The sequence below is a fragment of the Phodopus roborovskii genome, unplaced genomic scaffold (assembly GCF_943737965.1).
Source record: "Phodopus roborovskii unplaced genomic scaffold, PHOROB, whole genome shotgun sequence".
NCBI lineage: Eukaryota > Metazoa > Chordata > Mammalia > Rodentia > Cricetidae > Phodopus > Phodopus roborovskii.
This window is the reverse complement of record NW_026126409.1, coordinates 18,623,851-18,676,904: the sequence shown is the minus strand read 5'-3', so window position 1 is coordinate 18,676,904 and position 53,054 is coordinate 18,623,851. Positions and strand designations below refer to the sequence as shown.

The 53,054-nt window shown below is 45.1% G+C and overlaps 2 protein-coding genes across 3 annotated transcripts; one reads left to right on the top strand and one right to left on the bottom strand.

Annotated features, from left to right (window-relative positions):
- The first annotated feature begins 1,064 nt into the window (after positions 1-1,064).
- Ap3m2 (adaptor related protein complex 3 subunit mu 2) lies at positions 1,065-17,423 on the top strand. Of its 2 annotated transcripts, none has more exons than XM_051182114.1 (9): positions 1,065-1,179; positions 2,708-3,051; positions 5,115-5,286; positions 7,643-7,780; positions 10,872-10,957; positions 11,162-11,295; positions 13,648-13,855; positions 14,077-14,221; positions 15,284-17,423. In XM_051182114.1, exons 2-9 carry the CDS (start codon positions 2,779-2,781, stop codon positions 15,382-15,384), a joined length of 1,257 nt encoding a protein of 418 aa, XP_051038071.1. In that variant the 5' UTR covers positions 1,065-1,179; positions 2,708-2,778; the 3' UTR covers positions 15,385-17,423. The 2 variants fall into 2 exon arrangements, with proteins under 2 accessions (XP_051038071.1, XP_051038070.1); XM_051182113.1 differs by having other exon boundaries at positions 1,076-1,189.
- Positions 17,424-21,833: 4,410 nt separating this feature from the next.
- Plat (plasminogen activator, tissue type) lies at positions 21,834-46,123 on the bottom strand. Its single transcript, XM_051182111.1, has 14 exons — positions 46,044-46,123; positions 36,267-36,354; positions 34,863-34,905; positions 32,277-32,414; positions 31,827-31,937; positions 31,355-31,529; positions 30,438-30,529; positions 28,828-29,002; positions 27,448-27,533; positions 25,721-25,916; positions 25,464-25,600; positions 25,235-25,375; positions 23,825-23,988; positions 21,834-22,707 (listed from the first exon to the last, which is right to left on the bottom strand). Exons 2-14 carry the CDS (start codon positions 36,339-36,341, stop codon positions 22,549-22,551), a joined length of 1,692 nt encoding a protein of 563 aa, XP_051038068.1. The 5' UTR covers positions 36,342-36,354; positions 46,044-46,123; the 3' UTR covers positions 21,834-22,548.
- Between the last annotated feature and the right edge of the window lie 6,931 nt (positions 46,124-53,054).

Genomic DNA, 53,054 nt, shown 5'->3' with positions numbered 1-53,054 from the left:
TTTTTAGCTTTGAAATTATTTTTAAATTTTATTTTACACCCCCACCACCCTGAGGCAGGGTGGATAGATTAAACCTTTAATTCTAGGACTGGGGGAAAGGGAAAGAGAAACAGTTCAAATTCAAGGATACTCTGGTTTGCATAGTGACTCTCAGACTAGCCAGCTACCCAAAGAAACTCTGCCTCTGAACAAAAACAAAAGGGAAAATCCTTTTCTTGCATGTATTAAGTACGAGTTTGCATTTGTGCGTGGAAGCCCTTGTAGACAGGGTTAGAAGACAACCTTGACTGTTACTCCTCACCTTTCACCTTGTCTGAGAAGAGGCCTCTGTTTTTGTTTTGGGCACTGCCAGAGACCTCTAGGAGACTAGGTTGGCATTGCCATCATCACCATAGCTTGCCATTTTATTTTACAATGTGCCCAGTCTTGCTGCAAACACCTTTAACACCTCACCTTACTGAATGCCTTATTTTAGTTTAATTGAAAGTAAATTTTTCCTCTGATCTCTGCTTCACATCTTTCCAAGTCATAGTGACCCTGATCATTTTGAATTTAAAGTTCTTTCAAAGACCCGTCCGACACCTTTATTTTACGGTTAGGGAACTGAGATTCTGAAAGTAGAAGTGTCTATCTCTGTCTCTCCTTTTCCCTTCCCTCCCCTATTCCCCCCCCTCCCCCTTTCTGGTTTGGCTCTCCCTGTGTGTAGTCCAGGCTGGCCTCGAACTCACTGATATCTCCTGCTTGTCTCCTGAGTGCTTGTCTCCTGCTACAACGCCAGCAGAAGTCGCTTTTTAAGTGCACCTGTGTAATGGAGGATAGTTATGATTATCTATGACGCACTAAATTAGTTAAGTCGTATCCGGGGAATCATTCTACTCTTCCAGTCACTTTCTAGCTTCCTGGAGACCCTTAGTGACTGGAGGGCCATCGTCTTCATCCTCCAATCAGGCCTTGGAGCCACAGGGCTACACCAATTGAAGGTTACCGGACCTGCAACAAAGACCAATAGGATGCTTAGAGCCTAGCTAGCAACGGGCGATCAATCAGAGCGCAGGAGTGGAGGCCAGGGAGCGACTGGCCAATCCGTGTGCGAGCGGTGAAGAAGGGGCGGAGCCTTTGCGCAAGATGCAGTGCGCTGCGCGACTGCGCTGCGAGATCCGGAGCGGAGCCTGAGACCAGGTCGAAGCTGGTAGGGCTGGGCGCGCGGGTGGGAAGGGCGAGTTTGGGCGTTGCCTGGGAGAGGTGCGGGAGGAGTCGCGGGCTACAGACACCGTTGCCATGGCAACGCAGGTGCACAGTCCTGAGGCCAGGGTCCCTGCTTGTGGACAGTTTTCAGGCTGGAGCCCCTAGGCCCACAGGGCCTCTAATACTCCAGGCTTGCAGGCTGCCAAGCTGCCAAGCTGCCATCTCTCCACTGCCTGCCTTGGCAGCCTGCACACCTGAGATCGGACTATTCCCCTGGGGCACTGGGAAAACAAAGCTTAGCAATAGGACCACTTGTGCTAGCTCTCAGACAGTTCGCCTCAAGGCCACCCCTGGGGTGTAGCACATCTGCCTCATCTATCTTGGAGACTGTAGACAAACTAGGGTATCTCCAGAGATTTTTTTTTTTTTTAAGCCACCCAACGAAGTGCTTTGTGCACAAATAATTCAGAGAATAGGGCCTGAGTGAATAAGATCACAATGACAATGATTCCAGGAGCCAACTCTGCTCAGTAGAAATAGACGGCACATTATATGTGTTATTTTGCATAGGAACCATGGTAGGGTAACAATATGTTAAATTTTGATAATTTTCTTTGATCCAAACATATTACCAGTATTAGATTAATGGTAAGATATTTAAAGTTGTGTCTCTCTTGCCCACCCAAAGCCTTCCAAAACCTTGTGCATCTTACAGTACATGCCAGTTCCACCAGCCACGTTTCAAGTGCTCTGTGCCCATTTAGGTAGTGACTGCCATTTTTGATTAGTTAGGCTTTTTTTAAATTTTGAGACAGGATCTTGCTATGTAACCCATGTTAGCCTTAAATTTGTGATCCTTCTGTCTCAGCCCCCAAGCATTGAGATTATAGACATATACTGTACCGCTTTGCTGGGCAAAGTAGTATTTAAAAAGAAATTAAGTGTATTTGTGTGTGTGTGCATGTGGACAATATGTAGTCAGTTCACCTTGCAGGTCCAGGGAATTGAATTTGTGTCCTTAGGTTTGCTAACAAGCCTTACCTGCTGAGCCATCTCACTAACCTGAAACTGGTGTCTTAAATGGCTATAATTCAGGCAATGGTAAAGATAACTGAAAAAAATATACAACTGAAAAACAAGATGGCTGATGGTTGTTAGGAATTCAAGGGAAGGAACCTTTGGGTTCATGTAGTAGCAGGTGTGCCCAGTCCGTGGCCTGCAGGCCACATGTGGCCCAGGACAACTATGAGTGTTGTGTAAACACCATTCCAACACCCAAGTGTAAACTTACTTACATTATGAGACTTATTTTTCCATTGTGTTTTGTAACTCAATTGTGTGGTTCTTGAGAATATGCTTTGTGGGTGACAGTGCCGTGTTGCCATGTCAAAAGGTTGGATGTGCCTGTGAGGGAAGGGCTTGAGCCTGGTCTTGGAAGAGGGTAAGTCTTGGACCAATGGAAAATAAGAACGTTGTTAATTCAGTGAAACTGAATGGAGTCTTTTTGTTTTTCTTTTTTAAGGGTTGAAAATCAGCCAAATCCAGAGGTTTGTGGACTGAAAAGGTCTTCCTCTCTCACCGGCAAGATTCGCCATGATTCATAGTCTTTTCTTGATCAACTCCTCTGGAGATATTTTCCTGGAGAAACACTGGAAAAGTGTGGTCAGCCGTTCTGTTTGTGACTACTTCTTTGAGGCCCAAGAGAGGGCCACTGAGGCAGAAAATGTGCCTCCTGTTATCCCCACTCCACACCACTACCTATTGAGTGTTTACAGACACAAGATCTTTTTTGTGGCTGTGATTCAGACAGAGGTCCCACCTCTGTTTGTCATTGAATTCCTTCACAGAGTAGTGGACACATTTCAGGTTTGTAAATGTGGAAAGGTTTGTCTATAAACTATAAACCTTAAAAGAGCGTGTGCTTGTGTGTACATGCTTCCCCCCAGTCCCTTTGACAGGCTCTCACTCTGTAGCCCAGGCTGGCCTGAGCTATATAGCCCAGGCTAATCTCTTATTAGCAGAAATCCTCCTGTTTCAGCCTTGTAGGTGCTGGGATTATAGGCATAAGCCAACATACCATCTTGCAAAATATTTTCATAGTCCTGTCTCCATTGTTTGTAGCTTGGGTTAAGAGCATTTTTTTAAAAGTCAAAACCGAACACTGCTCTTTTCCTCTCTGATCTAAGATTCTTGCTTCTGTTTTCTTAACTTGGCTGCAAAAGAACCAGTTGGAAGCTTTTAAGCCTCTTGCATGAGAGAGCTGTCTGCTCCATATCAGTGTGTGATCTTCTTGGGTTTGTGCCTACATTTTGCTCAAAAATTAGGATTCAGATTTTTTTTTTTAATACTGTGAAGTTTATGCTAACCATTGTGAGCTACATTTCTTTGAGTTGTAATCAAAAGCATTGAGTGTAAAGTTTTCTAAAAGAACAAACAGGAAAAGCTAAGTTTACTTTAACTGCCCCTGGCAGGGGTCATTGGTTAAGTTCAACCTTCATTTGAGTGGGCTGAGTATGGGTAGCATGTGTGCTGATAGGACCTCTTGTTACAGTTTTCCATACTTGTGAGAGCATGAGGTTTAGCATGGTTTTAGCTCTGAGGCAGAGGCTCTCAACCTGGAGGTTTCGGCTCCTTTAGGGGTCACATATTAACATATCCTGCATATTTGCATTACAATTCATAACTAGTAAAATTAGTTATGAGGTAGCAACAAAAATTATTTTGTGGTGGTGGTGGTGGAGGATCACCATACAAGGAGGAACTGTACTAAAGGGTTAGGGTTGAGAAGCACTGCTCTCAGGGAGCCAGGTAGAGGGAAGTGAGTTATACCAAAATGTAAGCACAGATCCAGACAGCCCAGTCTTTGTCCTGGTGATCTCAAAACTTCAACTGTGTGGCCATTTGCATTACTTGGATGAGAGATAAAGAGCAAGGCTCTTTGGTTTCACTGCTCTGTCATGTGTGGTCTGGAGTTAGTCATATGCATACAAGAACTATGGAGGGGTTAGGAAAGGGGAGGAGCATGTGATTGACAGTGGTGGAGCAAGTCTTTTCTGCCCCTGCGCTCACTTTCACATCACAGACTGGAACTATTTTCACAGGAAAGAGAATTAAGATACATTTTTACCTCCAAATATTGTTCTAGAATTCTAGTCTCCATGCTGCATGCTAGTCACTTTGCACAGTGACCACCTAAGAGTACAAGCCCAGAATATGAAGGGAATGGAAGAATCCAGTAGTTAAGCCAAGCCATTCTACCTGGGTTCTGCCGTTATTTCTATGTTCTTTACCCATACACAAATTAACAGTCTTATTATTATACCAGTCACTGCATAACTTACTATAAGCCGGGAAGTGAGAAAAGTTGTCTATTTAAAACCGTACAGGTGAAGACTTGAGAGAGGGCTGGCTCATCAATTGAAAACACAACAGCTGCTCTTCCGAGGGTCCAGGTTCCTTTGCCAGCACCCGCACACTGGTTCACAGCCATCTGTAACTTCAGTTCCAGATGATCTGATTCCCTCTTCTGGCCTCTGTGGACACTACATGAACATGTATTGCCAGATAATACCTGTATATGTAAAGGAAAACTTAACAAAAGATTAAAACCACAGAGCTCCACTCAGTGTGGAGCTTAGTGTCTAGCTTATTGTTTGTTCTCTTGTAACATTTGCTTTTCCTAGTTCTTGAAGGTAACTGCTTTTGCCATGGCACCTTGCCACAGTGTGTTTGCTTTATGGAACTCCCAGAAACTGGTGCTTGTTCTTAAAATAAAATCACTGTTGGGAAAGAAACATGGTATTTTCTTCCAATTATGCTCTCTTTTGTTTTAGGAATGTATTCTTTATTCTTAGTGAATTTATCAGGAACATTGTTTTATCTTTTTTCTTCAGTCTCGGTGATGAATACATTTGTTATGTCTTCACTAGGACTATTTTGGAGTCTGTTCAGAGCCAGTGATCAAAGACAACGTGGTTGTGGTCTATGAGGTATTAGAGGAGATGCTGGACAACGGGTTCCCCTTGGCTACTGAGTCAAACATCCTCAAAGAACTGATAAAGCCCCCCACCATTCTCCGGACAGTGGTCAACACCATCACAGGTGTGAGCGGTTTGTGGGTGTGGGTGGGGCTGCAGGGGGCTGATGCTCCCTGAAAGACCTGGCATCTCTGAGTACTTGGAAACTTCATTTTACCTTTTGTGTGCTGTGAGTCTAACCTGGAATTATAGACATATGTGGAAAGTACTTCAATTCTTATGTAGCTCCTGGCGATAGAGCACTTAGCGTGTAATCTGGGTTCTGGAAAAAAGAAACATGCTTAACAGATTTTTTTCTGATTAAAGGGGGAAATATAATTAGTGTGGAAACCTCAGAAACACAGAGATGCACAAGAAGAACATGAAAATCTCCAAAGTTAACTACTCTTTTAATATTTATACACATGTATGGGATGTGCGTGTGTGTGTATTTCTCTTTTCTAGATAGATGAATGATGAGTAGATAGAATAAATACATTTTGATGTAAATTTTATGTATATCAAACTTATGTTTTGCCTGCATAAATGTTTTCACCACTTGTGTGTGTGGTTCCTGAGGAGGCCAGAGGAGAACATCTAATCCCCTGGAACTGGAGTTGCAGACACTTGTGGGGTGCCAGGTGGATGCTGGGAATTGAATCCCTATCCTCTAGAAGAGCAGCAGTGCTCTTAACTAATAAGCCATCTCTCCAGCACTCAGATAGAATACTTCTAAATAATGTGTATATATTTTCAAATCATGCCTCTTACTAAAGTGTCATGACCATCTAATTGTGATAATACTGCCATGATTGTTAGTGACCAGTGTTCTACGTTAGGTGGACCCCTTTTTCGATGTTCCTGGTGTTTTATCCTTTCAAAGACAAAGGACTCTCATGTTTGAGTCTAGTCTACTTGGTTCTAGAGATGCAGGAGTCAGGCTGAGGGGTTTTAGAGATTCCCTCACACCTGACCAGAAAAGTCACAGCAGCCTTTGCTTCCCATGAAGAACCCATTGCCATCATCAACCCTAACTTTTGAGGATGTGAGCCACTAAATACACACTCACTTGTTACTAGGGAAGGTTCCAGACCCGTTTGAGTATGGACTTTTCCCCCTCTGTTGTGACTTTCTGTGTGCTTTGCACATTTATTATTATTATTATTATTATTATTAAGATGTTTTTGTCTCTTTCAACATCGACTTGGAAGAATGCCTTCCGTTGGTGGTTGCCCTCTCATACGGAAGTGTGCCTCTTGGTTAGCAAGCTCCCTGTTGAAAGCTGCATCTCCCTGTTTTCCACAGCCTGTTGCTTCCACTTAGCTCTGTCATGGCATTTGCTGAGCCACATGTGAAATGTTTGACTTAGTGACACTCATCGTGGTGATTCATTGCATTTTTACATGCTTCCTCTTGTTTACTAATGTAAATGGGGTTTCAGAGACTTTGGCAAACTAGTATGAAGAGTATCGGCAAGGCAGCTTTGTGAGGGTATCACAGCAGGGTGTTTCTCAGCCTGTCAGCCATCAAGAAAATTAAGTTCATGTGGCACATTGGAAAGAGAAGGCAGATCTGCATTTTTTTTTTAAGTGAGAGAAAATGTACCAGATACATGCAGTGACATTTTGATGATTTAAAAAAAAAAAAAAAAGTATGGACCCAGTAACAGTTTGTTGAGTATTTTTTTTTTTTTTGCAATATTCTGAGTTTAGTTTAAACCTTAGAATCCTGTGAGTGCTGTGTTAGAAAGTTTTTAGATCCTAGGTCTCACTCAACTGCAGAAGTTCCTTTAAAGCCCCCGTTTTGAAAAGCTGGGCTGTTTTATATATGTGCTGACTATCCACGTGTTTAGGAAATCTTTCTTTTGAGTAAAAAGATACAGGCAGTGGGAAAAGGAAATAGGATTTAAATTAGTGACAGTCATCAGTCCACCCTAAGCTTTGATGTCTGTGAAGCAGGTATCGAGGAAATGGCACACAACTGCAGGGGTAGGGTAGATCTGCCTGTGTTCTCTGTCACCCAGTTTTGGAATAAGACAGACCCTGTTGGTGGAAACACTTCCACCTTCCATTACTGTGACTGAGAACCTGCCTTAAACTAGAGTCCTGTGTCACTGATGGTGACGTTGTGTCAGTGTGTAGGTGCCCAGCCCTACGGAAACACAGCATATTATCTAAGCTGTTGTGGAATTTGAGATCCTTCTCAGTCCTTGTTACTCTCCAAACCAAAATATGATATCCACTTCTCAGGTGGCTTCCTTTCAACCTTTACTGGAGGCAGCAGACCAGATGGCGACAATGGATTTTTATATAAGACCAGACTGTCCCACATAGGAGAAATGGTATCGCATGAGTAACAAGGGTGTAGAAATGTCGAGGGGAATGTTTGAATTGGCATTAAAATATCAATTTGATTTTAGTCACCAGTATGAATTGTTTCAGGAAGTACCAATGTGGGGGACCAGCTTCCGACGGGGCAGCTGTCGGTGGTACCTTGGCGACGGACTGGGGTGAAGTATACCAACAATGAGGCCTATTTCGATGTGGTTGAAGAGATAGACGCCATCATAGACAAGTCAGGTGAGTGCTTATTGTGAAGTGAAGTTGCTCTCTGAGTGTGGAGAGAGGGGCTGCTTTTTTCGAGTGTGCTGGTTGATGCAGCCCACTCTTCACACTTCTCTTGAAGGAGAAAGAGGGGGGGTGAGGATTGCAGTAAGGCATGGGGTGGGGAAGGGGGACTCAGAGTAACAGGTGGCAGTGTGTACCTGCCACGGAATTGAGGCCAGAGGATCAAGATTTCCAGGCCATTTGGCGATGTGCAGCCAGACCCTGTTTCAAGAAACCATGAACGAAAGGGGGATGGTAACAAAGTAAACTCCTGCCTGTTAGATTTTCTGTTTTAAAGTATTGGATTCCCAGGTCTGGAGGCAGAACTAGAGTCATAATGACAAGGTTTCTTCTCTGTTTTTCTTGTTTTGTTTTGTTTCAGTGAAGTAAAGAGAAGTAGGGAGTCCTGGGGCTGAGGACTTGGGAGTGCTTCAAGTTCTTGTACTGGCCCATCCACTGCTGCTGGGAACTTGGGCATAGCACAGCAAGACTGACCATAGGTGTTAGTCTGTGCCCATGGGAAAGTAACACAGGTGGGAAAATGCAGGCAGATGGGCTGGGCCTGGTGCAGAGGCAACTGCTCTTTCGGCAGAATGAATTAATGATGTCCTAACTTCCAGCACTGCTTGGGAACTGTCACTGCAGCTGGGTTCACAGAAATGAGCTGGATTGAGGAGCATGAAGTAAAAGTAAATAATGAGACTTTTAAATGAGGGCATCACAGCATGTCTTCATATTAACACAAATGAGAAACAGTACTCCACAGGGTGACTATATCAAGACTCAAGACTTACTAATCATTTTTTGTTGTGGTATAGTCACCCCGCGGAGTACTACACAGTAGTTAAAAAAAAAAAAAAAAAAAGAATTGCTGATCCACCCATTAGCATGTCGCTTACACTGTTAAGAAAAAAAGTCGGATGTATATGTTATCATATGTAGTGGGTTGCATTTAGTGACACTTGAAAGCAGGCACAATTTAAGGCATCAGAAGTCAGAATTAGGGGGAAGGGGGATGTCATTAGCTAGGAAGGAGGGCACGCATGCTGTCATGTTAGGAAGTTTCCACATTTGATGTGGATGATATTTAAATAGGTGTGTGTATGTTCAAAAATTCACTGAGCTATAGGATTTTTCCATCTAGATATTTTATGTCACTGCAGAAGAATTTTTTTTTAATTGACACTGGAGAGATGGTTCAGAAGTTAGGATTCTGGCTGATCCTCTTTGCTGGGCTCAACTCTAGTCCCAGAGGATCCGATGCCCTCATCTGGACACCAGAGGCACCATACACACACAGGTGATGTGCAAACATACAAGCAGGCAGTAAATATACCCATACATATAGGATAAAAATACAGGAAAAGTATTTTTAAATTTTTTATTAGAGTGACAATCTGTATCAAGCTTGATGGCATATGCCTTTAATTCCAGCACTCTAGAGAGGCAGAGGTAGGTGGACCTCTGTGAATTCAAGGCCAGCCTGGTCTATATTGTGAGTTCTGGGCCAGTCAAGGCTAGATAGTGAGACCCTGTCTTTACAAATGAACAAATAAAAAAATAGAGTGGCCAGTTGTGTTGCAGTGTGGGAGGTTGATATACAGTGAGGTGGCCTGGAGGCAGTGGCAGCATTAGGGGGCCGTGCCTGAAGTCCTGGCTCAAAGTATAGGTGAATAAATGTTCCCAAACAGAGGTGTGTACCCTGCTATCCCAGCACTAGGAAGTAGGGCAGAAGGAGAAAGTGTGAGGCTAGCCTGAACTATAAAAAATAGCATTTAGCTAGACATGGCAAGAGAAGAGGTTTGAGTAGGTCTGGCTCAGGCAGCTGGGTAGCTAGTGTCACCTCAAACAGAAATGGGAGCCATCAGGGATCAGAGCAGATTTGCTGTAGGCAGCAAGCTTCCAACATTGGTGACACCTGGAGAGTCAGCCATCAGTCAGCAGTGAGGCCGAACTTAAAAATGTAGTGTGCCACAGGGCCTGCACAGGTGCCAGCCAGCCAGTGTCCCAGTGTCAAGATGAGAAGTGGACATGGGTTCCCAACCCTAACCAGAAGCTATCTGCAGTTGACAACGACTTGCAAAGGAAAAATTAGTCTTCTCCAGTGGAGTCTCCCTGGGGATATTAACCACAATTAGGGCAGACTGAGCCCAGCAGGAGAGGTCCTGTGCAAAGGGAATTCAACAGTATTTTTGTTGACCTTTGTCTCATATAGCTCCCTTTGGGCGCGATTTGTTTTATTGGACTTTACCTATCTGGGTTTCCCATTTTGTGGTTTTGTGGGTTTTTTGTTTGTTTTTTTTTTTTTTTTTGCTTATGCTTATTGTTTGTTTTTTTAAAGGGAAAGATGGGGCATAGAGTTGGGTGGGTAGAATCTGGGAGGGGTTGAAAGATGGGAAACTGTGATCAGAATATATTGTGTGGAAACAATTTTTCCAATTAAAAAAAAAGATACACAATGCAAATAATTGGGTGTAATGGGAAGGCTAAGAACTACAAGGAGAGTAAAGAGGGAAAGTCAAGACCTGAACACACCATGGCATGTTAGAACATGTAGAGAGAGACCTAGCTGGGGAAGAGCAGCTAGGGACAGAGGGGAGGATAGGAGAGAGGGGGAGAGGGGAGGAGGGAGAGGGGGAGAGGGAGGAGGGGGGAGAGAAAGGAAGGGAAAGGGGGAGAGGGAGGAGGGAGGGAGGAGGAAGGAGGAGAGGAGGGGGAAGGGGGGAGAGAGGGAGGGAGAGGATTGCTTGTAGAGAGAAAGGACTGAAGATGTGTGGACAGAGACCTGTAGAGTGAGGACCATAGGCCACCTCTGCCTTAGTGCTGAGTTCCCCGAGGGCAGCTTCTGCTAACAGATCTTCTGAAGCAAAGGTTAAGGTGCTGGTGCGCTGTGCTCTCTGTCGCTACACTTACATCAGAGTTCTTAGACTTTAGCTTGGATGATGGACAGATGAACTGGGTACCTAGACAGAAGAGAGGCAGGCAGGAGGGGGAGAGAATGCAGAGAAGCAGGGGGGACAGGGGCTTCTGTAGTCTCTAGCGATCCTTTTCCTGTTTCTCTTAGGTTCCACAGTCACTGCGGAGATCCAGGGAGTGATTGACGCCTGTGTTAAGCTGACTGGGATGCCAGACCTCACTCTGTCCTTCATGGTAGTGTTCCAGAGCCATTGTTAACCTTTTTGGCGTGGGAAATGAGGCGTTTGTGGAAAGAGTGGTGAGAGTGAGATGGCATAAACCGAGGAGCCTACACCAGGCTTGCATGTGCTCCGTGAAAGAAAATGTCATCTGACTTTCTTTTCAAAGGAAACCGCGAGCTTACCCCCACTTCTTGTTCTTCCCCGCCTGGTTCTGCAGAATCCCAGGTTGCTGGATGATGTTAGCTTCCATCCCTGTGTCCGATTCAAGCGCTGGGAATCTGAGCGCATCCTCTCCTTCATCCCTCCTGACGGCAACTTCCGCCTGCTCTCCTACCACGTCAGTGCACAGAAGTAAGCAGTGACCAGGAGAAGACTGGGTGTCCGTGGAAGCTTTTGTCTTGTAGTGATTAGCCCCGGGTTTTATTTACCTGGGTCCAGGTTCCAGGCGCAGACTGGGTGTCTGTGGAAGCTATGTCTGTAGTGATTAGCTTCCGGCTCCATCTACCTGGGTCCAGGTTCCAGGAGCAGACTCGGTATCCGTGGTACTTAATCTCCAGCTCCGTTTACCTGGGTTCAGGTTCCAGCTCCTCAGGTGGCTAAGTGTGTCAGTGCAATGAGTGGCTTTCCCACTCCATCTGCTTCTTTTCTGGGGACAGCGTGTCTTTCTGTGAGGACTGAGTGAACAGTGAGTGCCTTGCTCAGGGCAAGGGGGTCACTGAGGCTGCCGTTACTAGTTTCTGTGGCGGTATCTGCTGAGTCAGTCTTGCTCTTTTAGGCCAGCCTTAGCTGGCTTTGAACTCACAGTCCTCCTGCTGGGCTTACAGGTGTGGGCCACTAGCATAGCAGCTGTTTTATATTGTTGCTACCTTCAAAAGAACATTTCCTCAGAATGTTAGCATGCCAGTATCAATCCCTCAATGTCCAAAAGGCAGTTAACCATGCTTTGAAAGCGTGTCTGATGCAGTGAGTTTGGTCTTGCACGCTTCCTGTTTTGGGAGTTCTGGTTTGCTGTATAAGGTGTGTGGATGAGTGCCATTGGGATCCTGAGGACTCAGGGCCAGTGCCTCTTCCCTGGTGACTCAGGATCAGTCACTTTGGAAAGTGTTGCATGTCTGAATCTGATTGTCCCAATGGAAACCTCCCCTTTCCCTATTGATATAACCAGGCAAGTCATTCAACCTCAGAGAAGCGGGACATTTATATTCAGGTATTAATCAGTACCTAGACAGAACACAGAGCACAGATATTAGGAACCATTGCTTCTTTGAGCCCATTTTAATGTCCCACATTTTGACAACCTACCCTGTGTCTGGAGCTCTGTGCAGGTCGGGAGGAAGACAGATAAATGCACCCTAGGTTCAGTCCACAGTCCTGCTATATAAACAAGCTGTAAAAGGTTTGTGAGGTATGAGCAGCTATGTCCTATATCCAGGAACAGTGACCTTGTGTCCTAAACACAATCCAGAAATGTTGCAGGCCCTTGTCCTAAACACAGCCCAGATATGCTATAGTCCCATGTTCTTAACACAGTCCAGAAATGCTATAGCCTGTGTCCTAACACAGTCCAGAAATGCTATAGCCTGTGTCCTAACACAGTCCAGAAATGCTATAGCCTGTGTCCTAACACAGCCCTCTTGCTGCTGCCCCTGTTGCTTCTGAGTGATCTGGTGCATGGCCGTTTTCTTCATCGTTACCCAAAGAGGCATCAGAAGAAGAAATTCATTTTTTAGGCATCATCTTCATTTTTCAAAATCAAAACCAATATCACTATTTTCTGTATTTAAAGATAAGGAATTCATTTTAAGATAAATAATAGACGAGGAAAAGATGCTAGCAGGACAAGAGGAGGACCCTGGAAGGAGAAAATAGTGGCAGTTTTCTTTAGCTCCTTAGTGAAGTGGAAAATATTAAAAATGTAAAAAATAAAATAAACAAAAGAGGGGCCAGTGAGATGTCTTAGTGGGAAAACACATGCAGTGAAGGCTGACTGCTTTGAGTTCAATCCTTGGAGCCCACCAAAAGAGGGACCCAACCTCTCGAAATCGTCCTCTGAACTCCACATACATGAGCATAAACACACAGCACACATGTACACACACACACACACACACACACACACACACACCAATAATACATTTAAAAATTAAAATAATTTTAAATAAATGAGAATAGCTATAAAGAGAATAGTAAAGGGAGTGTTTTATTTTTAAAGATTTCTTTGTATACGTGTTTGCCTGCACATATGTATGTTCTCTGCCCAGTACCTAGTGCCTGTAGAGGCTAGTAGAGGGTGTCAGATCCCATAGAAGTGGAATTCTTATGAGCATCCATATGGGTGTTGGGAACCAAACCTGGGTCCTCTGTAAGAGAGTAGCAGGACAGTTTTAACTGTTACTCTAGTCCTCAAAGATTGTTTTCTTTTTTCCCTATTTCTTTAGATTTATTAATTTTTTTATCTAATGTGTATGAGTGTTTCACTTACGTGTATGTATGTACATCACATGAGTGCCTGGTGCCTGCAGAGGTCAGAAGACAGTGTCTGATACACTGGAATTGAAGTTATGGACAGTTGTGAGCTGTCACAAGGGTGTTAGGAACCAAACCTGAGTCCTTTGCAAGAGCAGCCAGTTCTCCTAATCCCTAAGCTATCTCTCCAGCCCCTGGTGTTTTCTCTCTGAAGAGGGTGTTTTGTCTCTCTTGCAGCCTAGTTGCCATTCCAGTCTATGTCAAACATAGCATCAACTTCCGGGACAGTAGTTCACTTGGACGCTTTGAAATCACAGTGGGACCCAAGCAGACTATGGGGAAGACAATAGAGGGTGTGATTGTCACCAGCCAGATGCCCAAAGGAGTCCTGAATATGAGCCTCACTCCATCCCAGGGGACACACACGTTTGACCCTGTAACAAAGGTAGGGGACCCTCAACAAAGGCTATATCCTTGGTTGGAAGGCAAGACTAATCAAAGGGACTTGGTTCTAAAGACCTTTGATAGAGCATTCTGTAATTCTCCCCTCATCAGGGGTGGCTTATACTATGGAAGGCAGATGCCTGAGGTTGGAGCTCTGAGTTCAGATGAAAACACCAGTGTGAATGTGTGGAAAAATCTACCTCTCTTATGTTTTCTCCCAAGATGCTGTCTTGGGATGTAGGAAAAATAAACCCACAAAAGCTACCAAGTTTGAAGGGGACAATGAGTCTTCAGGTTGGAGCTTCTAAACCAGATGAGAACCCCACAATTAACCTACAGTTTAAGATCCAACAGCTGGCCATTTCTGGTGAGTGACACATCTTGGGTGGTTTTTAAAGGAGTGGAGATGGCTCTCTTTGCCAGGGTCAGACCTCAAATGTCTTCTGGGGCTCTCTGACAATGGGTCACACTAGGTCTGGTTCTGTTACCCAGTATGGAATCATCAGTGAGATCTTTCCCAGTTCAGACCACTTAGAAGCTAGCATGAAGACCCTGAGTCAAAATGTCTGGGACCCAATGAGAAGTGAAGTGTGCTGGCAGAGGTCTTCCTAGGCCATTGTTGGATCATGCTACAGTTGTTGCTTTGAGCAGTCCAAGGTTTTCAGTATGAGAATATTTCTACAATTTTTATCAGGAATGGGAAAAAATAAGCCCACAATCCTGTCAGCTTCAGGAGGCCTTGCTTTTACTCGTACTGTCTTTAGACATTGCCAGTCTTGACCAGTTTGACCACACTTTAGAACTTAATAATAGATACTATTTTCTGGGTATTTGTTATCTTCCATCTATCCCTAAGCATTTTTTATTCTTGTTTGACTTTTAGAACGGCCTTTTGAAAGCCTGAGAAAGAAATGGACTTTACTTTTAGAGAACATTCTTGGGTTTCTTTACTAAAAGACCTGTAACTTAGGTGATTAAAGTTAAGTGATACCTTCTTTCTCCTAAACCACTTAATAGGCCATAAAACTATTGACAAAATAATTCCTGTTCAGTTTGGCAGAACTATTTAGGATGCCTTCATTGATCAGTTCATTTCCTTTCATTATTCATTAATGCTCTTATCATTCATTCAGTCCAATAACTTGAATGAACACGGTGTTATTTTGTCCTCATCCTCATTGCAATCTGCTTGACTCTGTCCTTCCCACTGAGAGGAGGTCTTCTCCCAGGAGGCTGTTTGCTGACATAATCTCTGCTGCAAATGCATGTCCCGAGATGACAGGGCTGTCTGCCTCTGCTTCACAGAATGGGCTCCTTAGATAATCTCTTCCACATAGCCTCTCCTGTATTGACACAAACCCAGACAGCTGTCTGCTGCTGCTTCTGAGAGATGCTCGCACCTTACTCCTCTCTTCCTTCTTCCCTCTAGGACTCAAAGTGAACCGTCTGGATATGTATGGAGAGAAGTACAAGCCTTTTAAAGGCATAAAATACATGACCAAAGCTGGCAAGTTCCAAGTTCGAACCTGAAGGGCACATGTTACTGGAGGAACAATCACAAAAACTTTTTTCATTTCTTACTTGTCCTAAAGTAAAATGTCAGCCTGTTTCTTAGGTCAATTCCCTCCAGGGTCCATCTGATCCCTTTTGTCTTCAGTCTTCAGTGCCATGTAACTGATAGAGGGAGAAAAGGTTTATCAGGAAAAGGTGGCCAAACCCAGTATGGTAGTGATTGAATTCTAGAGAAGTGTATGGTGGAGAGCAATGATAACATGATAATATATTTCACTACTTTTAACATGGTTGCCACATAAGGGGGGAAAAAAGACCAGCATTTGCTATCTGTTTGGTTTTAATTATCTAAACCCAATTGAAGATGTCTCTATTGAATTTTTTTAGAGATAGAAAGACCAAAAAAAAAAAAAAAAAAATAGGAAAGAAAAATAAGTGTCAGTCCACGAAAGGCCAGTTGCTGATTTAATGTGTGGGTCTAGGTTGTGACCCAGTGGTGGTGTAGGTTTTATGCAAACTCTGGCTCATTCCTAACACCGCTGGCAATGCAAAACAGATCTGCTCTATGAGTGACACGGCAGAGAAGCTGGTATGAAGAGAGTTGTGACGAGAGATGCTACAGTGAAGGATTGGCTGGGAAAGTGAGCAGCATGCGTTTCCACAGGGGCTACGAGGAGCAGAGTGGAGTGGTTTCTTTCTGATCCTTCTCATGGATAGAAAGGATTTGCATGTCCAGGACATTCAAAGCTCAAGATCAACCTTGATGTGAAACTGCAATGGAATCAGTTCCCCTTGGAGACTAGAGTGCTGTGTCCTGGCTTTTAGATTCTCACTTGGGCTTGCAATTTGTGTTGGCCCACCATCTTGGTGGGAAGGTGATCTGCCAGAGCAGGCTACAGTCTTTTGCTGGTTATCTAACTCCTCGGTGGGAGCTCCCCCAAAACAGTTTTTGGTGCAGCAAGATTTTATGAATTATAGTAGTGGAGTTGAAATGGGAACTCATGTCCCACAGAAGTGGACCATGCCTATACACAGTGACCTCCATTATTGTTTGTCAGGCTTCACTGGCCCTAAGCCTTGTACTTCCTGTCAGAAGGTTCCCAACAGAAGCCCCGAGTGGGCACAGGCACACTGAGGACATGAGTAACTGACGCTCATACCCACTGTCTGTACACTGTCGTCTACCTATTGACAACAGACAACTCCCTGACCACTTTTAAGATAAAAAGAAGGTGTCTTGAACCTTTGAATAAAATCAAATGCCATAGGAGGGCAGGCTGTATTATCTCGAGAAACCCACCAGTTTAAACCATGGCAGCTGAAGGAGCTTGACTTTCCTAAAGAGTATTTCTTAATCTGTTTCAGTGTGTCAATTACTCTTTAATTATCTACATAGATGGTGGGGTTTGTTGTTTCTAACTTACAGCCTATGGAGCATGTTGTTCTCTGTGTTGTGCGTGGAGGGAAGGAAAACCTGTTCGCACAAGTCTCCCTTAAAGTCCTATCTGTAAGTACTTATGATTTATTTATTTTTGATTTTTATTTTCTGGCTAGTTTTCTCTTACTGTGGCCAGTACTTATTTTTACTGCCGAGTGGAGTTTCCTTGTGGGGTGAACCGTGCCGTGTCCAATCAGCTGATTCTTTACCCCTCCACTCCAGAGTCGGGACTAGTGTAGCTCCGCACACCCAGCGTGGACGGAGACACCCTGCAGATGGATTTCAGGACATGAGGTCACTTCCACAGGCTCTGCAGGACTTCAAGGTTTCTTGGGTCACAGGAAAATATTTATATTGGTCTTTTAATATGTTTAGGTTCATAAGCGCGGTTCCTTTATTCCGTCTAGCACAGTACAGCTTGTCTACCTAGAAAGAGGCAGTGTTGGAGTATGGGACCTGCAGCTTAGATATTGTGGGTGTGGCCAGGTCTGACTGTCCCCACCCAGTGACTGTCAGTTAGTAGGGGGAGTAGTGCAGGGTGTCTCAGTACCTCCTCACTCTCCTGTGGTCCATGTGCGGAAGTAGCATTTCTGTTTAAGTCTTAATAAAGCTTTACCAGCCCTCCCGTCTCTATCTGGTTATTGATTCTAACAGCTCTCCTCTATGTTTCCCTAAGTAGAAGGTGCTTACTTGTGACATCTAAAGACAAATATAGAGTGTGATTCTCCATCTATTCACCCCTGGGAGACAGGTCATTGTAGGCGGATTTTCCTGTCCCGACCATCTGATCCCAAATAACCAGGGTCTTGATATTAATTATAAATGCTCAGCCAATAGCTCAGGCTTTGTTACTAGCTAATTCTTACACTTTAAATTAACCCATATCCCTTATCTACCCTCAGCCATATGGTTTATGACTTGTTACCTCATTTTCTACATGCCCTGCTTCTGTGTCTGCTGCTGTGTCTTTGGCTCTGCCCTCCGTCTTCCCAGCCTACTCTGTCTGGCTATCTTGCCTATACTTCCTGTCTAACTACCAGCCAGTCAGCTTTTTATTAGACCAATTCAAGTGACAAGTCTTCACAGGATTATTCCAGCAGGTCATGCTGGTACTGGTGCTATTTGCAAGGTTGGTGACATCTGAGGTCCAGAGGGATCTAATAATTTTCCTGGTGCTTTCCATATTCTCACTGCAGGAAGCAGGGCTGCAAGGTCACAGGTGTCTCTTGTAGATGTTTCTGGGGGAGGTAGGCATCAGGGGTGCCTTAGTTACTTTTTTGTTGTTGTGACAAAACACCATGACCAAGGCACCTTATAAGAGAAAGCGCTTCATTGGGCTTATGGTTTTAGAGGGTTAGAGTCCATGACAGCCAAGCAAAGGTAAGGTGGTAGGAACAGTTGAGAGCTCACGTCTTGATCCACAAGCAGGAGGCAGGCAGAGAGCACAGTGGAAATGGTGTGGGCTTTTGAAATCTGAAAGCCCACTGCCAGTGATGCACCTCCTTCAATGGAAATCCTTTCCGTGCAATTCCACCAGCTGGGCCCCAAACAGAGGAGCCTATGGGGAGCGAGTCTCATTCAAACCACCTTATGGGTCTATTGCTTCCAGCCAACGTCAACATGTAGGCACATTTCTAAACTGATTTTCTACAGATTTCTGTTGACTCCCTGGAAGTGTATGGTGCTTGTTAAGAGTTCAGTTTCTGTTTCTCTGAGACATTAAGCTTACATATGTATGGCTGTATTTGTGGAAGGGGGTGGGAGTTATATAAGCCACAGCCTGTATGTGGGAATCAAAGGAGAGACTGTGGAAATCGGTTCTCTCCTTCCATTGTGTGAGTCCAGAGGACTAAACTTGAGTCATTGGGCTTGGTTGTAAGACCTTTGCTCATGGAACCAGTTTGTTCTCCTTCTTTGATATTCTCTAGTATGGTACCCTTCCCACTGTCCAAGCAACTACATTATGAAAATACAAAATGGAAAATTCCAAGAAAGGGTAATGTCCAAGTTATGTACCATCCTGAGTAGCCTGATGATGCCTTTAAGTGACCTCCATCCCACCCCACCGTGTCAGACGCTGTCTTTCCCTGGACCGTGCATTTCCTGTTGTCTACACTGCTTACTGGTCACTAAGGGCTTGTCTTCACTCTTAATCAGCTCTCATAATACTCTTTGTGTTCTAGGGACCCTCACTCACAAAGTAAGAGTGCCAGGGGCTGCGGATAAGTCAAAGAAAAGACAAGAAAGTTGAAAAAGGATGATGCTTCTCCATGAGAAATTTAAAGTTCCCAGTAAGAAAAACAATCGTATATGAAGTTTGCTGAGCTCTCAGCAAGAACAATATTTCTAACTGAAATTTTAAGCAGGAAAAATATATACAATTTGACTCTGACACTGCAGTGCCTTTGAAGTGAATGGCAAAGGTATCAGTGTCATTGGGGGAGATATGAAGAAAACAGCATTCTGATTGCTGCTGTCCCTCCATGCTGAGCAGAGCTGAGTCAGCAAGGAGACTTAGGAGTGCCTGGAACAAGAGACACCTGTCGAGTCTAGCTGGTTCTACTCTGCTGTTAGTCATCACTAATGCCTTACTGTAACTGGTCGTAGGATACAAGTTAGAAGAGACAGACTTAGTAGGGGTAGGTGCTGTCTGTCTCCAGATACCCACTGGGATCTTGGAACATATTCCCTCCAGATCAGGGCTGACTGTTGTATTCTTCCTTCAGTCTGGATGGTTGAAGGGCATTGAGAGCAGGAAATGTTATCTACTTATATTTCCTCCTGTGCCAGTAGGTGGTGACTAGGTGCCATCAATACTGTTTCTAATTGTTAATGACTTTTAAAAAGGAATTTAAGGAGAAACCCAAGCAGGTCTTAAATATTAAGGATTGTGCATTCAGCTTTTGTATATGGAGTTGGAAGTCTCTAACACTTTGTGATATACAGGGCTGGGCTGGTGGTGGAAAGGGCAGGACCAGGACTCTGCACTCCTCTGCTCTTTAACAACCAAAACCAACTCATACAGTCACCTGGGACCATACTTGCTCTTTGGTTCTCTTGGCCTCTTTTTATTAAACAGCCAGGAGTAATGGGGCAACATTTACTTTCCCTTTGACTCATTCCCTTCCTCTGTTGAATTCCAGACATCACATCCGTCATTTCTTAACCAATACTGGGCAGGGAGGGTTGTGCTACTCTGACCCTTCGGTGTGATTCATATGACTGTCTTGTTGGACGCTGCTCTGTAAGAGTCAGCAATTGTCTTCATTTGTGTATGGTTTCCAGGACTCCATTCAGGAATGTTGGGGCCTTTTGACTTCGTATTCCCATCCCAGGAGGCTTTTCGGCTTTGGTCTCGACTCACTAACCCTAGTGTCTGAAGAAAATCTTGCCCTATGGGGGAGGGGTGAAGCCAAGTGCGATGATGGGCAGGCCTGGGAGCCTCAAGCTGCGTTTTAGGGAATGGGATGAGATGTATTCCTGCCCAAAATCTTAGATCAAAATCTGAAGGCAGATTCATGTGAAGTCAAGAAATCTGTGACTTAAGTCTCTGATTCAAACTGATGCTACTGGTCTGGGGACTTCAGAGATTTCTAGAAACTGCCCAACACCTCCCATATTAAGTTCTTGGGCTCCAGTGAATGTCTTTTGTGAGTTTAAACTACTTTTCTTCTAAGAGCCTCCAACAGGGCAGTGCTGAGAAACCCTCAAGAGATAAGAAAGGCCAATATTCAAACAAACAAACAAAAAATTTATCCAGCCACACCCAAGAGCAAGCATTACATCATGAGATAGATTCTTGGAATTAAGATGTAGTGAAGAAATCTGGAGACAATGGAGAGAGGTTGTGTTCTATGATTGGCAAGATAGTGCACAAGGGCCAGCAAGAGGTCAGCTGCAAAAAGTGCCCACTACACAGGCCTAAAACTTGATCCTCCAACCTGTGGCAGAAGGGGAGAAATTACTTCTGAAAGTTGCCCCTGACCTTTACGCCTGCGCTGTATGTGAACACAGCCTCAGACCCACATCACACACATTAAAGGAGTTACTAGAGCAGTAGGACACAAGCAGCATGCTGTGTGCACTGGTCTGTGAGCTAGTTGTTTCTGAGGAGCCGAAAACAAAACAGAATGAGGAAGGGAAAAAGCAATCCAGATAGTATCATTTAGTATGAGTCAACAGATGAGGCATTGCTATGTTAGTAAGAGATGGTTTGGGGTTTTTCTTCCCTATGTTGCTGTAGTTACTATCCATAGAGTCATGCGACAGTCTGCTCAGTCTGTGGTCATTAAGTGATCGATTTTCCAGATGCATCTTCATTTATCACCTCTTGGAGCAAAGCACTCATTTTGGCCTCCAGAGTCCTTAGCATCTGATCTTCAATCTTGATCAAGTTCAGGTGAGGTTGGGGACAGAGCTAGCTCAGTGGTAGAGTACTGCTTTAGCACACCCAAAGTCCTAAATTCAATCCCCAGTCCTGTTTTTGCAGGTGCCTGCCACCAAGTTGGATAACCTGAGTCTAATCCCCAGGATCCATGTGGTAGAAGCAAAGAACCAACTCCTGTGGGCATCCTATGACCTTCACATGTGCACCAGGGTGCTTGTACAACTGCCCTCCCTTGCAATAAAATCTGTCACTCATTCCCTGTACTCTACTGCCTCTTAGGCCATCAAGTCTTTGTTGTTGCAATGGGGAAATTCTGGGTCTCAAATCTTGCCTGACTGCAACTGTGCCCTAACCCCATCTTACCTATTATTTGAACCTTTCTGAATCCTACTCTTCTTGATGGTTCCCTCCCATTCTCACAGCTGAGGTCCAGTGATGTCTCTGCTGTGCTCAATTCTATTTTATCCTTGTGAATGCCTCCTGTCCTGCCAGCTCTCCCCACTCCATTTCTACTGTTGGTGGCACCCAGCATATTGCCTTGGGGTTAAGCAGGATTTCCACACATTGACTGAATGAAAGGAAGTCTTTCAACTGACTCAAAAAACAAGAATGTGAATACTAATAAGTCATAGATACATACCATTTGAAAAGTGTGAAAAATACCTCTGGATTTATTATTTAAGTACAGTATAATACAGAGTTATGGTAACAAAGCAAAAACTAAAATAGATTAATATATAAATATGCTAATGCTACTTCATCAATTATTAAAATTCACATAGTTCTCCCAACCATCTATAAAGTCTATAAAGAAAAAAAGATTTACACTGTATACAAATGAATACTCCCAAGAGTTGAGGAGTAGGAAGGGGGTGGAGAATATTTGATTTCAAGGGTCTTATGGGGCTGTGATCTAGACAGCCAACACTTAGAGGCCCCTCTTGTAACTATAAATGTGCATTCTTGTCCCTAATGCAAACTTTCTCTCCTGAAAGATCAAGCCATTTTACTGTTGAGGCATGATCTTATGTCTTGTGGTCCAGTGTACAAAGTGATAGACCAGGAGGGTGGACTTTGATCTACCCTTCTCTTTTATACCCTAGAGTTATGGGAGGGCTGGCATTTTCCCATCTTCTCATCAAGCAGATTTTATCCTAAAATCTTCATCCCTGAAAACCTGCAAATTGTGAAGTACCTGTCACAGATAAATGCTATGTCCTCTACTACAGACCCTCCATCCCTCTGCCAAGTGGCAGTATATAAAGATATTGTAAAGGACACTTGGCCTTTTGGGTGTGCCTTCTATAGAGGAAGAAGGCAGGCCTTCCTCTGAATCCAAGGAGCTGGGCTGTCTTGGTCATTGCTTCATGTTGTCTTGAATCCAGTCTAGGTAATTGGTAACTTTAGTATATATCCCAGGGACATCCTTCTGCCCACAGCCAATGCCCCAGCTGATGATGCCAACCAAGGTCATGTGTTTATTGACCATACACACCAGTGGTCCTCCTGAATCACCCTGTGGAAGAGCATAGATAAGGTGTTTGTACATATGGCAGAATATTTGGAAGAAAGTTTGAACTACTATTTATAGTGTGATGATCATAACCCTCAAAGAACTTATTTCAGGGAGGGAGACTTGAGGCTATAGATTAGAGTGTATCTAAATTCTGGTAAGCAGCATTAAGAGCTTGGCATGGTGGCACATGCCTTTAATCACAGCATTCAAAAGGCAGAGGGAGGTGGATTTCTGAGTTCAAGGCCAGCCTGGTCTACAAATAGGGTTCCATGCCACTCAGGACCACACAGTGAATGAGACTCTGCCTCAAAATAAATAAATTAATATCCACTAAAAAAACAAAAAAACACAGACCTAAGATAATTGTTCAAGAGCTGGGGTATGGTTCAGCAGCAGAGCAGTTAAAAGTCCAAGAGCTCCATTCTTAGCACCCAGGAAACAAAAACAAAAACTTCTTAAGCTTTATAAAAGCTGATTTGAGTGGGTAGAATGGTGGTGCACGCCTTTAACACCAACACTTAGGAGGGAGAGACAGGTAGCTCTCTGTGAATTTGAGGCCAGCCTCAGTGAACTATGGTTCGATGTTTTTAATCAGGTGGTTACCATCTGAGTTTTAATGTCATTGGTTGCTCTGTTCTGCTAGTATTGGGGTCTTAATGTCAGCTGTTGCTCCGTTCTTGCCTCCTAGTTCGTTAGTAGTCAGGAAATGTGAATTCCAAGTCCAGTGAGGACTCAGAACCTAAAATGCTTTGCTTCCCTGGCTGAAGCTGAACTTTGAGAACTTTTTCTCACCTCCTATTTTTATCTTGCATCCCAGGGGGATGCCTTTCCTTGTCCTACAAAGCAGGCCCAAATTCCCCAACACCTTCATAAGTCAAAGATTTAGTTATATTCTTTGACCTCTCATTTCAATGGGGCTTACAGGGAAATCCTGTGCTAGGTGGAGCTTCCTGTCCACAAACCCGAAAAATGCCCTGATGTTTAGATTTCTTAAGTTTCAGGAGCTCTGACCTTTCTCTATCATTTTTTTCTTTGAAGCTCCACTTTCAAATCCCAGTGTCACACCCACTACCATAGCCCTCACGTCCTGTGCCTGTGGGACATCCATCACTTTTACCTGGCATGCGTCATGGATATCTTGGTTGCCTCCACTACGGGTGTCACCTGCACACAACATATTGTTTGTGATGGTTTTATTAAACAAATGCTGTGTGGTACAGCGGCTTGATGGGTACAGCCTAACATGGGCTTCCTTTAGCCGATCAGAGAAGAAGGGAGATGCTGAAAGAGAAGGTGCAGATGGGTTAGGGTCTAAACATGACTTACAAGTCTTTTGGAAAGAGAAAGCTGAATGTTCCAGTAACAGTGAACCCAAAGCAGGTTGTCTCTTTGGACATGACCTACATTTCACTGTTTTGACCTCCAGCAGTTCTCTAGAGTGAGGTGACATTTCTCAGTAGCATCACTGTCAGTTGGGCTAGATAGTTATCTGTCATGAAGAGTGTCCTGTATTGCACAGAGTTTTGGCAGGCTCTCCCTCCTAATCAAAGGCCAGGATCAGCCTTCAGCTAGACGTGTGACACCTTGGCCACAATGATTCCAGACACGGCCAGTTGTGGCCTGGGTGGTGAAATCACACCAAGTGAGAAGAAACATCGATTTAATCAGGAATTCTATCACTTATTTCTTATAATTTTTTATGTTGGCAGAGAGGAAACAGAGGCTTCAGTAATTAAAAACAAATTAAAAAGTGTTTAAGCTCAATCTAATGCTCCACACCTATAATCCTGGGACACTGGGACTGCACTTTGGAAACCACTGTAGGAAACACCACGAGAACCCTTTCCTAAAACAACACAAATACACATCTGGCTTGGAAAACCATTCTCTCAAAGGCCAGCGTGTTGAAAGCTAGACCTGCGGTGCTCTTTGGAGATGGTAGAACTTTTAGAAAGCGGCTCTGGGAGAAGGAAATTACAGTTTGGCAGCGATATTGAGGCCCAGACTCTCCCTTTCCTCCTTTTGCTTGCATGGTACTCTGAGGTACACATTGTCACTGCTGAAGGTGCCTCCTATGGCATATTACTTTGCCACAGGCCCACAGACTGGGCCAACTGACTGTGGTCTGAAACTTCCAAAGCCATGAGCACAAACAAAGCTTTCCTATCTTCAGGTTAATTTATCTCATGTTCATTGACATCATTACAAAGCTGAATGACCCAACTAGGGCCCCACAGCTAAGTCAGATGCAAGTTTGGGATACAAACTTACACCCTCCTTCTCTGTCTCCTCTACACTATAAAGCTCTTCAGAGCATTTTCATGTCCCAACTTTCTGTGACCCATACACAGAGTCCCCGTAACACAAGGAAGCAAATAGCATCTCATCATACAGACAGGCAGTTTCCCCTGCATTTTTCTGTGTCATGCGACAATTGGGACCAGAACATTATGCGACCACTTCCCCTCCATCTGCTTTGACTACCACATGATAGATAAGGATGGGACCAAGACTTCCTTCCACTTACATTCTTCATGCTTGCCATAGCCGGACAGCTCACACTCTGTCCAGTCAGGAAGCTGCAGGTTAGGGTCAGGAAGGCAGACAGTGTTGACAGAGTTGCTCTCCTGGGCACACTGTTTGGTATCTGACCTCAGCTGCAGTAATGCTGGGAGCAAGAGAAGGGAGAGGAGTGACTCAGTGAGGGGAGGGACCAGGGTGAGAAAGAAAGCTGTACGAATATAATGGTCTTTTACCAATATCATTGTCGTAAGTGTCGTCATCAAATTCATCATGGACTATATATTTTTCAATCTCAAATGTCTGCTCCTCCTCTCCAGGGACCACCCTGTATGTTCTGCCCAAGACCACTTTAAGATGCTGGGGAGGAAACCTGGCAGGAAAACAGCATGAAGACATTTTTGCACTTTAAAAAAAAAAAATCAATGTTGGTTTTGCCTTGGGCAAAACCCGTGGGCTGGCTCCAAAGCCTCAGAGAATGGGCAGTCCATACCTCTCCACAAAGCAGTGGGCGGCAGATAGCACCCAGCAGGGGCTGATCAGCACCCCTCCACACAGGAATCTCTCTCCAGGAGACCTCCTGTACTTGACGAAGATGGCAGCCTGCCAAGGGTGCGAGGTGATGTCTGTGAAAAGTCCTCCTTTAATTCGAAACTGAGGCTGTTTGTATTGCCTCAGGCCACAGGTGGCTGGGGAGGAAAGGACAGAGAAGGGGTGGGTCAGACCTGTAGTATGGGGACAGGGCTGAGACAATCCCAACATGCCTTTTCCTGTCAGAACCTTGATTGTTGCAGGCTACTGCCCTTCAGTGTGCTGATACAGAATGATTTAACTGTGTCAATGATGGTGAAAACTACAACTTTCCTTTCTTGAGTACAGTGATATGCCAAATATTATATATGTGTATCTTTATCCTTCCCAATACTAACTTGCAGGAAGACAGGGAAACCTCTACGAAAGGTCACAGTGACACTGGGATTAGAACCCAAGTCTGTCTGACTCCGAGAGCAGGGATCTTTCTTCTGTGCATGGCTCCTTCCAGTCTTGCCTACAGGGATGTCTTGTGTTTAAGATATCATGTAGTCTTGCAGACTTCCTTCTTTCCATCTACTCAGCCTGATCCAAGACCAAGTCAATTCCTACCACATTACAAGGTTCTCATTAACACCATAGCCTCTGAGGCCCTTGTGGACTTCAGATAGAACCCATCACAAATGACCTTGGCTGGGACCTCAGTTTATGTCTTACTTTCTAATTAGAGTCTGTTCTTGGAGGAACACTCTGGCTTATCTGTGTGTTCCTGGGGACTGAGTAGTAATCTATTCTTGGGCAATTTCCAAAATAAACTTTCACGGTGGGGACATGTGCCAACTTGAGTTTTCTGTCTCTTGCCCTCTATTATCCACTCAGTTCCCCTGTGTTAAAAGGGCTCCATGGGGATTTGGAAGTGCACAGAACTTGGTGGGTCACATGATTTCTGAGGGCATTTTCAAATAATTGGACACTGAAGCCTCTCTGTCACCAGGCTACTGGAGAAATGTAACAACTGTTATCTAAGAAGCCACAGTGCAAGACCCTGTTCTCTTCATTACGACCAGGACCATCACCACTTTCCACAGAGATAACCAGGGAGAAAAGTTGGAGCCTATTGCATTTGAAGAGAAATTGAAGCACTGGTCTTCCTTTCTGTCCCTCCCTAACACCCCCACAGATCTGGACAAGTATGAATGTTACCATCTAGACAAATGAAAACCTGCCCTTGCCCCTTGGGGACCTGGCACACAAGGTAGGCAATACCCCAGCTCTGTATGCAGGTGCAAAGGTCCCTTTAAGAGGCAAGGTCTGCCCACTTTTGCCTTCTTTCTACCATTCCTCTGAAGATGCAGCCCTATCTGTCTGTCTCTTTCTCTCTCTTTCTCCATTCTCTCTTCCTTTCCCTTACTCCCTTACTTTCCCCCAATAAACTTTCCACATAAGTTATGTCTGCAGGTCTCTGTCTCTCACCTACCATGGGGCCTTCCAAGGTCCCACCTTGCACTGGATCACAATGACTGTCTACCATAGTTTCAGTCATGAAAGCCCCCTGCCCCAAAAGCCCAGAGTTCCTGGAGGTCCAGAAGTTACAGAAGCCAAGACAGTGGTGAAAACATAGGATACGACAGAGAAAGTAGTGAAGAGATGAGCCCGGAGAAAAGGGGGAGGTGGCAAAGTGACTCTTACAGCACTGGGACACATCACAGTACTCCCATGTCAGCTTTCTGTCCTTCATCACATGGCACCAGGGCTTGGCATCCCCATCTGGATTCCTGCAAAGTAAGAGTTTGAGAGTTTCAGTGACAAACGCATCTCAAGAGTAGAAGGCGATTAGGTAGACCCATGGCAGAACCAAGAAGCTAGGAGCAGGGGTCCCAAACTCCGCTTGACTCTAGCAGGCCCCACATGAGGGAAGAGCTGCCCAGAGGAGAGATTTTTATAATTCAGTATGATGGCAGTGCAAAGAATAGGGTTTTTTGCTTTGTTTTTGTCAAATCTATTTGTTTTAGGATGGGGAGATGGCTCATTTGGTAAAGTGCCTGATGCATTAGCATGAGAACCTGAGTCTGAATTCTAAGCTCACATAAAAAGCCAGCAGTTCTGGGTGTGATGGAGCACACCTTTCATTCTAGCACCTAGGAAACATAGGCAGGCAAGTCTCTGCCTTCATGGTAAGTTCCAGGCTAGCCTTGTCTACATAGTGAGTTCCAGGCATTCCAGGGCTACATATGAGACCTTGTTTGAAAAAAAAAAAAAAGCCAGGCATGGCAACCTGCTCCTGTAATCCCAGTAAGGGAAGGGGGTTGGATGGAAGGGGTCTTGGTGGCAGAGAGGAGGTCTCTGAAGCTCATGGGTCAACCTACTCTAACGGACTAGCTTCAGGTTCAGTAAAAGACTCTGTCTCAAAAAATAAAGGTAGAGATTAATGAGAAAAAAGACACCCGATGTCAATTTCAGGCTACACACACACACACACACACAGAGAGAGACATACATTCACACAGAGACAAACACACAGACACATACTTACACACACAGACACACACACACACACACACAGACACTCACCTATGTATGTATACATGGACCTTCATGCATGTGCATTCACCCACAATAACAAGTACACACATACTCCACTCCGTGCCCACCCAAAATAACAAAACTGATGTATCTTGTTTCTCAAAGATAAGTCTAGCACTGGAGAGCTGGCTTAGCAGTTAAGAGCATTGGTAGTTCTTCCAGAGGTCCTGAGTTCAATTCCCAGCAACCACATGGTGGCTCACCATTGTCTCTAATGGGATCTGATGCCCTCTTCTGGCAAGTAAGTATACTTTCACATAGAGCACCATACACATAAAATAAACCTTTAAAAATTAAAAAAAGGGATATATATATATATATATATATATATATATATATAATATAATAAGTCTAATGGTAGAAAACTAACAGGTTTGGCTAGATCATGTCCATTATCTTTTATGTAATGCTTAACACTGAATCTTCTCCCACCAGATAACCCAGGTCTCTCCTTGGAGCTGACTCCCTTAGATCATGGCTACATACCGGCAATAATTATGTCTTCCCAGACCAAGTGCCTGCGAGTTGGTCCTCCATGCTGTGTAACTCTTGCCTATCAGGAGTATGGAATTCCATGGGAGGCAGGAGGCCCTAGATGTGGTGAGGCTGTGGGTGCCACGATAGGTTAACCCTTTTCCAACGTAACAGTCCTCACTTTTTCCTGGAACAAAACATATCTCAAGTTAAAGCCAAAGTGGTTAAACATTGATGTAGCGAGTAGGGGAGGTTCAGCAGGAAAGGGTGAGTCCTATCAGTGGTGACAGTGCTGGGGATGCTGTGAAGGGATTGGAGGGGTCACCGTGATAGTCCACGGTGAGGGCTGCTGCAGTGGGGACCATGCTGGCAGCCCTGATTTCTCAGCTTTGCTCCGCCAATCTTGCCCACTTCGGTCTATTTGCCCCATCCTGCCCTTGTTCCTCCCTGTGTGAAACTGACCAAGTTTGCCTCTCTACTTCACTATAGTTGAAGGGTACCTGTAGAGTTATCTTGATCCTTGAACCCTGATGTTGACCAGATGAGGAAGGGATCAACAAGACCAACCATTTGTGGTGCAAGAAACCTAGCCAGCTACCCAGGGCTATTGAAGTCATAAATCTTGAAGGAAAACCTATAACCACCACTTTACTAAACCAGCATAACCCATAAGTACATTCTAAATATGTGTCCTTATACCCAGAGGTAAGTGTAGTCCTGACACCTCATCAACGGAACTTCTCTTCGGAACAGATGGAGAGGTTGTTATAGAAAGAAAACTGCAACCAATCAAAATGATGAGTTGTGGAGGCCAAATCCCAATGGATACAAATACTGCATCTAAGACCTAAGAATCATTTTGGAAGAGGGGGTGGAAAGACTGTGTGAGAGCCAGAGGGTCTAGGAGTTTACTATGAGAATGCATCTCCTAGGAAAGTCTCACCACCATGACTGCATAAACATGAGCTGAACAAGGGCAGCAACAATAGACCTGACAAGCAGATGGGAATAAGTCTGTAAGGCCTCAGCCCTGCACAGAGAGCCACAGGCAATTAAGCATGCTGAGAATGGGCAATATAGTCTTCCCCACACCAATTGGTTATCAGTACCAAATAGCCCTGGAAACAAACATATAAGTAACTAATGTTAGGAATGTGTGTGTGTGTGTGTGTGTGTGTTTGTGTATGAACTGTATATAGGAATATATATTGCATGTAACAATTAATGACAAAATAGGTTATTAATTTTAAAAAGAGTAACAAAGTGTACATGGGAGGGTTTGGAGACAGGAAAGTGATAGGGAAAATGATATAATTATAATCTCAAAATAAGAAAGAATTTTTAAAATCCAAAAGGACTAGAAACCATGGGTCAGCTCCATTCTATGCTTTGTGGTTGAGGGTGTTGGCAGGAGGTAGGGAGGTAGGGTCCAAGGCTAATCAAACCCTAGGAGACCAGATGAACCAGGGTACAGCCTTCAGATGAGCTTCACTTAGCAGCTACATGGCTAGCTCCTATCCTGCTCCTTTCCTTTTGGGCACGGAAGACTGTTAGATTTACAATCCCAGATGGTCCTGCCTTGGGGACACTGCATGGGAAGGTGCAGAGTAGATGTCACTTACCCTTAGGACAAGCTGGCGTGCTGCAGAACTCTGAGGTATACATCCCTGCCTTAAAGACATAGCACCAGGGCTTTGAGTCTCGGTCCGGGTTTCTGAAAAATTGGCCAGGGAGGACCAGTGAGGGTTGAACAGAAATCTTCCCATCTTAGCCTAAGGACTAGGCATGCTGTCGGGGGCAGGGTTAGTGTATCTTGGGCTGAACACTGTCAAGTTTTACCATGTTAGGCAGAAATATGACTCCAGTGTGCTCTTTATTGGGGGATTAAGCACATTATAAGGAAATGTGTAAGGGAGCCAAGTTGACAAGGATGTACAATAACCACCCATGTGTCAACACAACTGACCTATAGTCTCAGGCACGTAATTAAACAGTGATCCAAGCACTGCTTTAAAGCTGTTTTGTAGCTGTGGCTAACATCCACAATCAGTTGAGTTTAAATTATCCCAGACAAGGAGCATGCACTTTGTCTGGTTGTCTAGTTAGTCTCGTAGCAGCAAGTCGACAATAGCAATTCCTGTCTGAGTTCCCAGCCTGTTAGTCTGCCCTACAATTATAGTTCAGATCCTACACAGATACGAATGTCAATTCATGTCAACCTTCAAACCAACCTTTATCTCCCTAACTACCATCTATGTGTCAATCTATCAATCACTGACATATGAATGTATTGATGCTATCATCTATTAATTTATGTATGTATGTATGTATGTATGTATCTACCATCTCTCTACTCATCTATCTATCATTTATATATGTATGTAGGCAATTACATATCTAAATAGCTACCTATTTTTCTGTCTAAGGGACATCATCTCTGCTTTTCTAGAATACATGACTGCCTTCCACTGAATGTAATATTTCATATCACACACACACATACACACACACACACACCATTGTGGAAGACACCTCTCACCTGCAGTAATTGTGATTCCCAAGGCCCAGCTTGATGGCATCCGGCCTCCTTGCATTGTAGGGCTTCAGGGACAGAGCACTGCTATTCCAGTTGATGCATTCAGCCCCGTTTTCTGCTGAGCTCCATGTGCCCCTATAGGTGATGCCCTGGTCCTGAAAGCATGCTGCTCTGGTATCTGATTGACATAAGGACAACAAAGGGCTCTCAAGGGAACTCTGCCTTGCCACAGCACGGAGGAGCAGGCTGGCTGCTGAAGCCAGTGGAGCTCAGAGTGAGCTGGGTGGACACGGTCACTCACAAAACCATGACCAAGCTAGACCGGGGATTGATACTTCAGGCTCTGACCATTTGGCACAGACTGTTGTTCCCTAAACAACCTCATCTCTTCTCCCCTGGAGCCTGCCCTCCAGCACACATGTTTGAAAGGCAGAATTTCAGAATGTCTCTCACACCCACCCACCAAAGTGCTCACCTATGTCACAGCGTTTCCCAACAAATCCATCAGGGCACTGACAGACAAAGTCGGAGAAATACAGGGCCTGCTGACACGTACCCCCATTGAAGCATCTTGGCTCACTGCAACCTGTCAAGCATAAACAAGGAAACTCCTAACTACTTTCAAAGTAGCTCCAAGAATATAGGAATTAAAATTGCAAAAGTATTCTGTACATCAGCCACCGTTCCACAGTTCACAGTGTGATTGTATGCGTATTATTTCCCACTTCACATATGTGGACACTGAGGCTGGGCAAGTGAAGGTTCTCCCCCCACCCTTCAGTTTTCTGGAATGCTATCTCCTTTGCCTGGGAAGATCACACCCAAAATATGCTGAAGCTCTGAATATGCTAGGGACCACAAAGGAAGGGTTTGGGCCCTGGCTCTGAGCTCAAGTGCAAGGCCTCCTTGAGAAGTGGGTACGTACTCCTGACAGGCACCGAGTGGCATTGCATGGAGCCACCATTGCACCGGCAGTATTCCACCCGACTGCTTCTGATCATGGGACGAAGCCACGACTGAAGATGTTGGTAAGTTGTCTGTGTTTGTTCATCTCTGCAAGTCACTGCAACACAAAACAGGCTTGTCTTTTCAGGACAGACTCAAGAAGAGGGGAAAGCCTGGCTCTGCTTTCAACACATAGTAAACCATGAGGTCTACAGTGGCACTGTGGTGACTCCTATAGTTTGTCCTGAACATGTGTAGCTTTTATTGTCTCTATTCCTTATAAAACAAATCATAATGCCCCATTATTTTTACATCTGGAACCATAGCATGTATAGTACATTAGATATTGTGGATAATCTGGAAGTGGTTTAAAGTATATGGGAAGATGGGTTTTGTACAAACATCAGATCATTTTACAAAAGAGATTCAAACCTTTGTGGATTTTGGTACCCCAGGGAGGCCCTAGAACCATCCCTTAGGAATTGTGATAACAAATATTTATTTTTTTTTCACTAGAACTCTCTTATTATTCTTATCTTCCTTGGATAAACCTTTGCTTTGAGATAATTTGGCTATGAAAATAAATTTATATTAAGTAATAGTCTATTTTCCCACTTTAACCAGTCAAACATAATGCTGGGGTGGTTGTGGTATATGCCTTTAATCCCAGTACTCAGGAGACAGAAGTAGGCAGAACTTTGGATTCAAGGCCAGCCTGGTCTACAGAGAAAGTTGCAGGGCTACAGAGAAACCCTGTCTTGCAAAAACAAAACGAAACAAACAAAAATGATACCTCTCTATGTAACTGACTACCAGGTTTCTAATCTATAGAGTATTACCATTCAGAATAAGGAAAACTAGCACTTACATCTGTCAGAAAATGTGCTACTTTCAATAGTATTTCTCATGTAATGAAAATATAGCAGGAATTTAGCAATTGCTTTTCTAATAGAGTATTGACTTGGACCACAGGTTAACTCAGAGTGAGGTGAGAGCCGGCACACCCGCCTTGTGTTTTATCTGTCTCCTTTGCTTTGAGTCAGACACTGACTCCACTAAGGTATCTTATTCATGCAGTGTCCACCCAAAACAAAACAAAACAGTGATAGCAAGGAGTTCTACTCATCTTCAAGTTGAAGGGACAAAGATTAGAGTCCAGGAGGCTCCAGATTTCAAAGGCTGCCCAAGAGTGTCCAATCATCTTCCTAAACCTGCAATCACCTTGGCTTCCAGTAACAGCACAGCCTTGCAGGACAGATAAGCCTCATCCCATCCAGAGCTATTATCCACTAAGGGGGTGGGGGGCTGGGCCTACATGAAGGACAGCATCTCAGTGGCATCCAGGTTCTCCTCTCAGGCCACATCATGGGCAGAGGTGCTCCATTTGCATGGTCCTAGTCTCTACTCCTGCTTCATTCTGCATAGCTCTAGCCTCTATTCCAGATCCTTCTCCACTGAAAACAGGAGCTCCAAAAGTACCACAAGAGACAGTCTTAGGACACTGAACCCCTTTATTTGTTCTTCAGAGTTTAGAGAAGTGTTCCAAACCTGGGCTTGGTGATACCCATCTGTAATCTCAGCACTTAGGAGGCTGAGACAGGAGGATTGCTGAGTTTGAGGCCTGTATTAGTTACACAGTCAGTCCCAATCCAGGCTATTATAATGAGACTCTATCTCCAAAAACAAAGAAAAATCATAAAATTAAAAAGAAAGAAAATAAAACGAGACAGAGAGAAAGGCCTAGCACCTCCTCACCTCCACCAAAGAAAGAATGAAGGCAGGGAAGGGAGGCAGAGAAAGACGAGGAGAGAAATGGAGAAATGGGGAATGGAGGGGAGATAGAGAGAGAGGGTGTGGGTGGGGGATGGCAGGGACCTGAAGCTGGACATAGAGCTCTGACTTTAGCGTCAAGGAAGTCAGTTGTGGGTACTCTTCACTCTTCTTGGAATCCTGATGGAAAAACCTTTGCTTTCCAGAATTGACTCAAGACATAAACTTATATGGAGAATTTTCTTCCAAAGCCTCTGTGAGGCAGCCCAGGCCAGTTATTCCGGTTTCAACAACAGGAAACAATGGAAGCTTGGGGATGGTAGCAGATGCTGAGTGTACATTGGAGAACCTACAGTCCAAGAAGAGCTAGAGGGCTGGGCAGCTCTACCTTCCCAGGTTCTGCTGGGGTCCTTTGGTAGCCTTAGTGAGTCATCTCCTCCCACTAGGGCTGTTTCCTTGACTCTGCATCAAATACTTTGAGCCATGTTGAGACAGGGTCTTGCTGTGCAGTCCAGAATGGCCTTGAATCCATGATCCTCCTGCCTCAGCCTCCCAAGTGATGGAACTTTAGACATACAGCCCCTTCACACAGCTTTATGTCACCAGCTTTAATATCCCCTGACAGTCTGATTGGGTTCCCCTGGGAACTGGGCTGGCTGGCTCCAGCTGACTGACAAGTAGAGAATAGGCAGACATTTCCACAAAAGCACATGAGCTCACAAGTGAGGACCTGGTGGAAGACTGATCAGTCAAAAGCGTTGTGAGGCCTGGGCCTGCTTCCCTCTCCACCCCTTACCTCTGTAGGACCGGGCTCCTCTTCTGAACCTGCTGTGCATTCCCTGCAAAGAGACCAGGGTGGAGGAGGGGTCAGCACAGGCTGGGCTAAAGGGACCAGGAGCCACCTATTCAGGAGTTCCTTTTGTCAGGTCTCCACCCTTTCTACACACACAGTACCACCCAGAAGAACTCTTGGCACAACAGAAATGCTTCCAATTTGTGTTGTCCGGTGCAGTAGTCACTAATCCCACCTGGCCACGGACTGCACAAAACATAGCTAATGTGACTGGTGAACTGCAATTCCAATTCTATTTAGGTCATTTTAAATTTAAGTAGTGGTGCATGGATAGTGGATTCCAGAGGATGGAAAGGCTGCAGCTCCTTGTGTCCGTTATGGAGCCATTGGGATGCTATATAATGAGAAATCTTGTGCCTCAGTATAGCCCATTAGGCCTTTTACAGTACCCTGTAAAACCTGAGGTGAGGTTTTGGAAAGTGGGTGCAGCGTCTGTCCCTCTACTCCAGTAGTTCATGATACCTGTCTTTTCTTAGTACCCTATGGATGCATTCAAATACATTTTCCCCCCCTTGGTCTGGGGACTATATCCCAGGCCCTATACTAGCCCTTTCCCCCTGAGCTTCACCCCAGCCCTTGGTTTTTTGGAGCCTATGTTAATGCTAATGATCTCCCCACCTCCTCACTGGTGGGATTGCTAATGTGCACCACCCTACTCACTTGCTAACAAAATGGCTCTGAAGAAGACAGTCAAAGGTACAGAAGCAGCATTAAGAACTGTTCAGTTGGAGACATACTTGGATTCTGCTGCTGGGATTTGAACCCTAAATATCTTTCCCAGAGGGGATTGTATGCAGTGTGTCTGTGACCATTCCTGAGAACTTCTCCCATCCTGACATGTTTGGGGAAAGCATGTGATGGATGATGTTGAGGAATATTATTTTCAAGTGTGTGACTTTTGTTTATGCTGCATTTGTTTAACACTGTGAGGTTGTGATTCTTTGCCTGTCTAAAACACCTTATGGTCCTGATAAAGAGCTGAACGGTCAATAGCGAGGCTGGAGCAAGGATAGGTATAGGGCGGGGACTGGCAGGGAGAAAGGATATATAGAAGCAGAAGGTGAGGATTGGAGGATGTCAGGGACCAGCCAGCCAGCCAGCCAGCCAGCCAGCGAGTAAGAAGGAAAGTAAGATATACAGATATAAGAAAGTTAAAATCCCAGAGGGAAAAGGGAGATGGGTTAATTTAAGAAAAGCTGGGTAGCAACAAGCCAAGCTATGGTCGTGCATTCATAACTAATAATAAGCCTCCATGTGTGATTTATCTGGGAGGTGGGTGGTAGGCCCCTCAAAAAGCCAAAAGAGTAAAGTACTGCACAACAGGGTAAGGCATGGATGTGGACTTACCTGTCCAGGCAGTGTGAAAAGTACTCCGAAAAGCAGCAGTACACAGAACAGCTCTGTCTTCATCTTGTTCCCCATCTCTTCTGTGCCCCTTAAGTTTTAGAGGAAAAATAAAAGCAATTAAGCACGTGATGGGGGAGGGAAAAGGACCATAGGAAATTCAGACTCTGTGACTTTATCTCGGGGGACCCTTTCAGCATTGACTCTTACAGACATCGGAAGAGTTTACACATGTCCATCTGTCTATATAGATATATAGATATGGATATCATCTGTGTCTGTGATTTTGGCTACATTGCATACATCATAGACATGGAATCACGCAGTGTCTGTCCTTCTTTATAGGTGTGGTCACTTAGCACAATGTCCTGAAAGGTCATCTACATTGTAGGATCCTTTCCCTTTCTGAGGCAGAATGATATCCCATTGTTTAGACCACATTTTGCTTATGCAGTTATCTGCTGATAGACAGTGGTTGATGAAAGCCATTTTTCCCAGATTCCTGTGGGCCGAAGAGTAAGTAAGACCATCCCTGGTACTTCTTGGCCACCCAGGAGCCTCACTTCCTGGGATGAGCTAGGAGTCACAGTATTGTCCTCTCTGACTATCTCAGAAGTGGTTGTAGGGATTCTATCACTGGCCTGTCAGGGCGCCAGGTCACTGCCTCAGATGTCACAGCTTTGGTAATTTTAATGAAGGCTCCCTCCATGTTAGTCCCAGTTCCCTTTGGAGTATCTGTCTCCTTTTATACAGACACAGATCTGGTAAAGAGCAGATCTGCAGAAACAGAGGAAGCCTCTGCTGTGTGCTCACTGAACTCCTATCTCCTTTGAACCCCCCTCATCCAGTTTCCACTTGCCTTCCCCCATGCTTTCTGCTTTTGGTGGCCAAAAGTAGGTTAGTTGGCCCGGTTCTTTTGTGGTCTGGCAAGCCCTCTCACTCCTCTGTCCACAGCATCAAAGCAGGACTTTCCTTCCCCTGACTCATTTCCCTTCAGTCACAACAACTCTGATTCCCACCCCTATACACTCAGGCCCCCACAAACCACTGGCTTAGAAGGCTCCCAGGATCCATCCTGCCTGCAGCTGGCTCTGGCCTTTGCTTTTTGAAAAGAACTGACTTTTGGGAGCACAGCCTAGCTTCCTCAGGTGCCCCAAGATCCCTTCAGCTCCAAGAAGAAAACAGAAAGCATGGTTGAGCTGGGAGACGACAGCCTACTGCATCCATCTGGGGCCGCAGGGAGGGAGTACAGAGCTGCAGTGAGAATGTAGAGTACAGCAAAAGTGGTTCAACAGGAAAGTGTGTGTTGGGATGGTGGTCACGGCCAGAGGATGGAATGTAGCCACTGTGGAGGGAGCATGAGACTCAGAGAAAGGAGTAGAGACCCAGAGATGGGGGAGGGCACAAGTGCTGGGGATATGAGAAGGAGCAGGTCATGGGCTCCCTGACCGGCCCTCACCCTCCATGACTGTTCTCCAGGGCAGGAATGAAAGGACTCCCAGGATCTTCTTGACCTACCCCTAGCAGGGTTGACTGGGGCCTGTGGAAACCTTTCCTCAGTGGAGGGCCAGCTGAGCCTATAACACCTTTCTGCCACTGGTAACTTCAGAAGGAAATGGCAATGGAGGCCACTCAAACAGGCATGTGGAATCTTTTCATGGGTATTTTTCCCTTTCTCGGCTTCCTTTAACTTTTTCCCTAAAAAAAAAAAAAAAAAAAAAATTCCACTTAAACTCACCCTTAATTCTAGTAGAATTAAGTGTAGATATCCCCTGACTTTTCTGCCCTTGTAACCTGGTGGTAGCCTAGAGGACAGGAAGAAACTGAACATTTTTTGCAAATGTGATTTGATGACTCAACGCTTCTTCCTTTTCACACCAATCAGCCCATTCAAGGGGGGCTTTCTGGGTCTTTGTTCTTGACACCTAAGTTACTGGGGTTGCTTTTGTGGTTCTGAGGTAGGATCTTGCTATGCAGCTGGTTGGGTCTTGATAATAGGGAAATGGTGTCAAGTAAGCCGGGCTCTGGAGAAGCAGCTGAGAGCTTTCATCTTGATCCATAAGCATGAGGCAGAGATTGGGTGGGGACTAACTGGGAATGGTGTGGGGTTTTGAAACCTCAAAGCCCACCTCCAATGACACACCTCCCGCAACAAGGCCACATCTCTTAATTCTTCCCAAACAGTTCCACCAACTTCGGCCCAAACATCCAAATATGAGTCTGTGGAGGTCATTCTTGTTCAGACTACCACAGTGGGATTACAGGAATTCCCCACCACGCCCAACTAACTCAAGGCTCTCTTGGTATCAGACAATTGCAGAATAAAAAGTGCATCACTGATCCCTGTGCACACCCTCCTCTCCCCAAGAGGCCAACTCATCCTGATCGACAGGATAGGAAGGACAACAGCTGAAGAGGCAGAGCTCATGGATGGAGCTGCATTGAATCATAGAGCCCTTCTCTACAGGAGGGACCAGAGCTCAGACATTAAGGACTTGTCATTTATCTGCATCTGGGCCTTTGGCCTTGCTGAGCTAGCGAAGATGAGTTGCACATAGGTAACGAATAACTCTCTCCACACTCCACAGAGACAATCCTAGCAAGCTGCTGGATGGGCCACATGGCATAAGTGGATGACAGGGAAATTAGTCACATGCCAGATGAAAAACAGTAGAGCCCCAAAGCAGGAGAAAGAGTGTGGGGGAAACTTGGTTTGATTTTGTGGAAAATGTGGGTGCCGAGGTCACCGGCAATGCTGGGACAAAACATGAAGTCTCCAGTAGAAGTGTGGGCCTTAACTCAAGGCCCAGAGGGTGAGAGTTTGGCTCCATAGACTCTGAACACCCATGGGTACTAGTGGATGGGATTTAAGGAATACATCTGAGGCTTGCTTTATGAGTACAAATACATACATTTTTTTCCTCTGTGTACTCTTTATGTTGCATATATAGTAATTTCCCAGTATTATTAAAGAACTAAAATGAAACAAAACAAGCAAACAAGAGGAAGGAAGGAAGGAAGGAATAGAAGGAAGGAATGAATGGAAGGGAATGGAGGGGCAAGGCAGGGAAGATGACTATCTTAACTTTTGTTGGGCTGTTGTCCCAGGACACTAAGAGGGTGATAGAATGGCTAGTTGAAAGACCTATTGTCTCTAGCTCCCAAAGGCCCAGCCATGGCATGCCCACCCTTGCAGAGAACTGAATTTAATGGATTAGAAAGAAGCACTTTCTTTAGTGATAGTGCAGCAGGCTCAATCTAGGTTTCCAGGAAGTGTGATGTTAACAGGCATTCTTGTGTAGCATGTAACCTGAACATCTGCATTTGTCAGTCAAATCTTCCTCTGAAATACATGCTCATTTCGTGGGCAGCTAGACCCTTCCTGCCTGCATGCCAGGTGCAGTCCTGTCAGCTGCAGCAGCAGCCATGACACTGCAGATTGCCCCCTCATCTGCAAATGATGGGAGAAAGGGAAGATGATAGGGGACTTCCGATAAGCTGACTCTCCTTGGAGATAGACTGTTTTCAAGAGCCAAGGACATGGACCATTTTGAGAGAGTGAATATTGTACCAGAAGCATGCCGTATGTGGGAATAGCACTCAATAGATGCCAAGCAGTAACTGCTAGATTCTGGATTAGACAAAGCTACTGGATTAGCAATAAAGTGTTTGGCGGAAAGCGTTGGAAAAGGCAGATGACATGTTCCCAGGGCCTTTTCATGGCCCTGTCCTCTTTGTATCCCTCATAGGACAGTCTTTCCCCAACAAAATCTGCTCTCAGGAAGGAATTTAACAACTCATTCCCAGAAAGGAAAAAAATGACTGAATGAAAAGATGGTTAATGATGCTGCTCCCCATATTGAGACAGAAAAACGAGCTCCCAGCAAAGCAAAGACTAGCTAGACTCTTGGAGTTCTCCTCCAGAGCTAGTTTTCTGGGGCATCTGTTGTAACATAAGTGATGACACTCCTGTATATGGATAAAGCGCTCTCACTCATACACTGGCCACAGTTCCCTTCTTTATACATGTAGGAAAGTGATTTGCAATAAAGAAACCACCTACATACATGTGATCAACTGTATACATTTAGTGAGAGATTTTGTGCAAGCTATGCTACTGTTCATTTAGAGGTTGGGGCACTGGGGGCTTGGGCTTTGCATTTGAGCAAGGGAGCCAGCAGGTTAGGGGAGGCCACAGCCTGATAGGAAAGGCCACTGGGAAGCCACACTGCTGTCAAATTTCGTATTGTATGCTAGGCTGTATTGCTTCCGTCTTTGCCAAGGACACTCCGGTTCTTATTGCTTTGCTAAAAAATTAATTCCTCGGAGATCTAAGTTGGGAGTCAGCTTTTAAGAGTAACAATAATCCTAAAATAACACATGGCCTTGAAGCCACACTTCCACCCACACTCCACACCACAGTCCAGAAAGCCAACCCATTAGAAGTCTCTAGAACTCCTGCAACATCACAGGCATGTTTCTAGAACAGATAAAGAGGTGAGGTGAGTTGTTTTAATAGAAAGTGGGTCTAGAATCGGCAGCAGGCTACCATAGCAGCTCCCCTCTGGGCCCCTGGACTGGTGGCACACGCCCAGCACTTAGCGGCAGAGGGTAAAGGACTGCAACAATTTTGAGGCCAACCTGGGCTACATATCAAGGTCCAGCTTCACAAAGACTCTGACTCAAAAGAATGGAAAAACAGAGCATTGACAGTCCACCCCACCCCCATAGACAGTGGATTTTATTTGCCTCATTTTTCAGGGAGTGCATGTACTGGTGATTAAAAAAGCATGCTGAGCAAGCTAGGTTCTACCATTGACCTACATTCCTAGCCCTTGGTTTTTTTCTTTCTGGGGCTTAGTCTTTGTTTTGTTGTTGTTGTTGTTTTGATTTAGACAGGATCTTCCTATGTAGCCCTTGTGGCTTAGAACTTGCTGTATCCTTCAGGCTGGTCTTGAAGTTTTGACCTTCCTGTGTTTGTTTACTGGATGCCTGTATGACAGGCATGCACCACCACACCCAGTCAAACTATTTTCAAAGTCTGCCAGCAAACTCTAGATGCTTCAGCAGGTTAAGGCAATGATGACCTGAGTTCAAGTCCAGAGACCCACATGGTGGAGAAGAGAATCAACTCCTGAAAGTTGTTCTTGACCCCAAGCATCAACAAATGCACACACACACACACACACACACACACACACACACACACACACACACACACACACACAAATCAATAAACAAATATAATTTTCAAAAGTAATTCTTAACTTCTCAAAAAAGTATTTTTCCATAGGTCAAATGCTTATTTTTTCTTTTCAATTTTGAACAAATCTCTTTGTAACGATGAGAAAAGAATTTCCCCTTCCTTCCTTCCTTCCTTCCTTCCTTCCTTCCTTCTTTCCTGTGTGTGTGTGTATGTGTGTGTGTGTGTGTGTTTGTTGATACAGGGTCTCATGTAACAAAGCCTGGCCTTAAATTTGCTGTGTAAATGAAGTAGCTGAGGCTAACCCTGAACTCCTAAACCTCTTGGCTCCATCTTGCAAGGGCTTGGAAGATTCTGCCTCTTGATATAATTTGACAAGGAGGTGAAAGATGAGTAGAATCCTCTCTGGTGCCCTACCCGCCAGGATACACATAGCATTTTTAGCGAGTAGGCATGGCTTGTGTTTAAGCTACATGGAATTAGCCTAGGGAAGATCTGCAACAGCCATGTTGACTCTTCTGCTCTACCTCCTACCAAGTGATCTGGTTGTTGGAAGAAGCAAGCAAATGTGGACTGTAGGTTTAGGAAGTGTATCTTGCATCCTCTTGGGATAAAAACAAAAACTTGCTTTAATGACCTCATAGCCTGCTGAAGAAAAGGCGAGCATTCAGTGCCATGCAATGCTCACTCCAAGCTGGAGGCTAAACAAAGAGAGTCCAGTATCCTTCTAAGCTCCCGGGTTCCTTTCACTCCCTAAAGCAAACCCCACCCTACCCAGGTGCAGCGAATTAACTGTGAAATAATTTGGTAATTTCTCAGTCTGTCTCTGGATGTTAATACTCTTGAATCAGGTCCTGATCAGAAGTGTTTGTCACGCCCTTTCATGAATGAATGTGAATTTTACCAGCATTTCCAGAAGTAGTGCTTCAGTGCAGTGAGCAGGGATGAACATGGATTCTCAGTTCCTCACCAGGGACCTTCATGCCTGTCACTTGCCTGGCACTGGATTTTCAAAGCACCTTCTATTCATTAATCACTTAAGACAACATCTCTCACTTTACAGATATGACACCAAGACAGAACTTCAAAAGCACTCCCTGATGTGGTAGGTTGGAAACTGACACCTGCCTCCTGAGCTATCCTGGTCTCCAAGCTCTTCCCACTTAGTTTCTGCATGACACTTGCTCATGACATACTTTAAAAAAAATTTCTGGTGCTGTGGGTTGCACCCAGAATCTTGCACATACTACACACATGCTTAACCATGGAGTTATAACCTAGCCCTACTAGTAACATTCTTAAAGTGCCCAAAGAACTAGCTTTTCTCAATGCAAAGAGCATGAGCCTTGAACTCTCAACTTAGACCCCCAACTGCCACTTACAGATCTGGGTGGGGCAGTGTTGCTTCTCGGAGCCTTAGTTTCCTGAGCTTCCCAATGAGCTAATTTTTTCCGTCTTGTGTATTTCCCCAGCAGTAGAGAAGTAATAGATACAGATCCTGGATATTGGATGCCTGACAGTTGTGCACTGCTCTTGTCATGAATTTCTTCATCGACAAGAGCTCAAATTGCTTGAAGCCACTGATAAAGAAGAGGTGCTGAGCTCTCAGGGGTCCTTATGGTTTCCAAGGGTTAATAACGAATCTTCCTAGCTCATAGTGGCACATGATAGAAACTGCCATGCCCTTTCATCAATGTTTAGAGAGCTGTATGAACAGGAGCCACAATTTCCTGAAAGTAGAGTGGTATCTTGTAACCCATCTTTAATCTGTTTTCTTATTTGTCTTTTTTCAAGCCAATTTACACCACACAACAGGACCTCTGAAACTCTTTGGGAATTTGGAATTAGCAGTTGACACACCTAGCTGCTTCCGTGTGGAGTCCTTGATCCTTAGGTGTAAACTAACAGAATATTTGCTTCCACATAATAGGCTTTCAGTAAAAAAGTCTACAGTGTGTGGGGCCAGCCTAACCTTGCACTGATAGTTCCAGAGGCTCCAGATCAATCCCCAAAGAAAATTCTAGGGCCCTGATGTGTGTCAGGCGCATCGCATCTCTCGGTTAGTCTGTATATCTCAGTCGGACCTGTCAGTCACAGGTCATCCCCAGAGTCTTGGCCAGTGGTGGGGCATGCACTGCTAAGGACACCCAGTTCTTTAATTACGGCATGCAGAACAGCTGGCTCGTGTTTCCTGGGCTATGCTGACACAGCTTTCCTGGGCTGCCCCTTCAAATATGCCAGAGAAATGAGTGCTGCATGACCAGCAATCTGCTTTATTCTCTGTTCCAGTAACCAGGAATTGAGTTTAATCTTACCTTGTGCTCCTATCTATAAAAGCTTGTCTCCCATACAAGGTGAAAGCAGACAGCTGGGCCAGTATTAGAAGACAATGATTGATGCTTCACCAAGGCTTTGAGAGTTTCTGCTTGTAATTTTCTTTTTCTTTCCTTCCTTTCCTCCTTCTCTCTCTATTTCCCTCTTTCTTTCGATAAGATCATCATTATTTCTCAGGCCATCCTTGAACTTCTAATCTTCTTGCCTCTATCACCTGAGTGCCAGGGATTAGAGGTGTTTTCCACCACACCCAGTTTATGTGGTGCTGGGAATCAAATCTAAAATCTCCTTGCATGCTAGGCAAACACTGCCAGCTAAGCCATGACCCTAACTCTAGCTCTAATTTTCTATAAATCTGGGTCATCAGCACTCTGATTGGGTTTGAAGTGAGACCCATCACATGGTGAGACCTGTCATGTGGCTAGCTCAAAGCTGGCATTCATTCTTGGTTTCTGTGTTTAGTCACTTCATCCAGAATTTTCTGCCAGTATGTATGCCCCAAAGCTAATGCCCCCCAAAAGGAATTAACAGAGTATTCCAGTATTTCATGACCTGATTTTTATCAGACCAGAGCTGGTAAACAAGCAAAAACACTATTCTGAGACAATAGATGCACAGTTGCCAAGTACCAGATCGCATTGACTGTTTCAGCTCAGACCGCAAAAGGCTGTCCCTCACAGAGGCTTGGTGTCTCACAGAAGTGTGGGAATTTTACAGTTTGAATGAAGCTAAATCACAGCCTCTGCCATTAGATTGAAAACAACCACATGTGTTTCCACCTCAAGCTCACCAGCCCTTCCAGTTGATGAGCCCTGCAGGATTCTGAGTCATTCTCACCCTCTGGCTGAGCACACCACTCAGTGCGCGCTCTGGAAGTGTGCAGCTTCCTCTCACCAGTCCCCAAAGCCTTAGCAGAAACAAGGATACTCCTCAACTCCTAGCTGCACCAAACATCCTTGGTCTGGGAGGAAGCAGACAGGCTGCACTGTATCTCTCTCTCGGGAAGTTTCCCAAATGATCTGGTGGTGTCCTGGAAAGTGTGCCCTAATAATCCAGCTTGGTGTGTGTGTGGGGGGGGGGAGGTGCAGCTAGTATTGTGTCTATCAAGATACAGGCTGGCCCTTCTGAGAACACTTTGGGTGGAATAAACTGATGGGCAGAGGGAACTATTTTAGGTGTTTCCAGTATCTAGTCTGGCGAATGAATATGATTTAACCTCCACTGGCTGTATGCACTCAGCACACTGCTGACCTGCACTGATTGGTTCTGTATAGGTCAGGGTCTGCAGCTCAGAAAAAAAAAAAAAAAAAAAAAAGCCCCAAGTAGTTTTGCAGTAAGTATACTCCAGTTGTCTTTGTGATGTGTTCATGTGATTGTAAACACCCACCTCCACCACACACATACTTTTTTTGTATATGATCCTGCCCCATTATCCCCTTCAGAAGAACAAATTGGCCACCAGATAAACCATTGCTGCTGCATTTCTTTGCACTGAAGTTTATCCTTGGTTATCTGGGAGCTCCGCATACTTTTCTCCCTCCCCCACTCCCCTCCTCCCTCCCCCCCCCCCCCCCCCCCGTCTCTGTGAGATTAGGAAAGCAAACGTCCCGAGAATTCAGAGAGCTTTAGAATTTTTCTGCTGCAGCACGAGAAAGCAAGGGTATCGGTGCATGGCGAGCAAGGGGTGAAACTGACCGGCAAAGAGTGGAGAGGATGTGATGAACGCCATGAGGGACCAGAGGCAGCTTCGCATCCTGACTGCAAGTGCTAATGAGAGGTTCCTGAAAGTTCTTTCTCCCAGCACTTCCTGCCCAGTTAATCATGCTGTCCAGGCTAATACCCCTCCTTGATGCCCAGCCTGTTTCTTAGTGAGTCCATTGAGGAAAGAACACCCGCCAGGACCCACTAGGCTCTCCAATGTAGTTGCTGCCGGTTAGGGCCGCTCCCATTGTCTGTTCAAAGAACCCGACTCATTCTTTTTACTTTCTCTCCTTACTGTGCAAGCAAGACTTCTGCAAGAAACGCATGTCTCCTATTCTCTCCTAGGAATCACTTCAGTTTAAAAGGAATCATTGCAAAGAGCTTCCCCTTCTGTGCGGATGCTAGCTGGTCCTCTTTCTGCCTGAATTACAAGTCTGTGCTTGCATTAAGCATTCCTTCGCTGCCTCAGTTTCCTCCTGCCTCACAACCCCCAAACATTTCAAAGAGACAGAAGAGGGGTTAGGCACAGACATCCAGCTTACCGAGAGTTCTTGCTTCTTTCCCAGCCTCGCAGGGGCTGCTTCTTGCCGCTGAGTTGTTGGGTCGCCGCAGCTCTGTCTCCTTGAACAGTTCAAGCCAATTTTAAGGGTGAAGGAGGGGTGGGGCCAGTGACTCCGTGTGGGCGGATTTCTCCTGTGCCGGTGGGTGCCGGGTGGACCCGGCCACTAATGAGCCAATGGAGCAGCCTGTGTCTCTAAGGAGGGGGAGGAAGTGCGCGCGCAAGAGCACAGCCAGCCTTGGCTTAGCGCCAGCTTGATTATTCACCATTGATGTCATCGAATCACAGGAATTTTCGGAGTTGGAGGGGACTTAAGAATCATCCTGTTTTAAAATCCTGGTCTTAAAGGCCTAAAAGGGGCTCGCAGGATCGGCTGCTCTAAGCCACTGTCTTGACCATGAGTTTATAGTTTTAAACAGCTCCGCCCGACTAGGGACGTCTTCTGGAATCTGAAGTAGTAACTATGCCTCAGGACAGATGGATGCTGTGCCGGGTAGGGACTGACTGGGGACAGTAAGCACGTGACTTCAGGGCTGTTGGTGCTCTCCCTACCTCTGACCTGTGGCTCTCCCTAGGCCCCTGGGCTGGGCCAGTTCTCAGAGGAGGGCTCTCAGGGAATTGAGAACAGTGAAGGGAATGCTGCAGGTCTTTTCTGCTTAGGCCTCTGAAATTCTATCACTAGCCATCCTTCCCCTAAGCCCTACCCCGGAGGGGGCGCAATGGAAACTGCCATTCCGATTGCCTACTACAAACACCGTTTCCCAACCTACAGAAGCCTCAACAGTCCCCCCAAAGTCCAGTCTAGCAGTCTTCCTCTGCAGCTGTGTGCACATCAGAGAGGCTCAGCAAGTGGCCTCTGTCTACTACTCTTGGCTGCAGAGTGGAGAGGAGCGTTTCTCAGCAGTCATAGTTGCCCAGCTTTGCTGAAAGCACACAGGAAAGAGAGCAGCTGAACCCCACAGCTCCAGAAACCTCAGCTTTGCTTTTTCTACCATCTGTGAGTTTGTTTCGCCTGTCAGACTCCAGGGCAGCCCCAGGAGCCGGAGGCAGGAGAAGCTGATGCCCTGACAATGGGGATTTTGATTTTAGTCAAAGGTTTGCCATGGGGTGGGAGAATGAAAATAAATCTTGATGACATTACATCCTGGGAAAATTGCCTAGAAGCCCTTTGCTTTCAAGAGAAATGAAATCCAAGTCCGATAATATGGGGATGGGTGGGTAAGGAGAAGTATGGAAGAAAGAGTCCCTAAGGGCTGGCTTCTTCAGTGTTGGGTCTTCTCTGGAAAAGTGTGTCACCTGTTGGAGGCAGAGGGTAGAGGACAGATGATGGGCCACCAGGACAGAGACCAGGATGACACTAAACACTAAATAAGAGATGTGACTCTGAGAAAAACCCAAGGAAAGAGAGGCCAGCAAGAGACTGGCAGTGCAGGCATGAAGCAGGACGATAAACAAGGGAAACATCCAGCTGGGGTTATTGGAGCTTACCCTGGTGCTGTGGCCCCTCATGGCATGCCACCAATGGTCCTGTATTCAAATTAGACACTACCAAAATGCAAGGCTCACAGGCCCCGCCCCACTGCTCCCAGAGAATGCATCATTGGCTATTAGCAAATGTGATGGCAAGGGACTTTTCTTCTGTGATATAGTTGACTGTGCTTCCATAGGTCACCCCTCACCCACACTCCTGTAAGTAACCCTAGTTAAACTGGTTGTTTAATACTCTAAGTTAGACTCGTGGAATTGTTTCTTGTGTCTGTCCTCAGAAACATGTCTAGGATGAAAAGACATTTGTTTATATCTCCATAGAGATTAATGCAGCATATACTATCTAGGCCTTCATCTAGACTGGAGACTTGCACTGGCCAGGTATGTGAATTGCATGATCACACACCCTGGGAAACAATGGATGTGATAAAGGACAGCATGAAAGTAGCCCTTAGAAATGGAGAAGCCTATGAAGAATTACTCACCAGGCTGTACCCGAGGACTTTACATCATTCTTTCAAATCTCTAGTAAGTTTGAAATGACAAAAATTAAAAGTTAAAAATCAGATAATTCTCTTGGAGCAGTAACTCTTTGAAATGTTTAATCTAATAATACTAAGTTTTAAAGTTCCACACATAATTATAATAGATCTGAAGCATTGGGTTCTTTTTGGCTAGGCTATGTAACTCAGGCTGACCTTGAACTTCCAAGAGTGCACCATCAAGCCTGGCATAAAACACTGTTTTGTGTATGTGACACTGGAAACAATTAAGTCAAAAATAGAGACACAGTGCCTTACGACATATCAGCATAGAACAGTATTGTATAGTATTAGGATGGCTGATAACTATATAAACATATCAAAACTAGTAATAGCACCTTGCTCCCCCACCACCACAAGTACATGGAAAACAAATTTGTATGTGAGCTGCGATGTGAATTCTACAAACTCCACAGGAATGAGTGAGAAAAGATTAAAACAGAACTATAGTGTTTGAGTACTGAAGTGACTGCTGGATTACTTTTAGTTCCCTTCATGGTACCTGCACACTGTCCTGAGAAAAAGAAAGTGATTCCATACTGGATGCATGCAGGTCTGGATGTGCCCAGCCCATGACTATCTCTGACCAGGTATGAGGAAGCAATGGCTGCCCATAGGAGCAGGTTCCAATGATAGAAACATGCCTTTAATAATTAATTGTAGACTTGTTCATGGATTTATTCAGCTTCTTTCCAAATACATATTTTCATGCCATCCCTTGGTAATGGGGATAAAGTTTCTTTGTTCTTCAAAATTGGATTCCCTTTCTTTGGGCTTACTGCCCTTCAGTTGAGTTTCCAATCCAGTGATAGTCACCCACAAGCTATGTGGCCCATTAAGAGACCAGGGTTAAACACCAGGAAGTTTGTTCTCCTCTCTCTGTTTGCCTTGTGTTTAGATTTGCTTTCTTGTGTTTCAGATGAGAGTGGTAGACTCATAGGTTTATTATATGACTCAAATAGGATGCCATGGGAAAGAAAATGCTTTTTGATGAATGATTTGCTGTTGGGGGTTTAATAAATGACATTTCCAGGGCTGGGCATGTGGGTCAGTAGCAAGGTGGCTGCCTCTGCTCAGGTGGAAAGCCCTTTCTTTGGAAGGGAAGGTTCTTTGTTTTTCTTTGCTCTCTCTCTCTCTCTCTATCTACCTCTCTGTTTTGGTTTTCTGGAGACAGAGTTTCTCTGTATAGCCTTGGTTGTCCTGGAACTAGCTCTGTAGACCATGCTGGTCTTGAACTCTTAGAGATCCGCCTGTCTCTGCCTCCCAAGTTCTGTGGAATTAGAGGTGTGCACCACCAAAGCACGACTTTCTCAAGCTTTCTCAAACTATCTTCTAGGCAACATTGCTGTCGCACACATAAACAAAACCACTGCATCTAATGCAAGGTAATAAGAGGGGAAACTGCGGAAGACAAGAAATGTGGGGGAACACTGTGCCTTCTGCTTGACTTTTCTTTAAATGTAAGACTGCCCTCAGAGGTCTAGAGAGATGGCTCAGTAGTTGAGAGCATGCTCTGCTTTGGTAGAGGACCTGAGGCTGTTCCTCCACATCCACATCAGCTGACACCTGCCTGTAACTCCAGGGGCTCCAATGTCTCTGGCCTATATACACACATGATTAAAAAATTAATAAAAATATAAAAATAAGTCTTTTCAAAAACTGCTGTAAGAAATTTCTATTTATTTTAAAAGGGCTTGAAATGTATACTAGAGCATTTACTATTACATATTACACATAAGCTCTTGCTTATTTTGATGAGGTTAGATGTTCTGTGAGGTCATTCACTGCCCCCCCTTTCATGCCAGCATATTTCATGCCCATGTCATAGTTTTGTACTTTTAAAGGTGTCCATGATTAATCATTTAGGAAAACAGAGCTATTCTCATCCAAGTTGTCGTTTCTTCTTTATAGTTTTCTTCTGTTTAGTTTTATCCTACTTTGTGTTGCTGGGGATAGTACCTAGTCCTCATGCTTGCTAGGTGAGGCACTCCAACTGTCCAGCTGCCTACGCCCAACCCTGGCACTTTAAGCTTGAGGATACGGAAAAGTGACAGCCCTAAAGCTCTTCCAGCCAACACTAGGATCCTTACTCTTCATTTCTTGTGGCTGCGGAATGCTTGTTCCCTTTCAGACATCCTGGGAGCTTTTTGGTAATTTAATTTGCTTGCTTCCTTGCTATTTTAAAATAGTGACAATGACAATAACCCAAACCGAATGACTATGCCAGTCCACTTCCTTCTGACCCCAACAGTACCTGTGTTGGGGGCAGGCTCTGTGGAGAGACCCTGGAGCTTGTTGCAAGCTCCTCAGGAGAGAGACACACTCCTAGCCAGCATAGTGACTTAGGCAGCAGCAGCTCCTACACCTGTTCGGTTTCCAGCTGGGGGCTGCTGGAGGCCAGGATAGCGCTGGCTGCCAAGCTCTACACTGAGCTCGCCTTCCTCTGCAATACCACAGGACAGCCTTCTCGTGCTTTCTTCCATTCTTCCCGAGCCAGGCACTTTTTCTAGTAAACACAGCCTCAGTATCACTTCCCACAACTCCTCTCCCCACCCATGCAAATGATGCATGATTTATAAAGATGCCCTTTTACCTCATTCTAACTGCATCAAACATTTTCCCCCATGAAGGATTTATAGCAATCCAAACAAATCTGAGGTCACTTCCCCGGTCCCAGTCTTCCTTTATCTATGGGGCACAGGGTTTCCCGTCTGATTTTAGTCACAGACTGGAATGGTGACATCTTGACTGTCCCTTGACCCATCTTACCACCTTTTCAGGAGTGGCTGAGTCCACAGCTTTTATTAGAAATTAAGGAAGTAAATTGGAGGTGTTGTTCAGCAGAGTAGGGCGCTTGCCTAGCAGGCAAGAGGCTCTGGTCTTCCATACCAAAACTGGAAGAAAAAAAAAAAAAGAATTGGAAGGAAAGAAAGAGAAAAAGAAAAGAAAAAGTAAAAGAGTCGTGAAGAGGAGTCAGCAGGACACAGAGCTTTGAATGGGCTCTGTGGAGCTGAGTTACCTCACCTAATGCTACATGAAGAAAAAGAACCATTGTTAGCACTTACCTGGCAGAGCCATGGCCAGCCACTCCCCTCATTCTAAAGTTACCCTTAGCTGTGTGAGGACTAACACAGACATTATATTGTGATGCAGAGAATCAAATCAGGTAATAAGTCCCTCTGGAGTGGGTTTTGATACGTACTGTACACGAGGTACTGGCAGTCCTGGAGAGAGTGGCTTAGGCAGTGGATGCAAAGGGCACCTGAAGTGTCTTTTGATATACAGGGAACAAGTAAGATCCTGGAGGAGGGAGTTGTCATCATAACCTACCTGTTATGTCCGCAAAGTTAGCATACCTCCTGGAGACAAGGTCTTTTTAAAGATGACTAAAACAAGTTCTTGACAGGAGTTGAGCATTCAGAGTGAGGATGGCAGAGAGAACAAAGGTGGTTAGCGTGGTTAAAATGGAAGTGCTCTTTGTAAATTGGTAATTACCAAAGTTGACACGGATGTTGCCCTCTCAGGGGATCTTGGAGAACTGAGGGCATATGCTGAGGGCTACACCCTGGGTTTCAGCAGGTCACCTGAACCAGGGCCTTGGATTCTGTTGTCCCCTGTCAGTGGTGCATGGAGAACCCAGCACCCATCTCCCCAAGAACCCAGGCTGGTAAAATTTCATCTGCCTGCTACCCACACAATTTAAAAACACCGCTGTCTGCTGGCCAGAAGGGATCCTGCTATGGCAGATCTTTACACCACGTGGCCTCCTGAACCCTCACCCTTCTACACCCCACCCATCTTTAAATGTTCATAGCAAGGCTAGCAAGGCTCACAGCTTGGCACTGTTCCAAAGACCTCTGATGGGTCTTTATCCAATTGTCTCTCTCCTTGTGGGAATAGAAAACCCTTCCTTGAGTCTTGTGGCTGTCAACTCTTTCCCTGGGGCTCTCTGATCCCAAGCGCAGGGATGCTTGTTCTCAAAGGTCAGAGCCCCCTGGCTGGGGGAGGCTATCAACTCCAGAAGTTGCAGCTGTAAAGGTATGTAACTCTCACCTTTCTCTATGCTGTCATGTCTGAGAGGACAGGTCACTCCATCCCTCATGATGCCCAAAGCATTCTGTGTTGAGAGGAAACTGTTTCTGTGTCTGGCACCCCGTGGGAAGCAGAGGGATGTCAGAAGAGGTGGGGGAGCATCCTGGTCCACTACCACTCTCTAGCTGACAGAGGCAAGGGTGGGTAGGTTGGGCTGAGATAAGCAGACCACATCTGGAACACATCTGCCCTGACATTCTGGATTAGTAGTGACATGGTTCAGAATTCTAGCCATGACCAAAGTTTTATGCCAAGGGCAACTAAGCAAGCCATTTGACTTCTCCAAACTAGTTGCCTCATCTGGAGTTTAGGAGAACCCCAAACTTTGGTGACACCAGTAAGTATATGTACACAGAATTATTTCCTCCTTAGGAGTATAGCACTTGCCTTATATGAACAAGGTCTTAGGTTCCATTCTCAGCACCACAAACAAAACCTAGGATCTATGAAGCTATTTTGCAGAGTCCAGACCAGAAAGGAGGTGAAGTGGAGGCTTGAGATGAAGTCCCAGCCATCTCTGCACGCCACCCAACGAGCAGTCCAGTGGATTTTGAGGGGTCACCTTGAGGCCATCTAGCTGTACTAGAGTGGGGCTGGCAGTAAAAGGTTGGAAAGACTTCACAGCACATTTTTCTAAACACTCCCGCCTCTCCTAAACAGGAAGTGGGCTTGAGTACAGCATTCCTGTAAATAACTTGAGGTAGAGCAACAAACAAGAATGCATCTGAAGTTGTTCTATCCTGCTGGATATGGGCAAAAACCAAGGGGGGCGGCAAGTATTAGTGTTTACTGATGTGAGCAGGTGATAGCCTTCTTGCACGGAAAGCAGGTCTTGTTTCCATGGTAATCCAAGGTTTCACAGCTGCAATGAG

Excerpts from the sequence above, each read along its gene's own strand:
- Plat (XM_051182111.1), bottom strand. The coding sequence starts at position 36,341 with ATGGGGAACAAGATGAAGACAGAGCTGTTCTGTGTACTGCTGCTTTTC. Across the intron at positions 34,906-36,266 it reads TTTTCACACTGCCTGGACAG|GGAATGCACAGCAGGTTCAG; the intron begins GTAAGTCCACAT and ends GTCTCTTTGCAG. Across the intron at positions 31,530-31,826 it reads TGGGAAACGCTGTGACATAG|ATACCAGAGCAGCATGCTTT; the intron begins GTGAGCACTTTG and ends TATGTCAATCAG.
- Ap3m2 (XM_051182114.1), top strand. The coding sequence starts at position 2,779 with ATGATTCATAGTCTTTTCTTGATCAACTCCTCTGGAGATATTTTCCTG. Across the intron at positions 3,052-5,114 it reads GAGTAGTGGACACATTTCAG|GACTATTTTGGAGTCTGTTC; the intron begins GTTTGTAAATGT and ends TGTCTTCACTAG. Across the intron at positions 7,781-10,871 it reads CGCCATCATAGACAAGTCAG|GTTCCACAGTCACTGCGGAG; the intron begins GTGAGTGCTTAT and ends TGTTTCTCTTAG.